Source organism: Physella acuta, unplaced genomic scaffold, assembly GCF_028476545.2.
Source record: "Physella acuta isolate Inbredline_101_S28 unplaced genomic scaffold, ASM2847654v3 ptg000271l, whole genome shotgun sequence".
In the NCBI taxonomy this organism is placed as follows: Eukaryota; Metazoa; Mollusca; class Gastropoda; family Physidae; genus Physella; species Physella acuta.
This window is the reverse complement of record NW_026731790.1, coordinates 203663-275751: the sequence shown is the minus strand read 5'-3', so window position 1 is coordinate 275751 and position 72089 is coordinate 203663. Positions and strand designations below refer to the sequence as shown.

The window sequence follows — 72089 nt, the reverse complement described above, 5'->3', positions numbered from 1 at the left end:
TCCTCCCAGTATTTATTATTCAATTATAGGTAAGGTATTGTAGTTTATTATCAATGTTAAACTCTTCTAAAACAATAAAGCAATATCGCACTTTATCCTAACATTTTTTTTTACTTCAGCACCCTTATAAAAAATATATTCCTACCCTCTTGTAAGGTGTTATACAATCCTTCATCTTCGTTCTTAAGTTTAGTATGGGAAGGGATTCACTCCAACACAGTTAAGCATAAGTGTCAACTGGTTATGCACCATACAGTTCATTAACTCAGATTTCAGCCTGCTTTTCTTTCTGGATTTGCTTCCATAGTCATTGTTCAATACACACACACACAAAAAAAAGAATATCTAGAGTTTCTAATATTGTCCGCAATACAATTAATCTAACATTTTTAATAGTCTAAGTTTAAACGTCTAAACAATAATTTGTAAAATATCTAAGAGGTTTGATTTTTATTAATTTTTAATGAAAAAGTGGTTTAAGAAACAAAAAAAACTGATAAAGAAATATCTATTTTGTTTGGCATGTTTATACTTTTGTACCATCATATTTAATACATAGTTTCGTTAATCGGTTTAAGTTGTTCGTGGCACCCAAGTGACTGTCATGTCACATGTGTGTCAGACTTTCTAAATGTGTGCTCCACCCGAGTGACTGTCATGTCACATGTGTGTGAGATTTTCTAAATGTGTGCTCCACCCGATTTGACTGTCATGTCACATGTGTGTGAGACTTTCTAAATGTGTGCTCCACCCGAGTGACTGTCATGTCACATGTGTGTGAGACTTTCTAAATGTGTGCTCCACCCGAGTGACTGTCATGTCACATGTGTGTGAGACTTTCTAAATGTGTGCTCCACCCGAGTGACTGTCATGTCACATGTGTGTGAGACTTTCTAAATGTGTGCTCCACCCGAGTGACTGTCATGTCACATGTGTGTGAGACTTTCTAAATGTGTGCTCCACCCAAGTGACTGTCATGACACATGTGTGTGAGACTTTCTAATTGTGTGCTCCACCCGAGTGACTGTCATGTCACATGTGTGTGAGACTTTCTAAATGTGTGCTCCACCCGAGTGACTGTCATGTCACATGTGTGTGAGACGTTCTAAATATGTGCTCCACCCGAGTGACTGTCATGTCACATGTGTGTGAGACTTTCTAAATGTGTGCTCCACCCGAGTGACTGTCATGTCACATGTGTGTGAGACTTTCTAAATGTGTGCTCCATCCGAGTGACTGTCATGTCACATGTGTGTCACACTTTCTAAATGTGTGCTCCACCCAAGTGACTGTCATGTCACATGTGTGTGAGACTTTCTAAATGTGTGCTCCACCCGAGTGACTGTCATGTCACATGTGTGTGAGACTTTCTAATTGTGTGCTCCACCCGAGTGACTGTCATGTCACATGTGTGTGAGACTTTCTAAATATGTGCTCCACCCGAGTGACTGTCATGTCACATGTGTGTGAGACTTTCTAAATGTGTGCTACACCCACCGCCACTTCCTCCTGATCATTAATGTCATGGGTTCCTGCCTTTTCCTTCTAGACATGTCTATGTTAGACAATATATTGCCTTGCCGACCCTGTTTCAGAAAAAAATTCCAAGATATGTGTTAATAATGTTTTGTATCTTGTTTTGAACACTCTGTATTTGGATTTAATATATGCATAAACAAAGAGAAAACATATACAAAATGTGTTCACAAAAGTCTATTAAACAAAGTGTTTTAGTAAAATCAGCAACCAGGAAAAAAACGTAACATTTCCAGTCATAAAACTAGGTCTGACCGAAGCTTTTGACAATGTCTTCCTTAAAATTTGCCTGACCCCCCCCCCCCCCCCCCCTCCTCCACTAGTAAGCCCCCCCCCCCCTCGTAACTGATCAAGTAGCCTACTAATTAGCTTCTACTCTAGAAATAGCACCCCCACCCCTTGTTCAAGTGCTATGTAGCTTCTCCGCTAAAAACTAGCACCACCCCGTGTCCCCCCCCCCCTCCAACACACAGAGTGCGACTTTTTATTTCACATTTATATTTTGAATTTAAATTTAAATTTGTTTCACTTTTATTTTCAATAAATCTACACATTAAAGGTCTCAGATCTTGTCAGCGTAGAAAACAATATTTGCAAACCTTTTGCACTTAGGTATCTTTTCTATAATAAGATGTGATTTTGTTTCAACAACTTCGTAATATCGCTAATGTCACATAACAGCTCTACTTTAGGTCCGAAACAAGAAATATGCTCCGCGTTAGTTACTTCCTAGTATTACTTTGAACAATTTCAAAGGGATGCTACATAAAAAATATAAAATGTTCTTAAAATGGGGAAACGCATGGACAAATATATATTAATAAGACACAATAAAATATCTAATATTCTATTTTAATTACAAAAGAAAAATCATAATGTGTTGATGATTTTTTAATTATTCTATAATTTTTTTTATAAAGTTTGTACAAATTAAAACTTTAAATGTATTAACTCATTTAGATGTTAAATTGTAATTATTTTTTTGAAACATTTGTTAGCAAACAGCTGCTTTGAATGTCTTCACAGTTTTGTTATTTTGTAGATACTTGACGACCAATGTGATTCACAAGCTTATTGCACATGTGCAGAGATATAAAGAGGAAACTTGCACATACATGCACTAGCCTGAATCTCGTAGTATCGTTAACTTATTTTTTTTTCTCTTAAATTCTTCTACTTTACACTTTCTAGTAAAGTCTCTGATCATAAAAAATATAAAAAATAAAAAAAAAACCTTAAAAGAAAAGGGTTTGCGAGTTGTTGTTTTTTTCCTATTTTTTTAATGCAGATGAAGAAACAAAATATTTAAATCATTCAGGTTTCGAATGCGAATGTTACTTTTGTTCCTACAGTTTAGGAAGACATAACATTTAATTTGAGAACAAGTTCAACACTCATTGCCGATATACTGCTAGTAAAATGATTTTTTTTATAAACCGTTAGTCACTAAATGGGATACACTGTGCTATGGCCACAAGTAGTTTGACCATTGTTGTTTGACTCTGACTTTCGCCCACTGATTGGCTTTATACAGTTTGCTTCAGGTCCACGTAAAGCCTAATAGATTTTTATTTTTTGAGATAAAGTGAGCACCAAATAGGCGTCAAGTGAAATATTTGGTGAACTAAACGACAGATCAGCAATAGTTTAACAGTATGTAAGTAGGCCTGCAACTGGTTTAAAAGATGTATGATACCATGCTAAAACTATTCCTTCATAATGATTCGTTGTCGTGTCGATAAACAAAGCACATTTTGCATTTATTAAAAAATTGTATTAATGTTGCACTAAATTCTACATTCTAAACAACATATAATGCTCTTTAGTAAAAATTGTCGTTGTACCCATTTTTACGATAATGATAATTTTTCTATTAGCAGTAAGCCTTAAATCCCGAAGAAAATATATTTATAAACATCAAAGTAAATGACTTAAAATTACAAATAGATCATTTTAATTTAAGTTTATGGACTTAAAATTAATGAGGTTTGCTAGTGCTTTGGGCGGTATGAAAAAAAATAAATGTATGCTTATCAACTATACACATCTAAAAACATCTAAAACTTTATAATACTTAGTTATCGATAATATATTAAATACTTGTTTAAAACTAGTCGTATTAAATTTTCCCGTTTGTGTCAAATATACATGGGCCATCTATAGTGAAGAATACCTAAGGGGTTGTGTGGTCAGTACGATACCTAGCCGACTTGATTTCTCTAATTTAAGCCAGGTATCCATCAGAGCTGGGTGGACTCAGGGACTCAGGAATGTCAGGAATGTTTATGTGGGTAAAGCCACAACTAAATCTAACATGCTAGAGGGATGACAGTAATATGTATTTTTTTTTATTTCAAAAAGACCTTTTAAAAAGAATGCTTTAATTTATTTAATTTTGTAGTAAATGCAAACACCATATAGTATAGGCAGCACGGAAAATGATTTTTAATAGATACTTTTGTTTTTTAATGGGATACAGTTTGACTAAAATGTGTATTACTTTAGTCCGTGTCCACTATTAGCCATTGAAATGTTCTTGTGTCTACATCAGGCCAACGTAATGTATTAACATTGCGAAATAAAGCGCCAGTTTGGCTACATGTACAACAGTTTATAAAAAAAAAAAAGAAAACAATATTGATCTATTAGAAAAGATTTGGCGACCCGCATAATTAAACCAATTAAAGTTTTTACTCAAAGTACATATACAGTTGATACTATAATAGATTTCAAGTTAACTAAACTGTCGATCGACAAAATGATGCAAGTAGTTCAGTACATCTTATTTGCGAGATCTAGTTTTAATCACAAAACATTTTTTTCTGTCAGAATTATATATTGTTTTTCAGCTACAACAACATTTTCCAGGAAAGTTGACTTTTGTCTCGTACAGTCCATACGTAGTTCATCAAGGAAACAACCCATGTATGCGTGACTACATTGTATAAGAGACAGTGAACTGTGTTATCGTCAATGGAAATATAGTTTCCGTTTGTGCTTCATAATCACCTATCGTCTGTATTTGATTCCAAGTCCCAAATGTAAACAAGACAGGTCTGTAGTTTTCTCCACGAGACGGATGTGACGACATCGGATGTGTATTGGAAGTATGTTAGCACCACGTCTATTTGTTTTCTATTTATTGTAAAATGCAACTTTAACGTGATAAGATTTTCAACATAGGGCCTACACATGTGCACTGGAACACTTTTGGTTAGTTACTTCCCATTACAACCATAGAAATTTTTTCAAGGGATGTAACCTGTAATTTAAAAAAAAACTAAACATTCATATTTCACTAAATAGTGAAATATGAATGTGTACGGAAACATTTGTATGAAATACAATTTATCTAAATCTAATTCTTTTGTTTTTAACTGGACATAAAAAATATTGCGAATTCTTATTAATATTTATGAGTGTTGGAAAAACATTTTTTTTCTTTCCAATTTACTTTTTAAAAAAACACATTAACTATAATAAATACGTATCTTTTAGACGCTGGATAATTCATTTAAAAATTGTTTCGCTAAATAATCTATAGTTGTGGATTCTAGTAAAATATATACATAGATTTTTATCAAAGCTTTATATAAATAGTATATTATTGATCGAGTCAATGGCATGTATGGTGCATAACCAGTTGACACTTATACTTAAATGTGTTGGAGGGAATCCCTTCCCACTCTAAAGTTAAGAACGAAGATGAAGAATTATATAACACCTTACAAGAGGGTAAGAATAGAGGGCGCAAATATATTTTATAAGATTGCTGAAGTTTAAAAAAATGTTAAGATTTAAGTGCGATATTGCGTCGACCGATCAAAGACAATAGTCCTATTAATAAATTAGCTTGCACATAAAGGCGTATCCAATACAGAACAGAGTTTAACAACACACTGTTTATCAGATACAGACAATATGTGCATAATATAATGTATCAACATTCAACTGAATATAAACTGGTATCTACATTAAGAAATTAAACATACATATGTAGGTATGCATAGCGCGTAAATGCACATATATATTGCAAATAAAGACATACCGTTTTCGAACATACAAGACCGCGTATTAATGTACACTTATAGAAAAGTCATGTACACATACAGACAAATCATGTACACACACACAGAGACAAGTCATCTACACACACAGAGAAGTCATGTACACACTCAGACAAGTCCGATAGCGTGTCTGTCTTGATTTATTACAAGATTTTATTTAACTCACTTCCTCTGTCTGTCGTTAGTCTTGATCGAAACCGCCGAGCGAAATTGCAGGCATTTCTAACTGACAGATACAGTTAGTAATTGGCACGTGGGTCAAGACATGAAGACAATGCATCGTGACATTAAATATGAATTAATTAATTTTTTTATATAAATTAGTTAAAATTATGACCAAATTAATAGGCAGTTCTATCCACACGAGTCATCACGGCAAAAGCGCGTCATCACGTTCATTAGCTGCGCAATGGTTTTTAGTCATGTAACTCTACTGTAAATAAAAACATGTAAAGTACTAAAAAATTTCATAAAAACGTTTTAATAGCAAGCTTTTATGTAATAATGCACTAAAAAGTAAAAATAGATTATACACTACTATTTAAATTACTATAAAGAAAAGTGTGGGTTTCTTCCTAAATATTAGTTAAGGTATCCAATAGATACTAAAGTGGCCGACGCTTAGTTAAGAATGTATGTAAGAATGTATGTAAGAATGTATGTAAGAATTTATGAAAGAATGTCTGTAAGAATGTATGTAAGAATGTATGTAAGAATGTATGTAAGAATGTATGGAAGAATGTATGGAAGAATGTATGGAAGAATGTATGTAAGAATGTACTAAAAGAATGTATGCAAGAATGTATGTAAGAATGTATGTAAGAATGTATGTAAAAATGTACTAAAAGAATGTATGTAAGAATGTATGTAAGAATGTATGTAAGAATGTATGTAAGAATGTATGTAAAATGCATGTAAGAGTGTATGTAAGAATGGATGTAAGAATGTATGTAAGAATGTATGTGAGAATGTATGTGAGAATGTATGGGAGAATGTATGTGAGAATGCATGTGAGAATGTATGTGAGCATGTATGTAAGAATGTTTGCAAGAATGCATTTAAGAATGTATGTAAGAATGCATGTAAGAATGCATGTAAGAATGCATGTACGAATACATGTAAGAATGCGTGCAAGAATACATGCAAGAATGCATTTAAGAATGTATGCAAGAATGCATGTAAGAATGCATGTAAGTATACATGTAAGAATGCATGTAATAATGCATGTAAGAATTATGTAAGAAAGTATGTAAGCATGAGTGTAATAATGTATGTGATAATGTATATAAGAAGGCATGTAAGAATGTAAGATTGCATGTAAGAATGCATGTAAGAATGCATGTAAGAATGCATGTAAGAATGCATGTAAGAATGCATGTAAGAATGCATGTAAGAATATATGTAATAATGTATGTAAGAATGTATGTAAGAATGCATGTAAGAATGCATGTAAGAATGCATGTAATAATGCATGTAATAATGTATGTAAGAATGTATGTAAGAATGCATGTAAGAATGCATGTAAGAATGCATGTAATAATGCATGTAATAATGTATGTAAGAATGTATGTAAGAATGTATTTAAGAATGTATGTAAGAATGCATGTAAGAATGCATGTAAGAATGCATGTAATAATGCATGTAATAATGTATGTAAGAATGTATGTAAGAATGCATGTAAGAATGCATGTAAGAATGCATGTAATAATGCATGTAATAATGTATGTAAGAATGTATGTAAGAATGTATGTAAGAATGCATGTAAGAATGCATGTAATAATGCATGTAATAATGTATGTAAGAATGTATGTAAGAATGCATGTAAGAATGCATGTAAGAATGCATGTAATAATGCATGTAATAATGTATGTAAGAATGTATGTAAGAATGCATGTAAGAATGCATGTAATAATGCATGTAATAATGTATATAAGAAGGTATGTAAGAATGTATGTAAGATTGCATGTAAGAATGCATGTAAGAATGCATGTAAGAATGCATGTAATAATGCATGTAAGAATATATGTAATAATGTATGTAAGAATGTATGTAAGAAGACTTATTTGCACATTTCACACCAGGAACCAGCTGTGGAGTTTGGGGGAGCGCTGTTAAGGAGGGGGGGGGGGAGAGATATTAACAATGACGAAATCAGTGTTTCTTCCAGACTTTTTACCGTGGAAGGGTAGGGGGGTGGAAGAAGATGCGTGGAAGAAACTCTGCGAACAAATATAACAGAATAGGTAATGAAATGTAATGCATTACTCTTCAGCCATAGGGTGTTCGAGGTTTTAAGACACGGGAGAAATCTTGTTTAATTACAAATCCACCTACGTTAACAATAACAAACTACCCTAGAAGTCTTATGTCCGAACATTGGCATCAAATTCAGTGATGTGGGGTCATCCATAAATGACGTCACGCTTTTTTGACGATTTTTACCTCCCCCCCCCCCCCCCAGCCCTACGTCGCACGTCGTCACAAAAAGCCAACCCCCCCCTCCCAAAAATGACGTCACACCTCAGCCTACAACCCCCTTCAAAATTGCAGTTGAATTTTTTTTAAACATCGATATTTTTCTAAAATCTTGTCTGAACTCTGTCAAAAAAGATTATTTTAATCAATTCCTATTACAATTTATTAGAACAGTTTCTAAAACGCGAAATAACGTCTAAAATTCGTTTTCTAACATTGATTATTTATAATGCAAAAGTGTGACGTCACACCGTCTTAACCCCCCCCCCCCCAGAGTTTCTTTCAGGCATCTTTTCGCCCCCCGAAAAAATTTTTACCGCCCCCCCCCCCCCACCCCCCGAACGAAATGAAATTTATATAATTTATATAGAAAATATATACTTTTAACAGTGTCCGCCCCCCCCCCCCCCCCCCCCCGAAGAAAGTCTACCGCCCTCCCCGAAAATTTCAAGTGCCAATCCGGAGAAAAAAGTCTGGTGGAAACACTGACCCCCCCCCCCTCCCCCTCATCACACACCGTCACAAAATTACCGACCCTCCTCCCCCTACGAGTGTGACGTCGTTTATGGACGACCCCTGTGCTGCTATATAAACATGTAAGAATCCTTAGAGTTGCATCAGACGAAGTGTGTGTTGAGAATTAAATAAAGACGGTTAAAAAGTGTTCATCAATAAGCAGATCTACCCATACTACAGAAGCTGTTACCATTTATCGAGACAGCTATCTACACGCTACTGAAAGGATAGGGTTTGTACATTTAACATAAGTTAAGATATCTGTGTATTGCTTATTAGTAGATCTAGAAACAAGATCTCGATTTAGTTTTAATTCACAACAAAACTACCAATGTATTTCAGTGAGGTAATCTATCGTTTTAGGTACGTAAAATCGCCCGCGGCTAGTAATGTACGAAAACGTTGCCTCATTGTCAATGCTTTAATAGAAGTATATTGTGATATATTTGTGTAAAATATTATAGATAAATGAATAATAAACCTAAATCAATGGCTAAATATATCAATATAGGCAAGAAATTAACTTTAAACAGTAAGGTTTGCGAGCAGGACTTGCAATATAAAAAGCGGCCATTTGTAAGTTAGGGTGAATTCCCCTGAATCTTGCGCTATAAGTTTACAATAAAAAAAAAATAAACAAGATGCCTGATATAGTAAATGAGCATGGTTACATCTGTTGGAAACATCGCTAGTCTTTATTTATTACAGAAACATTTTAATTCACTTGTTTAAAACCAGGTACATAAATGAAACAAGGAAACATTTTTGTATTTTTCAAAGCATAAATTCTCCTCAAAATGTGAAATAATTATTAAAATTTAAGGAGTCACCTGTTTTTCACATTACTAGTTGCGGGCGATTCGCCTACCTAAAACGATAGATTACCGTGGAATGTAATTGTTTTTAACATTAAGAGTAAGAGATCTGGGTAAAATCACGATATAGCGTCGGAAATTATCTGGTAATGTTTGTTGAGCTTCGGTAACATTTGTTACTGTAAACCATAGTTTATTTGACCGTTGAAGTCAAGAGCATTAAATAAATGTTTTAACTTAATTTAAAGTTTGATTGACAGAAAATTATCAACAATTAGTAAATTTAAATATTATTAATAAAGTCGAGTGTAGTAATTAATGGGTTTTTTTTTTTAAGAAACCCAGAAAAAAAACTTGCAGAAGATATGTAAAAACTAGCTAGATCTAGATCTAGATTTAGTTAAGTTTAATAAGACGATTAGATTTACTAAAGTTGAAGTACTAAGAAGAACTAGAACAATGTTTAGTATCAGCAATAATTAGCATATACACTTAAAATAATTAGAAATACAAAATAATTAGCAAAACAGTATTTAAAATGCAAATAAAATCAACCCATACACATTTTTAAACATTATGTATTGTATGTATTAAAAATAATATGGCGGCAAATAAATGATGGTTTACAGTATTTTCGGTAGTTTCCGGAACGGCTCGGCAGATTACGCAATGGTTTTACTGTTTTTTATTACTATACAATTCCGGAATAATAAAGGACGCTATATCGTGATTTTACCGAGATCTGAGCCTTATCTGTTGCCTCGCTATCAATGCTCTGACTCAAACCTTGATCTAGATTCTAGATTTTTGTTCATGGCATATAGATCTAGGAAGAGATATTGTTAAAAATGCTTTAAAATAGCACCATAATAAGTATATAGTATAACTCATAATCATGTTTAGATGGTATCTACTTATGTAGCCACAACTATAGGTAGACTCAACTGTAGATAGCCAAACTGTAAGTAGCGAAAATTGTAGGTAGTCGAAACTGTTGGTAGCCAAAACAGAAGACAACAACTACAGGTAGCAACAACTAGATAGCAAGAATAGTACCTCAACTGTACGTAGCTAAACTGAAGGTAGCAAAAACTGTATGTAGACAAAATGGTAAGAAGCCAAAATCGTATGCAGCCAAAATTATGGGTAGCCAAAATTATAGGTAGTGAAAATTGTATGTGAACAAAATTGTTGGTAGATCAAGCCAAAATTGTATGTAGCCAAAGTTGTTTACATCCTTCTTCAATGCAAAAATGTCTTTCAGTTTCGTCTTCACCGACCAGATCTTGTAATGCTAATCATTCTTATATGTTGGTATTTGATAAGAATAAAAAAAAAATAGTTCATTTTCAAACTATCCTCAAAAGTCAGAAAGTATGAAATCCTAATGTTGACTGATGATTAAAATGAAAATTTTCGTCTGTTTTCTTTGTGAAAATTTTCCAAATTAGCAATGCGACAATCTGATCCCCTTCCCCAACCCAACCTTGTCACACACCTAACATTGTGACCTCTGAACCTCTCACCAGCCCCCACCTTGTCACACACCTAGCAGTGTGACGTTCTGATCGCTTCCCCGACCAACAAATTCTCATACACCTAACAATGTGAAGTTCTGTTCCCCACCGCCCCCCCCCCCCCCCCCCCACACCTTGTCACACACCTAGCAGTGTGACGTTCTTATCCCCCACCCCCAGCTTGTCACAAAACTAACAATGTGACGTTCTGATCCCCCCCTCCCCCACCTTGTCACACACCTAACAGTGTGACGTTCTGATCCCCTCCCCCTCCCCCACCTTGTCACACACCTAGCAGTGTGACGTTCTGATCCCTCCCCCTCCCCCAACTTGTCACACACCTAACAGTGTGACGTTCTGATCCCTCCCCCTCCCCCACCTTGTCACACACCTAGCAATGTGACGTTCTGATCCCCACCCCCACCTTGTCACACACCTAGCAGTGTGACGTTCTGATCCCTCCCCCTCCCCCAACTTGTCACACACCTAACAGTGTGACGTTCTGATCCCCTCCCCCACCTTGTCACACACCTAGCAGTGTGACGTTCTGATCCCCTCCCCCAACCCCCAACCTTGTCACACACCTAGAAGTGTGAAATTCTGATCCGAGACTGATCCCCTCCCCCACCCCACCCTTGTCACACACCTAGCAGTGTGACGTTCTTATCCCCTCCCCCACCTTGTCACACAACTAGAAGCGTAACGTTCTGATCCCCTGTCACACACCCTCCCCCACCCCACCCTTGTCACAAACCTAGCAGTGTGACGTTCTGATCCCCTCCCCCTCCCCCACCTTGTCACACACCTAGCAATGTGACGTTCTGATTTGATCGCACAGCAGCTGTAAATTTATTTCACTATATATGTACAAAATTTGTAGACAGATAAACTGATATATTGGCAATAATTTCTAACACAACCGATCTATAGACTAATATATTGACTTTTGTTTGAAATATACTTCCTGTAGCCCATTTAGTCGAATGTGACACTCTCCCGAAAGCCAAATGTCTAATGTATATTTTCTCTAAGAAAAATAAGTAATCAAAATATGATATTTTTTTTATTATTGCTAGCCGTGGCGTCATAAGATCGGATGTCTCGCGGTGCCGTTATTTAGGGTTTGACCACACTTCTGGTTAATGGTGTCGTGCCATGATGGATGATACATGTAATGATCTTCCCTTTAAGGTTAAATACTTTTTTCCCATTTTTTACCCTCCCATAACAGCTAGATAATATCAATGTGACTTTTCGATTTATAAAACATTCATCGGCAGATTTATCAGATAAATATGCAGTTTCACGATGGTGTATTGTCGTATGTGGTGTCTCCCGTTGAAGTCCGAAAAGAAGCGCCACTGGCTTAATATAAAGATGCCAAGGCTTTTTAAACCTAACTGCATGTACCCACACAATCTTTTTGTATACAATTTGATTTATTTTCATAAGAAATGTTTTGTCTTGTATCGCATATATTATGCGTGTGGGATACGTCTCCGCATTTAGTGTGTAAGTTTTTAAAAAAAAATGCTTCTTAAAAAGTAAAGTTTAAGAATTTATTTTTAAATAACGTAAATTCTAAATATTTAAAAACTTGTTTTTTTAATGCGTAAATTTACTGCAATTACTAAAATTACAAATACGTCAGCATTTCATGTTGAACTTCATTAAATATATATATTTTTTTAATGCGTTTTTTGGGAATTTTTTTTTAAAGACAATTTAGCCTGAATGCCGTACTAGTTTTTGACATTATTGCAATCTTGTTTTATTGGAAATAACAAACAATAATATCGGCCATTGACTTGACTGGTGAATTAGAAAAACAGTTCTCAGCCCATTTTAATGAAATAAACTTTTTACAAGTTCTTCTCCAGTATTAATAAATTTAAAATATTTGCGATAGTTATCGTTTGTTACACAAATGTCAACAGTTTTCCATATAAATAAAAGGCTACCTAGACCACTCGCCTAAGACAAATGTAAAGTCTATTTTTACAACTCAAGTTTGGTTCTATTAAACAACAGACGGTCATTATATAACGTTTATAACTTTATTTGCAGATGCACATAGGATTTTATACTTTTTGGAATTCACAAGCTAAACGTATCTGATTGTGAACAATAATCAAGCGTAATGGCTTCATTACTTATAAGGGGAGTGTTTAAAACGTGCCCTAAGCCACTGTTAACGAAGTTTGGAACTTCCATATTGTCCTGTAATAAATATAATCCTCCTAAAATACAAATTAAAAAGTTTTTTTACTCACAAACAATAAAACAACATGAAGTAAAAAGTTTTGATATGCATCAAAAAGCCCAAGTGTCAAGAGAACTTTATTTTTTACTTAGTAAAATATTCCAGTGCAGCCAAGATGAAGTTGCATCACTTATAAGAAAGCATCCACGTTTTATGTCCATGTCTATACCACTGCTAGAGAAAAAAGTAAACTTGCTGTTATCATACAATTTACCTTTGTCTCTGATTACAACAAATGTAATGCCATTGTTCCAAACTTCACACAAGGAACTTAACAGGAGGTTGGAGCTGTTACAGGCTAGGTCTTTGTTGACTGACAATCCTGTCAGAAGTCAGCACAAAGTTTTTTATTATTTGGAATGTAGTGGCAAGAAATTTGATATAGGATACAAGATCATGTGTGATGAGCTTGATGCATTAGAAGGATGTGCCAATAAATCCGAACGTATTGCTCAAATATTTCGCTGTAATCAAAAGGATGTTGATTCACTTATTACTCAACATCCAGGTTTGGGAACCATGTCTATACCACTGCTAGAGAAAAAAGTAAACTTGCTGTTGTCTTATAATTTACCTTTGTCTCTGATCACTGAGAAGCCGAGAGCTCTGTACTTATCACACGAGGAACTTAGCAGGAGGTTGGAACTGTTACATGCTAGGTCCTTGTTGACTGACAATCCTGTCAGAAGTCAGGACAAAGTTTTTAATTATTTGGGATTTGATGGCATAACATTTGATATTGGATACAAGAACATGTGTGATGAGCTTGATGCATTAGAAGTATGTGCCAATAAATCTGAACGTATAGCTAAAATATTTCGTTGTAATCAAAAGGATGTTGATTCACTCATTACTCAAAATCCACGTTTGGGAACCATGTCTATACCGCTGCTAGAGCAAAAAGTGAATTTGCTGTTGTCCTACAATTTACCTTTGTCTCTGATCACAACAAATGTAAGGCCATTGTTCCAAACTTCACACGAGGAACTCAACAGGAGGTTGGAGCTGTTACATGCTAGGTCCTTGTTGACTGACAATCCTGTCAGAAGTCAGGACAAAGTTTTTAATTATTTGGAATGTGATGGCAAGGTATTTGATATTGGATACAAGAACATGTGTGATGAGCTTGATGCGTTAGAAGGATGCACAAGTAAATCTGAACGTATTGCTCAAATATTTCGTTGTAATCAAAAAGATGTTGATTCACTTATTACTCAACATACACGATTGGAAACCATGTCTCTAACACTGCTAGAGCAAAAAGTAAACTTGCTGTTATCATACAATTTACCTTTGTCACTGACCACAAAAAATATAATGCCAATGTTCCTAACTTCACACAAAGAACTCAACAGGAGGTTGGAGCTGTTACATGCTAGGTCCTTGTTGACTGACAATCCTGTCAGAAGTCAGGACAAAGTTTTTAATTATTTGGAATGTGGTGGCAAGCAATTTGATATTGGATACAAGAACATGTTTGATGATCTCGATGCATTAGAAGGACCTGTCAATAAATCTGAGCGTATTGCTCAGATATTTCGCTGCAATAAAAAGGATTTTCTTGCACTTATTACTCAATATCCAGGTTTGGGAACCATGTCTATACCAGTGCTTGAGCAAAGAGTGAATTTGCTGTTATCATACAATGTACCTTTGTCTCTAATCACAACAAATGTAAGGCCATTGTTCAAAACTTCACATGAGGAACTCAACAGGAGGTTGGAGCTGTTACAGTCTAGGTCCTTGTTGACTGACAATCCTGTCAGAAGTCAGGACAGAGTTTTTAATTTGTTGGAATGTAAGGACAAGAAATTTGATATTGGACACAAAAACATGTGTGATGAGCTTGATGCATTAGAAGGATGCACAAGTAAATCTGAACGTATTGCTCAAATATTACGCTGCAATCAAAAGGATGTTGATTCACTTATTACTCAACATCCAGATTTGAGAACCATGTCTATACCACTGCTAGAGCAAAAAGTAAACTTACTTTTGTCCTACAATTTACCTTTGTCTCTGATCACAACAAATCTAACGCCATTAATCCAAACTTCACACGAGGAACTCAACAGGAGGTTGGAGCTGTTACAGGCTAGGTCCTTGTTGACTGACAATCCTGTCAGAAGTCAGGACAGAGTTTTTAATTTGTTGGAATGTAAGGACAAGAAATTTGATATTGGATACAAAAACATGTGTGATGAGCTTGATGCATTAGAAGGATGTGCCAATAAATCTGAGCGTATTGCTCAAATATTTCGTTGTAATCAAAAGGATGTTGATTCACTTATTACTCAACATCCAGATTTGAGAACCATGTCTATACCACTGCTAGAGCAAAAAGTAAACTTACTTTTGTCCTACAATTTACCTTTTTCTCTGATCACTGAGAAGCCGAGAGCTCTGTACTTATCACACGAGGAACTTAGCAGGAGGTTGGAGCTGTTACAGGCTAGGTCCTTGTTGACTGACAATCCTGTCAGAAGTCAGGACACAGTTTTTAATTTGTTGGAATGTAAGGACAAGAAATTTGATATTGGATACAAAAACATGTGTGATGAGCTTGATGCATTAGAAGGATGCACAAGTAAATCTGAACGTATTGCTCAAATATTTCGTTGTAATCAAAAGGATGTTGATTCACTTATTACTCAACATCCAGATTTGAGAACCATGTCTATACCACTGCTAGAGCAAAAAGTAAACTTACTTTTGTCCTACAATTTACCTTTGTCTCTGATCACAACAAATCTAAGGCCATTAATCCAAACTTCACACGAGGAACTCAACAGGAGGTTGGAGCTGTTACAGGCTAGGTCCTTGTTGACTGACAATCCTGTCAGAAGTCAGGACAAAGTTTTTAATTATTTGGAATGTGGTAACAAGCAATTTGATAATGGATACAAGAACATGTGTGATGAGCTTGATGCACTAGAAGGATGTGCCAGTAAATGTGAACGTATAGCTCAAATATTTCGCTGCAATAAAAAGGATGTTGATTCACTTATTACTCAACATCCAGGTTTGGGAACCATGTCTATACCAGTGCTTGAGCAAAAAGTGAATTTGCTGTTGTCCTACAATTTACCTTTGTCTCTGTTCATTAAAAATCCAAGACCTCTGTACTATTCACACGAGAAACTCAGCAGGAGGTTGGAGCTGTTACAGGCTAAGTCCCTGTTGACTGACAATCCTGTCAGAAGTCAGGACAAAGTTTTTTATTTTTTGGAATGTGGTAGCAAGCAATTTGATATTGGATACAAGAACATGTGTGATGAGCTTGATGCATTAGAAGGATGTGCCAATAAATCTGAACGTATGGCTCAAATATTTCGCTGCAATCAAAAGGATGTTGATTCACTTATTTCTCAACATCCACGTTTGGGAACCATGTCTTTACCACTCCTTGAGCAAAAAGTAAACTTGCTGTTGTCCTACAATTTACCTTTGTCTCTGTTCATTAAAAATCCAAGACCTCTGTACTATTCACACGAGGAACTCAACAGGAGGTTGGAGCTGTTACAGGCTAGGTCCTTGTTGACTGACAATCCTGTCAGAAGTCAGGACAAAGTTTTGAAATGTTTGGGATGGAGTCGCAAGACATTTGATATAGGATACAAGAACATATGTGATGAGCTTGATGCATTAGACGGATGCATTTGTCCATCTGAGTATCTCCAAATTAGACTTGAATGTGACGAAAGAACAGCTAATTATCTGTCATCTTGTCTATATCTGAGTAACATCAAAACACATAAACTGATACGTATTTTAGACTTTTTTCTTAACGAAGCAAAACTAAATTCAGAGTATGTAATTGTGCATAGAAAACTGTTTAAATATTCTGTGCCTAGATTAAAACAGATATGGGATTTCATGCAGGCTGCAGGTATTCCGGTCGATAACTACTTAGAGCTGTGTGAGAAAAATGGAACTTACAAGAGATTGAATGCAGATCTTGTTGCTTTAGAAGGCTGCAAAACAAAAAGTGAATATTTACAAATGAGACTTAAATGTTCTAAAGAAACAGCTGATAAATTGCTCTCATCTACTAAGCTAAAGGGCACCAGTACCAGCAAGAAAAAAGCTGTTTTAGATGTTTTGTTGTCGGAGATCAAAGTGCACCCAGAATACATTTTAAAACACTCGAGTCTATTCAAACTTTCTGTTCCAAAGTTGCGTCAACGTTTTAAAACACCCGAGTCTATTTAAATATTATGCCCCAAAGTTGCGACAACGTTGTAAAACACCCGACTAGCTCCTTGGTTTGTCATCACAATTTTCCCATTACGTCCGCAATGGAATAGGATGTCAACTCACATCATAATTTTGTTTGTATTAGGTTTTCGTTTATATGGATTTTAGTTTCGTGTAGCCTATCCATTTAGTCACAACTTGTTAATGTTGTGGTTAACATTTTGTTACAAGCCTGCTGCTGTAAATTGGTACTTAAATACACAATGTTAAAATTGTACCCACTAGCAGTGTATAGGCCCTATATGTGTATATTATGCTTTGCCTTATGTTAGATCATGCGACGTGTTTACTATAGTAGGTCATTCATGTTACCGTTGGCTAATTGAAAACTTGATCATCTATAGAGATGTGATGCCTTGTAAGTAGGTTTACATTGATTGGAGGCTCCATACTGTTGTCTCCACATCAAATATGAGTATGCGTGCAGATTGGTGTCTTACCAGAAGATTGGTGTCTTGTCAGCTGATTGGTGTCATGTCAGCAAATTGGTGTCTTGTCAGCAGGCTGGTGTCTTGTAAGCATATTGGTGTCTTGTCAAAAGATTGGTGTCATGTCAGCAGATTGGTGTCTTACCAGAAGATTGGTGTCTTGTCAGAAGATTGGTGTCTTGTCAGCTGATTGGTGTCATGTCAGCAAATTGGTGTCTTGTCAGCAGGCTGGTGTCTTGTAAGCATATTGGTGTCATGTCAGCAGATTGGTGTCTTACCAGAAGATTGGTGTCTTGTCAGAAGATTGGTGTCATGTCAAAAGATTGGTGTCTTGTCAGCTGATTGGTGTCATGTCAGCAAATTGGTGTCTTGTCAGCAGGCTGGTGTCTTGTAAGCATATTGGTGTCATGTCAGCAGATTGGTGTCTTACCAGAAGATTGGTGTCTTGTCAGAAGATTGGTGTCATGTCAAAAGATTGGTGTCTTGTCAACAGATTGGTGTCTTGTAAGCAGATTGGTGGTGTCTTGTCAGCAAATTGATGTCTTGTCAAAAGATTGGTGTTTTGTCGTCAGATTTGTGTCTTGTCGTCAGATTTGTGTTTTGTTAACAGGCTGGTGTCTTGTTAACAGATTGATGTGATTTCCATAGGTCGGTGTCCGACCAACAAAGATGATATTTATTTTGTTAACATATGTTTGACTTTGGTTCTTTTAAAATTCTAACATTAAAGTATGTTTCAAACACTTTCATTTGCTTCTGTTTTTTATTTTCCATGGTGTCAATTGCAACCATGTTTGAATGTTGAGTGGATACGTTTATTTCAAGCTTATAATTTACTACAGTCATCATGGAAGATAGACTGTTTAACATATCTGATGTTAACTAGGTCTAAATCAGGTTTCAGAGACATATATAATTCACCTGCCTATCTAGTAGTTAAAAGTATTGTGTACTCAGCAAAATAATGTCTCGCATATCGTGATTAGCAATGCTGCAATGTAACCTGACGAAGAATGGATAAGTCACATATTTTTAATTAAAACCAAGTGATTACTACAAGCAGGGTTTCTTTCAAATATTTTTTTCTCCACGTCAGGGGCAGGCTATAGAAACTTTCTTAAAGGAGTAGGGAGAACAAAGGTTTAGCTACAACTTCTATATAAATATATTTTTATTTATTTCCTTGCATTGGCAGGGAGAGTGTACAGGTAACCTACACACCAAAATACAAGTGTTAATTATATTAGACAACAAATTCAACTGTCTGTGTCAATGTTTAGTTCTGTAATTCCTGCAAATTTTTCTTGACAACAAATTCTACAAACAGAGAGATGCATATATATATATATATATATATATATATATATATATATATATATATATATATATATATATATATATATACATATATATATAGAGAGAGAGAGAGATTTGTTTACTCGGTCGTTACCGGCACTAACAGAATGTGACATGAAGCTCGCCTCAGTCGGCAGTCTGACATTTTCTTGGCGTGTCTTGAGAAACATTCTTGGATGAGATGTCCATTGGTGCTAGCCAGTCTAGATTAAAGTAAACTCAGATTAACTGTGTTCGACCATTGGTGCTAGCGAGGCTACCCTAAACAATCGTAAACTCTGATGATATGTCATAATGTATTGTTGCAAGCCAGTCCAGGCTAAACAAAATTCAACTCAGATTAGGCAGCATAACCCAATAGTGCTAGCAGCGTGGCAAGAAAATCTACCTAAGTTGGAATCATGTGACTAAAAATACAACAGCGATCTAACTTGATATATTTGAGAAACGTTAAGATTTAAATAGCATGAAAAGGACCATGGACAGCGGGCCCAGTGAATATCTAAAGTTGAAGCTGTATCGTGAAAACCAAATCAACGTAAAGTCCTTGAAATGTGTTTAGTTATGAACATATACGATGATAGATCTCAATTTTAAAAACATAGCTTTTGTTTACAAATGTTTGTATTTTAGTGATTAGTTATCAACATATACGATGGTAAATCTCAATTTTAAAAACATAGCTTTCGTTTTAAAATTGTAATGATTTTAGTGATTAGTTATCAACATATACGATGATAGATCTCAATTTAAAAAAACAGAAGCTTTCGTTTAAAAAATGTTGTAATTTTATTGATTAGTTATCAACATATACGATAATAGATCTCAATTTTAAAAGCATAGCTTTCGTTTTAAAATTTACAAATATAAATACAATCGAAAACACAAAAACAAACGCAAACACTAAAACAACCACAACCACAAAGAAAACACAAAAGCAAACAAAAAAGCAAACGAAAACAAACCCCTAATCCAAATGCAAACACAAACACAAGCACAAACGCATACCCAAACTCAAACACGAAGAAAACGCAAACAGACGGAAAGTACTCATATTCTAGCCCGGGGCGCCGGCGGAACCGCCTGATTCAACTTAGTAAACGACTATAGTACCCCAACTTATTCTTAGTCCTTTGCGCTAGTCCTTAGACGAACGTAGGGGCCATCGCGAACACGGGAAGACCCGGAACGCCAAAAAACACTGTCAGGGCACTGAAGTACGCCCGGATTAGGCTCAGTTAAAGACAATAGATAAAGGTAAACATAGAGGACATTTAGGAGCTTGCTTCTAAACTGTTATTGATTTTTTTTTTAAATATTTGTGTTCATCTGATGGAAACTTTAAAACATAAACATAACTCTTAAAAGATTTTTTTTTCTTCGATCTTGCCTTTACAATCGAGAACGTAGTAAAACTTTACACTGCTAAATGTACTGTTAAAACGTCTGCTTAAAAAAAGGGTACGCATTATGGTGAGGTAAAAAAATTCCCTTTCGTGCGGAAAAAAAAGACAGACAAAGACAAAAATAACCTGCGGGAATTTCCGTTCCCGAATAAAGATGTCTTTTGTTACTTCACCTGTTTTTTTTTTATTTAAAATAATAATAAGAAAACAGTACGTTTAGTGTATGGAATAAATAAAAGGCAGTATTAAAAATACCAACAACATTGCACTTAATCCCTGCTAATTATGTAATTTTTGTGGACACACCACATAAGCTGTAATTTACCTAACAATGCATTATCAAAGGAAACAACCAAGATTTTTTTTCCAGGGAAACAACCAATATTTTTTTTCCAGGGAAACAACCACGATTTGTGTCCAGTTAAACAACTTAGATTTTTTTTTCAAGGGAAACAACCAAAATTTTTTTTACTCGGAAACAACCAATATTTTTTTCCAGGGAAACAACCACGATTTGTGTCCAGTTAAACAACTTAGATTTTTTTTTCAAGGGAAACAACCAAGATTTTTTTTACTGGGAAACAACCAATATTTTTTTTCCAGGGAAACAACCACGATTTGTGTCCAGTTAAACAACTTAGATTTTTTTCAAGGGAAACAACCAAGATTTTTTTTTTCAGGGTGACCACCAAGTTTGTTTTCCAAGGAAATCAACAACGTTTTTTTCCTATAGGACTATCGGAATTTTCCCCGGTAGACCGGTGGGTATTTCACCCGTGCTATATGGTTTAATCACGTTTTATGACAAAAATACACAACTTCAATAAAACAGAGAATTTGTAAACATGTCTTCTATATTTTTATTTAATTTAAATGACACTGCATCTAAAAAAAATAAGGATACATATATAATTTAAGATTTATATTTAAAAATCGCAATTTTAACAATATATGAATGTTCTGTTTTATTTCTCCTCTTTTATTTTTTTTTATTATTTATTGAGATAACAATACTATACTACGCTAATCTGTTCTAACTTAAGGTGAAATATTGCCTCATTTAATAATAGTTTTACATATTTCCACTCTCTGATGTTTAAAGTGAGCTTTATATTTATTTATTTGCAGTGTCAGAAAAAACAAACAAATCGGATGCGTTACGCTTCAGCGAACTTGCAGCAACGTAGCTTGACCAGACAGCTCAAGTCATTGCATCTACCCCGATATATGCCGACAACATACGTCTCATCAGGGCACTTGCACCATCCGGCTTTCTTAATACAGGAACTTATGTCAACATCCGAACATTCGCCGTAGCTGTCGGGGTGATCTCCCGCTTTAATACACCGACCTTCTTCAATATCGCTCAGCTCGTTGTTGGCCAGAGTTCTGTAGAGTCCGGCCAGGAAATGCCCAGGTTGACAGGTAGCCCAGGTGTTAGGTTTGTTTAATACGCTCCACCAGTTAGCCACGACATAGTCGACGCTAAGTTTCCACTGAGCCGGTTTTGAGCAGCATTCAACTGTGTCAAGTTTCCGGAGACCATCGCCCACCGCGTCGGCGTCTCTTCGGTAAAACCCGGAAATGACGTCACCGGGTCGCTTGCACTCAGACAGACCTTGGAAATCAAAGCTGGCACTCCAGTCTTCTTCTCGGCAATCAGAGTACACACCGACCGCACACACCAAGAAAACTAGTGCTTTAACTTGAGAGTAGGACAACATTTTCTGGAATAATAAATTTGTATTAACCCAACATTTATTTACAGTATGGCTGAGTTGTAGAGCGTTAGACTGCTAACCCGAAAATCTCGAGTTCGAACCCGGGTTCAAGTCAGTAGAACGCCCCTGAGTTCACCAAGCTATGACGGTACCTAACTCACGCTAGTGAGAGTGAAGTTATAGTTACAAAACAGCATTTAACTGCTAGATTTTTTTTCAAATTAGCGAAAATGAAGTTAAAATTTTTTCACATAAAGTTAAGTTTTTAATTGTCTTAAATCATAAAATGGACGCTTTAAATCAAATTAACAACTTCTTTTAATAACTCGCTCATCTTCTTTGAACAAGTTAAGTTAAAAAAAAAATCACACCTACTTAAAATGTGTTAATTTTCCAAAATCTTATATCAGTAACGTTTTAAACTAAATTAACACTTTTTTTAACAACTCACACATTAAGTTAGACTAGTTCGCAAAACAACACATAAGTTACCTGAAATTTCTTTCGAACAAATGATTTAAATTACTGGCGATTTGCTTGGCTATTTATAGTAAACGAATATGTGAACTTGTTTGTTTTGTTTTGAGTGAAAACACAAAAATTAATTAAACTAAGCACGTGTAAATAAATATACGGTCATACGAGCGAAACAATTACTTTATTCAAATCGCGTGTTGTTGTTATTAATTTTAAAAAAATCAATTCTTAATTAAGCCGTTACATGTTCAAAGGCCGAGTAAGTCTTATTCCGCTTTAATGGTATATGTAATTAATTAGAGTTAAATAATCATTTAATACATCATTGGGCTTTAACACATCATTGGAATGAAATATACCATTGAGCTTTAACACATCATTGGAATGAAATATACCATTGAGTTTTAACACATCATTGGAATGAAATATACCATTGAGCTTTAACACATCATTGGAATGAAATATACCATTGAGCTTTAACATATCATTGGAATGAAATATACCATTGAGCTTTAACACATCATTGGAATGAAATATATCATTGGGCTTTAATACTTCATTGGGCTTAAATATAGCATTACATTAAATACATCATTGGGCTTTAATATTAATAAACTGTTGGTATGTTGTACCTATCTTTTTTATTCTGTTCGTGTGCTTTAATACACTGTAAGGAATATGTAAAACGATAGTTTTTTTTGTTTGTTTTTTTCTTTTCATTTGCGAAATTCTTCGCCTGATGTTTAGTAATAACAAACCCAAATGACACAAAAACGACAAGAAAGCCTTTGCGACATTTTAAAACATTGTTTTCAACGTGAAAACATTGGACCGTTGTTTTTATTTTCTTTATATCAACTGGAGCCGATTAAAAAAAACACAACAAAACATGTGTATTAAGATGTTTGGTCTATATTGCTGATTATATGGGTACAGATGTTGATTTGATGGTATGGCTGCAGAAATATATGGAAAACAAAAGAGGCAACAACAAAAATAATTTTACTAATAGGGGCCTAACGAGTATTTTAAAATTAAAAGCGCAAGACAAGGTAGAAAACGAGAAACTATGGGAGATGTGTGGACAGGAAATAACAGGGGAAAGACAAAGGCGATGGGTTGGGTTGGGCTCACGCTTATAAAGGTCGCTGGCAATAGAGCCAGGCAGGCCTTGGAGTGGAACCCCTCAAGGCAAACGACGCAGGGGTCGACCCAAGAAGACATGGCGACATAGCGTGCCGGAGGAGGCTAAAGGAAAGGGAGGTATTGGGAACAGCTGAAAAGAGTGGCAGCAGCGTGGAAAGCTCTGATATAGGCCTTATTAAACAAAAGGAAAAATTATGATGATGAAGCCTTGCAAGGACACCCTGCATCCATACCAACCTATCCTGTAAGCCAACTAAACCTAACCTGCATCCAACTAAACCTAAAATGCAGCCAACTAAACCTAACCTGTAGCCAAATAAACCTAACCTGCAGTCAACTAAACCAAACCTGCAGCTATTTGAAACTAGCCTGCTGCCATGTAACGATAACCTGTTACCGTAAATAATCCTGCTGCTATGCAACCAAACACTACAGCTACACAAGCCTGAGCCAGACTCAACAACTCCAATAAAAATGTAAACCCCAGTAATTTTTTTTTAAAATGGTTCATTAATTTAATTCATTAAACAAATAGCAAAGAATAAATTAAAATCCTGACTCTTACCCAACACACAACACGTCGACCTGCATACATTTCAAAAAACAAACTTAGCTTGATCGCTTTTGAGTCTCTAATGTCACAATATGTTACAGATTCTAGTTCAAACAGGTGTAATACGAAATTGAGATTCATAGTTAATAATTTAATAACAGAGCCGTCGCGTGCAGAGTTTCTATGAGACATTTTTCTTTGAGGAGGCGTTTCAAACAGTAGGAGGGTTGTAAGACAGTAGCGTAGTTAGAGTAGGACAACAGCGTAGTTATAGTAGCGTCGATAGGCTATGATAGTAGCATCGCTAGGCTAGGAAAGTAGCGTAGTGTAATACAAATGCTAAAACTATATAGACTTTACTACTTAATCTTACGGCATTCTAAAGTATCAAAATGTTATGGTCGTAATATGTGGCACTAGAGACCAAACATCCCTTCCATGCGCTTACTAAGATGGAGAACTAAAGGTTGTAATCTCTTAAAATAACAAGTTATTTTCATCTAATCTGTTTTCATACGCTGGGTATATTAAATACAGATGTATGTAGACCTATGTTTTTCAAATGTGACATTTATGTGACGTTTAGTTACTTTAAAATCCAGAGCCTTGTTTGGAGCAAAATGTTCACAATAAACCGTGAGTGATCTCCCCTAAACTTTCTCGAATATTCTATATAAAACAACAGGGGATGGGAACAAGGGATATAGTTATGATTTTTAATCCATTTTAAATACTTAAACTTTTTTTAAAAAGAATAGAATCTCAGAGAAAAAAGAATTGCGCACCAAGCGAATGCCAAAACAAAATGTGCATAATAGTGCGGAATATTATTAGTACTTTATAAATTTACAAGCGTTTTTTGAGAAATCGGAAATAGCGTAAATTACTACTTCCGGACAACGGAAATTACTCAAAATTTAAGAAAAGGAAGAGGTTTAGATCTTTTACTTACGTGTGAAATTTCATTTATCTATCTGAAATAGTACTCAAGTTAAAGGCTTTTGAAAAATTCAAAGTGAAAAAAGTACCACTTACGGTTATCGGAAATTGCTCAAAGTTGATACGGATCTACGATTTTGATAAAATACTTATATATGAAATGTCTTCAACCTAGCTGTAAAGGTACTCAAGTTATCGTGTTTACACAGACAGACACACAGACAGACACACAGACATACGGACAAGATTGCAAAATTATGTTTTTCCGTATCAATGAAGTGTAAAACAGCGAGAGTTGTAAAAATCTCGATTTTTTTTTGCACTATTACAAGACTTTCTCTATACTTCGTATATATAAGAAAGTAAAAATTGTAAATCAACGAAAAAATTGGTTTTATATTTGAAAGATTTTTAATGCTACACTGTAACAATACTACCCGCTAACATTAATTATTATATATAAAGTGAACACCAGAAGTTCGATAATTAATGTTTTAATTCAGTAATTGTGTAGATATGTGTCGCTCTTATTAACAAAGTGAATGTTTTTGCATACATTTGCATACAGCCTCTAATTAGATTCCGCATACTAGACCGAAGGATTTTTTAAAGCGCTTTAAACAGTTGTCTTTGCAACTCGATTCTTTACACGTTTTTTTAAGCTAAACTGCATGTATTGTTGAAAGCTGCTAAATCACAATGTTTTGATTTTTTTAAAAATGCGATCCTAATCCGTAGCTCATATCAAGTAGACCCCCACCCGAATTTGGCATAAAGTATAAATGTTAAAATTTAATGTATATGCAAAACTAAACTACATAAATTGTAAAATAAATTTTATTAACATCTAACTCAGTATATAAAAGCATACATTTTATAAGATTTATTTTATAAAAATAGTTTAAAGTACGCCGTTAAATTATTTGGAATAGATGAATATGTTGACTAGCAGATGTTTTTATCATTTGGAAGAATGTATAGCCATTTGTAAAATAGTGCAACCACATGTCAAATAATGCAACCATCTCTCAAATCGTGCAACCATCTGTCAATGCGTGCAACCATCAGTCAAATGGTTGCACGAATGGTCCAACCATCTGTAAAATCGTGCAACCATCATTCAAATAGTGTAACCATCTGTCAAATATTGCAACTATCTATTAATTGGTATAATCATCTGTCAAATAATGCACCATCTGTCAATTAGTACAACCATCTGTCAATGTGTGCAACCATCCGTCAAATAATGCACCATCTGTTAAATAGTACAACCATCTGTCAATATGTGCAACCATCCGTCAAATAATGCACCATCTGTCAAATAGTACAACCATCTGTCAAATAATAGCCATCTGTCTGTGTTAAACTATTGGAGTGCTGCCTTCATACCTACAGTGTTATCTACTGCTAATCAGTGCTACACTCTAGTAGTGCTTCCCTCTGACAGACAGTGCTACCTTCTGACAGATAGTACTGCCGTCTAACAATGCTACCTCTAACAATGCTACACTCTAACAATGCTACACTCTAACAATGCTACACTCTAACAATGCTACACTCTAACAATGCTACCTCTAACAAAGCTACACTCTAACAATGCTACCCCTAACAAAGCTACACTCTAACAATGCTACCTCTAACAAAGCTACACCCTAACAATGCTACCTCTAACAATGCTACACTCTAACAATGCTACCTCTAACAAAGCTACCTCTAACAAAGCTACACCCTAACAATGCTAACTCTAACAATGCTACACCCTAACAATGCTACCTCTAACAATGCTACACTCTAACAATGCTACCTCTAACAATGCTACACTCTAACAATGCTACACTCTAACAATGCTACCTCTAACAATGCTACACTCTAACAATGCTACCTCTAACAATGCTACACTCTAACAATGCTACACTCTAACAATGCTACCTCTAACAATGCTACACTCTAACAATGCTACACTCTAACAATGCTACACTCTAACAATGCTACACTCTAACAATGCTACACTCTAACAATGCTACACTCTAACAATGCTACCCCTAACAAAGCTACACTCTAACAATGCTACCTCTAACAATGCTAAACTCTAACAATGCTACACTCTAACAATGCTACCTCTAACAATGCTACCTCTAACAATGCTACACTCTAACAATGCTACACTCTAACAATGCTACACTCTAACAATGCTACCTCTAACAATGCTACCTCTAACAATGCTACACTCTAACAATGCTACACTCTAACAATGCTACACTCTAACAATGCTACACTCTAACAATGCTACCTCTAACAAAGCTACACTCTAACAATGCTACCCCTAACAAAGCTACACTCTAACAATGCTACCTCTAACAAAGCTACACCCTAACAATGCTACCTCTAACAATGCTACACTCTAACAATGCTACCTCTAACAAAGCTACCTCTAACAAAGCTACACCCTAACAATGCTAACTCTAACAATGCTACACCCTAACAATGCTACCTCTAACAATGCTACACTCTAACAATGCTACCTCTAACAATGCTACACTCTAACAATGCTACACTCTAACAATGCTACCTCTAACAATGCTACACTCTAACAATGCTACCTCTAACAATGCTACACTCTAAAAATGCTACACTCTAACAATGCTACCTCTAACAATGCTACACTCTAACAATGCTACACTCTAACAATGCTACACTCTAACAATGCTACACTCTAACAATGCTACACTCTAACAATGCTACACTCTAACAATGCTACCCCTAACAAAGCTACACTCTAACAATGCTACCTCTAACAATGCTAAACTCTAACAATGCTACACTCTAACAATGCTACCTCTAACAATGCTACCTCTAACAATGCTACACTCTAACAATGCTACACTCTAACAATGCTACACTCTAACAATGCTACCTCTAACAATGCTACCTCTAACAATGCTACACTCTAACAATGCTACACTCTAACAATGCTACCTCTAACAATGCTACACTCTAACAATGCTACACTCTAACAATGCTACACTCTAACAATGCTACACTCTAACAATGCTACCTCTAACAATGCTACCTCTAACAATGCTACCTCTAACAATGCTACACTCTAACAATGCTACACTCTAACAATGCTACACTCTAACAATGCTACACTCTAACAATGCTACACTCTAACAATGCTACACTCTAACAATGCTACACTCTAACAATGCTACCTCTAACAATGCTACCTCTAACAATGCTACCTCTAACAATGCTACCTCTAACAATGCTACCTCTAACAAAGCTACACTCTAACAATGCTACCTCTAACAATGCTACACTCTAACAATGCTACACTCTAACAATGCTACACTCTAACAATGCTACACTCTAACAATGCTACACTCTAACAATGCTACACTCTAACAATGCTACACTCTAACAATGCTACCTCTAACAAAGCTACACTCTAACAATGCTACCTCTAACAAAGCTACACCCTAACAATGCTACCTCTAACAAAGCTACACTCTAACAATGCTACCTCTAACAAAGCTACACTCTAACAATGCTACACTCTAACAATGCTACACTCTAACAAAGCTACACTCTAACAATGCTACCTCTAACAAAGCTACACTCTAACAATGCTACCCCTAACAAAGCTACACTCTAACAATGCTAACTCTAACAATGCTGAAAAAAGTGGTACCCTCTTACAGACAGTGCTACCCTCTGACACAGTGCTACACTCTAACAAAGCTACCCACTGACAGACAGTACTGCCGTCTAACAATGCTACCTCTAACAATGCTGAAAAAATACTACTCTCTTACAGACAGTGCTACCATCTGTCAGACAGAGCTACCTCCTGCCATACAGTGCTACCCTCTCACAATGCTACCCCGTCACATATATTGCTAATCCCTGGCTGAAGCAAACAGCAAGACTTTATTTTCTGGCTTCATGGTGACGATAGGTACTCGCCGTACTTCATTCTTCTGATCCACAGATAGCTTAAATCTGAAGATAGATCGAATAAATAGTATAGTAAGACGTAACATTAAGTTCAAAAGAAAAAGAATAACTTTCTAGTTATGTATTTGAATAATAAACTTTAAACTTTTCGAACTTGTTTTTTAGCGCAATTTCCATACGGACAATTGCGATTATTAACTCGTCATTTCTGGATGTATCTCCTCCTCAACGAAGCAATATCGAGGACTAGTTCCAAGGCAAATATGTTAAGCAAGTTCCAAGGATGATTGTGGGCCAAAAAAATTCCCGGAATTCCTTCCTGGATTTCCCGGAAAAGCCAAAAAACCTCGAACAAAGGCAGTTTTTTGGTCCATATCTCGGCAACCAGACCACTTAGCGACTTGAAACATTTACCAATCGATTCCTGCCATAATTTAGAACAATATTGCCGAAGAAAGTTTTCAAAAATATCCTTTCGTTCGGTCACAAAAAATTAATTAAGATTTTTTAAACTGAGCATCGTATAGGCCTAGGATGATATTTTTAATTTAAACTGAGCATCGTGTAGGTTTTTAGCGCAAAAAAATATCCTTTCGTTCGGTCACAAAAAATAAAAAATTGTTACGGATAACATAAGGAAATTGCGCTTAAATTATCACTAGACTTTTTATTAACTTGTTTTTTATATCCAAATCTAAAAGGCTGTTAAAAGTATTTTTTTTTCAAAATCATGAAATATATTGCAACAAAGTGCAGCTATACTTCTATTATGTGACAACAAATAAATTTTCCAGTTTTGGCAACAAAAATGTAACTTACTTGCTAATTATTCTGGCTATTGTTGTCTTCATTTCATTCATAGCGAAGTTCTGGCCTATACAGTTTCTGTTAAAAATTTAAAAATTTTAATATTTAACATTTTTTTTTTACATTTCACAATTTTAACATTTTTAACTTTTTTTTTAACATTTGACATTTTTAATATTTCAAAATTTTAACATTTCAAAATTTAACATTTCAATATTTTAACATTTTAACATCCCCAATACCTGACCTATTTCATAGACTAATAATCTACTTTTTGAACTCTTGATAAAAACGAGTTCAAAAAGTAGACTGTGGATATAAAGTCGAATCAAGATTTATCTTTGCATAGATTGCTTCACCACTAGGGCAAAGAACAACGCACTCAAGTCTAGCGTATAGCTCATGATTGGATATTGAACCTTTCAGCCACGTACACATCAGATAACCTAATTAAAAGCTGAGGCTGACCTTGACCCCGCGGAGAACGGAAGGAACTGGAACGGATCCATGTTGGCCTGGTTGTCTGGGTGAAACCTCTCTGGGTTGTAAACGTGTGGATCCTCCCAAATGTGTGGATTGTGGTGTAGTATCCACAGCTGGATTGCAACTCTGGTCCCTATAAGATGAATGTGTATGAGAAGTATAATTGTGTTAAAGATTTTTCTTAGTGCTCAGAAGTTATTTACGTAATATGTTTATTTACATACTCAGCTAAGTTAGATTTAAAAAGAGATTTACTGACTGCTTGCATTTTCCTAAAATTAAATTACAGTTGTTTACACGAGAAAACCATGGTTACCTGGCGGAAGTACATGCCCATTAATCTCGCACTCTTCTACCGTAGTCCTCTCGATAAATGGAACAGCTGAGTGGAGCCTCAGTCCCTCTTTGATGCACATCGTTGTGAACTCCAGCTTTGGTAGATCATTCCTGAAGAATACATCACAATACGTTCAACTTTCTTAATAGTGTAATAACTAATAGTGGGTCATAATATTGTCTTTCTAACTAGCATACACATCATTATTTTTTCGCAAGTGCCCACAGACACATTGGGCAGATCAATTCGAATTCACCTGTTTCAGTGACCTCGGCATATAAAGGCTAGTTCCATACTGTGAGTTGGGTACCCATCAGAGCTGGTGGACTCAAAAATGTCTAGCGGTTTGACTTCCCAGAACCGAAATCGAGATTTTTACATACATTGTTGTGAAAATAAGATTAAGTTTAAGGATGAAGGTGAGTAAAACAAGTCGACTGACCAGTCCAGATGCTCCCTGCCGTCCAATAAAACAAGTCGAATGACCAGTCCAGATGCTCCCTGCCGTCCAATATAACAAGTCGACTGACCAGTCCAGATACTTAATGCCGTCCAATAAAACAAGTCGACTGACCAGTCCAGATGCTCCCTGCCGTCCAATAAAACAAAACGACTGACCAGTCCAGATGCTCCCTGCCGTCCAATAAAACAAGTCAACTGACCAGTCCAGATGCTCCCTGCCGTCCAATAAAACAAGTCAACTGACCAGTCCAGATGCTCCCTGCCGTCCAATAAAACAAAACGACTGACCAGTCCAGATGCTCCCTGCCGTCCAATAAAACAAGTCAACTGACCAGTCCAGATACTTAATGCCGTCCAATAAAACAAGTCGACTGACCAGTCCAGATGCTCCCTGCCGTCCAATAAAACAAGTCGACTGACCAGTCCAGATGCTCCCTGCCGTCCAATAAAACAAGTCAACTGACCAGTCCAGATGCTCCCTGCCGTCCAAGACGTCCTTGACCTCGTCGTAAATCCTCTCCTGGTGCTCTGGGTGTTTGGCCAGCTCGTACAGTGTCCACGTCATCCCGCTGGCCGTCGTGTCGTGGCCTGGTAGATGGAGGGGAATAGGGCTGGTAAGTAGGTCACAACCAGTTCTACGGCTCAATAAAACCTGCATGAGCCATAGAACTGGTTGGTGACCTACTTACCAGCCCTATTCATGGGAACCTGGGTAGCCAGTTACTACATTCTAGTTAGCAGGTGTAGGGGAATAAGTGGGTACCTGGAGCTACCTTCTAGCTAGTAGTTGTAGGGGAATACATAGGTACTGGGGTAGCCTGTGGCTACCTTCTAATTAGTAGTAAGGGAATACATGGGTACCTGGGTAGCCACTAGCTACCTTCTAACCAGTAGTTGTAGGAAATTATATGGGTACCACAGTAGCCGTAGATACCTTCAAACAAGAAAGTGTCCACCTCGTTTCGTATCTCTAACGCCGTCATTCCATTGCCGTCTTCATCTCGTGCTGTGAGAAGTGTGTCTAAGAAATCCTTGACCTTCCTGTTAGAGACTTGCACAGAAGAGCTCTCCTGGGTTAGGAAAGTATATTAATAGAAACAAAAGGAAATAAATTTTGTTGCCATTATATAATGTGTAGACCGCATTAATTTTTGAGCTAGTAGAGATGTAGTGTTAACGCAGACATTTTTTTTAATATGTAGTTCATTTTAATTTTTAAATTTAATATAATAGTGTTTAAATAGTATGTGCATATGTTAATCTAGCAATTAACAAGTGTACTTAGTAAGCCATTCAAACAAAGACAGTGAACATCTGTTAAAATTCTTTCTCTTACCGATTTTTGTTTCTTTTAGCAATATGTTCTTTTTCACTCATCAATACGTACCATTATTTTACTTTATTTTAGCGATAATTTTTATCCTTACTCACCAATTCTTTTTTAGCGATAATTTCTTGCACTACTCACCAATTCTTTCTTTCTTTTAGCGATAATTTCTTCCGCCACGGCGTGTGCCACGTCACAAAGTTTGTAGAACTTTCTCCCGTGTTCCGTGAAGCTGTACAGGAACTCAATGTGATAACGGGGCTTTCTGTGGGAGAAAATACGGCTATAGTGAGGCGGATGGGCTTCCATAGATGGGAGAAAATACGGCTATAGTGAGGCAGATGGGCTTCCATATATCGGAGAAAATACGGCTATAGTGAAGCGGATGGGCTTCCATAGATGGGAGAAAATACTGCTATAGTGAGGCGGATGGGCTTCCATATATGGGGAGATAGCAGGGGGATAGTTGAGACTGACTAGCTTTCTCAATGGGGGAGGAGCCGGCCCGCGGCATAACATACGCCGCTATTTAGTTGTTTCTAATTTTCAATAATTCATAATTTGTGAATTCGACAGTACCAACGCTGACACTGAAAATATTTCTTTAAAACACTATAAGTAGCTCGTTAAGGACCATAACCCCCCCCCCTTCCTTCCCCCCCCCCCCCCCTACGTTTAAAATCGTTGGCTCTGCTTGTAAACATTTAGAGTGAACACAGCTCACTAAAACCATGTAGGGGTGGGGAGGTAGGGAGAGCGTTTGCAGCTTGTTTTCTAACGGCTCGAAGAGGAGAATTATATATAGAGATAGTGAGGCGGATGGGCTTCCATAGATGGGAGAAAATACGGCTATAGTGAGGCGGATGGGCTTCCATAGATAAGAGAAAATACGGCTATAGTGTGGCGGATGGGCTTCTATAGATGGGAGAGATAGCAGGGGATAGTTGAGACTGTTTTTCTGGGGGAGAAAATACGGCTATAGTGAGGCGGATGGGTTTCCATATATGGGAGAAATAGCAGGGGAGAGTTGAGACTGACTTTCTAGGGGAGAGAATACGGCTATAGTGAGGCAGATGGGCTTCCATAGATGAGGGAGATAGCAGGGGAGAGTTGAGACTGACTTTCTAGGGGAGAGAATACGGCTATAGTGAGGCAGATGGGCTTCCATAGATGAGGGAGATAGCAGGGGGATAGTTGAGACTGGCTTAATAATACAGGATTATAGTATTTCAAAGGGGCTTTCTGTGACTTACATTATAATTATAGTAACTCAAGGGGGTTTTCTGTGCTAAAACTGGTTATAGTAAGGGAAATTGGCTTCCGTGGGCGGAAGGGAGGATTGAGATGGAAGAGTCGGGAATATTTGGACAAAAGGGCTTTCTGTCAACGCCAGTAGGGTAATATTAACGCAAAAGGTTCTGTGTGTGTGATAGTAGGCATTAGAATGGTAAAGTCCCTTTCTGGGAATAAGAGTATAGGAAATGAAGGACAAAGGGAGCTTATGTTGGCGTCAGAAGGGCAACTGTGTGAGCTTTTGAAAGTTTGAGGCAAATGCATTCTAAATGGCGGACGATAGTTGGGTGGTATCAAAACAAATGTGCTTTAGTGGTGTCGAAAGTAAAGCAATAGTGCGTCAAATTAATTGGCTTTTGTTGGGTGGGACGATAGTGGGACACTTGCAGACTAAAGAAGTTTTCTTCCAATTGCGATCTTTCCCAAAAGATGGTGCTATAAGAAAGTTTTATTGGAGTTGAGAGCTTCATATTAATGGATTTTGAATATTATTAAACGTTTGAAGCGAGGTTTAATAATCATTTTGCGTATGTGAGATAAAAGTTATTGCACTTAGAAATATTTATTGTAAATTTTCTAAATTACTTACATTGCCCTGTCTGCCCATAAAGCCTGTAGTTCTCCTATAGCGGCGGAATATGAGTTCACTGACCTGTATACAAATGCAATACAAAATAATCCATTAAAACATCACATCTAAATGCCAACATGCTCAAACACACTCCCAGCAGTAACACTGTACTCACTCATCAAGCTGACAATTGGACTGGTAAGAAAACGCACATCTCAGGATGACGTCAAGAGCATCCAAGTTGATGAGTGAGTAGATGTCAAACGGTTCTTTTTTCTTGGACAATTTTTGCATTTTGTTCTAAAAAAAAATAAAGTTAGTTGTTATACATTTCCTACCTTAAATTTGGGTAATTGTGGTTACCGCCTAAAATTATTATTTAACCCGTTCCAGTGAGACTTGGACTATGAATTAAGAAAGAAATTTTAAGTTGTATACCTATCTTCTTCTATATATATAGTTCTCTTCATGGGGACCATACGAGACACCAAGCAGCTTAGCCACCACCCTCATCCCCACCTGTCAGATGAGCTATGGTTCACTCCGAATGTTTACAATAGTAGAGCCGGTTCGAATAAGATACGGCAATTAGGGGCGGATAATTTTGTTTTTAAACGATTTGAAACTAAGGGAAGATAAGTTCTGCTTGATATTTTCATTGTCTTCTGTTAACGGTTGCTTTCACTGGGTGGGGTGGGGTGGGGGGAGTAGGGGAGACAGGGGGTGGGGTAGTCTCGAATTCACAAATTATGAACTGCTGATAAGTAGAAAATAAAACAACTAGGCTATTTAGCAGCGTATGCTACGTCGCGGGTCAGCTCTTTCTTTTCTTAAATTAGTTGTTAACAGAGAAGTTATTCGGTGTTCATAGATTTTTCCGATCAAAATTAAGACAAGAATGAAACACGAAGCCAAACAGAAGGTCTCGAGTTCGGATCCCGAGGTCAGTGAAACATGGAGTCACCTCGGTTCTGATGGGTACAGGACTCACGTTAGTGAATGTAGAATTGATTAGTCTTAGAACTGACCACACTATCCCTTTTTATCCCAAGGTTACTGAAAAAGTTAAGCTTTACCTCATGCAAAATAGCGTAGAAGAAAAATAATCACGTAACAAAATATTCTGGGCTCTTTATTAGGATGTTTATATCTCACATTGCAAACGAAACTAATGGTAATTATAAAGCAAATGTTTATATAGATGCAGGCCTATGTGGTGAATAATGTTTCAATTAAATTCTAAAAATAATTTTTAAGAATCATTTTAAATTAATTATTTTTCAAATTAATTAATTTTGTATAGGCTTGCGTCTTTTTTTATTAGTATTATTATTTGAATGTGATAACTCACGAGCATAATGTCAGCGCACGTGTTGTAAATGTCCACATACTGTTTGAGAATGTCGAAATGGAAGGCGGGGGTCAGCAGACGACGACTTCTCGCCCATTTCCCGCCGTTGGAGATCAGCAAGCCCTCGCCTAGCCAGCGTAAGCCCATGTCGTAGGGCGTGGACAGGATGGAACCACGTGACTTGGCCGCTGTGGGGGGGGAATAAATGGGAGTATGGGAGGGTGTGTGATTGTATGGGGAGGGGGGTAGGATGCGTGATGAGTGAGCAAGATGTGTGATGAGGGGGGAGGGTGTGTGTTGTGGGGTAGGATGTGTGGTGAGTGTTGGCGTGATGTGTGATGAGTGGGGAGAATGTGGGGTGAGAAGGAAGGATGTGTGATGAGGGGGGTGTGGTGAGTGGGATGGTATTATACCCGATGACAAGGAGTGAGCATGGAGAAGGAAGAAGATGTGCGATGAAAATTACAAAATAAAGACAACGATTTCCATATGGGCAGTTTCGATTATGGATAATATTAATTTTTATTATATGCTTAAGAAAATCAGCTTATCAGACTTACCTGATGATTTTAGTATGGGCCGTATCGATTCTGGATGGTAGGCCACGATTACTGGCGTTACTGGTCCAATCCACTCCACATGACAGTAACAGTTTTTCTGTGCCTTCACGAAGTTGAACGCCATGCCCTCCTCATTGTTCCCCGGGAACTGTTGACATCATCATTACATCAGCTTTATATCGTTATTGGACAACTGGTATATATATGCATGTCCCCTGTAGGACTTACACTTTGTAAACATACCATACACTGTTTACACAATATCAAATGCTCTTCTATACGTTTTGAAAAATAGAATTTACAATATGACAGCTGAGAAATGGTACCTGCGTCCATGACTTCGGCGATTGAACTGATAGTTTCCTTACACTACTTACAACAGACAATGTTCCCTACACTACTTACACCTTGCAATGTTCCCTCCATTACTTATACCGTGCAATGTTCCCTACACTACTTACACCGCGCAATGTTCCCTCCATTACTTACACCATGTAAGGTTCCCTACACTACTTACACCATACAATGTTTCCTACACTAATTACAGCGTACAATGTTCCCTACACTACTTACACCATGTAATGTTCCCTCAACTACTTACACCATACAATGTTCCCTACACTAATTACAGCGTACAATGTTCCCTACACTACTTACACCTTGCAATGTTCCCTCCATTACTTACACCGTGCAATGTTCCCTACACTACTTACACCGCGCAATGTTCCCTCCATTACTTACACCATGTAAGGTTCCCTACACTACTTACACCATACAATGTTTCCTACACTAATTACAGCGTACAATGTTCCCTACACTACTTACACCATGTAATGTTCCCTCAACTACTTACACCATGCAATGTTCCCAACACTAATTACAGCGTACAATGTTCCCTACACTACTTACACCATGTAATGTTCCCTACACTACTTACAGCGTACAATGTTCCCTACACTACTTACAGCGTACAATGTTCCCTACACTACTTATACAATGCAATGTTTCCTACACTACTTATACAGTGCAATGTTCTCTACATTACTTATACATTGCAAAATGTTCCGTACACTACTTATACAGTGCAATGTTCCCTACACTACTTACACCATGCAATGTTCCCTACACAACTTACTGCGTGCAATGTTCCCGTAGTATACCTATAATCCGCTGCTATGGGTAGCTGAAAAAACAGTTTCCTGTACTGAATGTTTCTCCTCACGTACCTCACCACAACAAACGTCACAACAGCTATAGCCACATACAGCAACAACATCTTCAATTCTCCTTACTAACTTGGTTACTAATCAGTTCTTGTTTCTTCGCAAGGGTGTTGTGGTTTGATGCTAAAAAAAATAAAACACATTGGAATGGTCAACCTCAAGATTTAATTTTTTTTTTAAACTGTATTTCTGTCTAAAATATTAATTATAATTATAAAATATAAAAGATAAATTGATCAACATGTATTTGGTTTACATAAATATGTTTAAAAACTCATAACGTTCACTTTTAAAGACATTACTTTTTAGAATGCAGAAGTGTGATGTTACACTCCCCACCCCTCACTCTCGTCACAAAACGTCACAAAATGCGAACTTCGCTACCCCATCCTTGGAGTGTAACGTCATCATTTTTATTGTTCGACATTTACCTTTTGTAGAAGGATTCTATTGATCTCAATTTTGCTCCGCGAAGTATTTTTTTTTACCACCTATTTAGATCTATGATATGCGTACTACACAACCTTCCTAAATTCCAGAATGCCATAGTCATAGTTTCTTTCAGGCATCTCCGTCCCCCCACCCTCCTCCGTAAGAACGTCTACCGCCCCCCCCCCCCCCCCCCCCCGCTTATTACACGAAATTAATTTATAGAGAAAATATATAGCCTTACCAGTGTCCGCCCCTCCCCCGAAATTTTAGTACACCCCCAAAAATTACAAGTGCCCCCCCCCCCCCCCCCCCCCCCAAAAAAAAAATAAAGTCTGGAAGAAACACTGGTCGTAGTTAGATAAACGATCAGTAAACGTCCAAAAAAAAAACAAAAAAAAAACCATAATCACAAGTTTTTTTTTTAAACAAATGAATTTCCTGGTTCGAAATATTACATGTGTGTCAATGTAAGCTAAAACAAACGATGGTAACATTGTAAAACAAAAAAAAAGTTCAAAGAATTAAAAAATGTGTATGTTTTTCTTGGGTTGTAATAGACTGTTGAGATTTGAGATATAAGCCCATTCTCATGTAATGTTCAACTAAATCATATGGCATGATTACATGCAAACCCATTTCCCAGACTGTATATACACATTTTTTAACAAAACTGTAGATACATTAAATAAGCCTTCCTACTATGTACATGTAATGCTTATTTAGATAGCATTCTCACAATTAAACAAAGCGGGTACTACTGTTTTTATGGTGTGTATTTGACGTAACCCCACTCTAAGCTGCAGTAGCGTAGTGAGGGGGGGGGGGGGGGGGGGGGCGGGGGGACATATGTCCCCGGGCGCCGATCTTAGGGGGCGCCAAAATGGGTTGGAAAAATATATTGAAAGGTTGAGGGGGGTGCAAATCGATAGTTTGAAAGGGGGGGGTGCAAATCGAAATCTCGAGGGGGGGGGGGGTGCAAACCGAAAGTCTGAAGGGGGGTGCAAATCAAAATCTTGAGGGGGGGTGGGGGGTGCAAAATCGAAAGTTTGAGGGTGGGTGCAAATCGAAATCTCGAGGGGGGGGTGCAAATCGAAAAGTTTGTCCCCGGGCGCCGGGAAGGGTCGCTACGCCCCTCTGAAACTATGTAAGGGGGTCATCCAAAAATGACGTCACGCTTTTTGGACGATTTTTACCTCCCCCCCCCTCCGTCACACGTCGTCACAAAAAGCCAGACCCCCCCCTAAAATGACGTCACACCTCAGACTACAACCCCCCCACCCTCAAAATTGCAGTTAAATTTTGTTTTAAAACATCGATATTTTTTCTAAAAATCTTGTCTGAACTCTGTCAAAATAGTGTAATTTTAATTAATTCCTATTACAATTTATTAAAAACAGTTTTCTAAAACGCAAAATAACGTCTAAAATTCGTTTTTTAATATTGTTTTTTTATAATGCAAAAGTGTGACGTCGCACCATCTGAAACCTCCCCCCCCCTCCCCCTCATCACACACCGTCACAAAATTACGGACCCCCCTCCCCCTACGAGTGTGACGTCATTTATGGACGACCCTTAAATCATTTTCTTTAATTCGTACTTCAAATTGTTTACTTTTACCCTACGTTGGGATTGTTTAACATAACGTGTAATACACATGGGATGCTGAAACTTGCAGGGACTAAATTTTAATTATTTAAAAATATGCCATGAGCAGTAGCACGCGGGGGAGGATGGGTGGGGCGCCGACCCTAGGGCGCGCCCAACGGAATAGAAAAACAAATATTAAATGCAGTTTTTTCGGGCCGTATGAATGAATTATACACAGTCGAGGATAAGGATACAGACTGCTACATGGCTTTAAGGAATTCTTTGACTATTTTCAACATCAATTGGTGTGACACCAAATAAAAATTTACTGACGTACAGTGATTGGTAAATAGCGCCATACCTTTCCAAATGGGGGGAGAGGGGGTGGTGAAATAGACGCTTTTTTCGCCAACAAGAGTAACTTCATCTACATGGGGTGGGGGTGTAGAACTTGTTAGTCCTTCCCCCCCCCCCCCGGGCGTCAAAATTTGTATCTAAGTCTATGAGTAGCACCAATAACAGTTATGTAATAAAAATGTCCCAAACTTTACGTAGTTCACTGGGTCAGTGGCGTAGCGAGGTCGGGTGTCACCCGGTGCGGCACTTAATGGTGACACCCCCCCCCCTCAAATTTTCGATTTGCACCCCCCCCCCTCAAACTTTTGATTTGCACACCCCCCCCCCCCTCGAAATTTCGAATAGCACCCCCCCACCCCCTCAGTTTTTCTCTATATATTTTACTATTTTTTGCCTTGGTGTCACCCCCCTAAATGGTGTCACCCGGTTTGTTCGTTGTTTGTGTTGGTTGAGGTTCTGCATGTTGTTGTTTTTTTTGTCGATGGTGAATTATGTAAATATAACGTTACAACGGGAGGTTGGGAGGGGGTGAGGTGGAGGGTAAAGAATGTGGTTTTTTTTGTCCATATGATATGAGTGCGTGACTTTGTAAATAGTCTATACTATTTATGTTATATGCTATATTACGAATAAATTATATAGAACTTCTCATTTGAAAAATACAATATTGTTCTTTAATCTAAGCATCTTATTAAAAATGTTGTAAATCAATATGTCTTCTTCTTCTTTGTTCTTAATTTTAGTGTTGGAAGGGATCTCCTTCAACCACAATTAAGTACGTGTCAACTATTTATGCGTCACTGATGCCATCTCGACCACGCGCGAGATCGACTATTTTTAGCAACGTCACAAAAATACTTCTCTCTACACTCCCCCCCCCCCATAACAAGTTAACAACCTCCCACCCCTCCCCCATCTTAGTCATAAACTTAAGACACACACCCAACCATAACACGCCACAGTTTTAATATCTTCTTCTTGTCAGATAACCCGTGACACGATTTTATGACACACGTAAAAACTTCGACTTCAATTAAAACAAAACAAATATCTATTTCTTTATTTTTAGACCCGACATACAGCGCTTGCTTCCGTGTTCTATGGACCGTAACAATAGGATTAAAGCTTTTTTTTGTTACCTGTGTAATATACCATGCAGGATATAGAATCTATTAGAAACAGGGGTTCTAAAATTTGTATTTGATGGAACTAACGCTGGGGATTTTAGTATATTATTTTTTAGTATTATTTATAAGTTTATAGATTAAGTATTAGAAATATGTAGGCCCTATATACTTTACGTTAGCCAAAATACTATTTTAAGGAAGAGAGGTTAGAATCAGGTGTTGTTATGACAAAGTTATTTCAACGCCAAAAGTTGACACATGTATATAATATAGTCTAAAAAAACAGAACAGATTTTTTTTTTAAATTCCATCTTACTAAAACTGATTATTTTCAATGAAAAAATATGTTATTTATGTAACAATCAACAGACGATAATAACATAGAGTCAAATCAATTCAAATTTTAGAACCACTAATATCAAAGCATTCTTGGTGACACGTATGAAGCCTATTCTTAGAATAATCTACTGTGATGTGAGAAAAATAAAGAAGGAACAAGGAGTATACTGTCTCAGATGGCTAACATTGTTTCAAAACACTACTTTCAAGTAGAACTGTTATGACTTAGGGCAAGCAATCTCTGTGCTGTCCCCATTTAACATGTGTATTACTTGAAACTTAAAAAAGGTGATTATTGAGAAACGACATGTTGTCATAGTCATTGCGCCACTTTTGAAAAAATGTTCTTCTTACCTCCCCACATGCATTCATCCCATAATAATATTAAGTAGGGCCTAAGCCTTGATTTATTTATTTTTTATTTTACATATGTGTTTGTATTTATTTGTATAACTATAATCCTTAGTGATTTAATCATTAAAGGATCATACCATCCTTGGTCAAACATTTATGACAATCAGGAGACAGCAAACTCTGGCCATGGGATAGGGATAGGATATCTGGTCCGGTGCAAATGTAATTTTTAAACAGTGTATAAGAAGACATAAAAAATGGGACCGAGTGGTTGGATAACAGAGCGCACGATTGCTAACACGAAAGTCCCGAGGTCGGATTCTGGTTCGTGTCAAGAGAACGTAATTGAGTCCATTCAACTCTAATGGGTACCTGACTCACGTTAGGGAAATTAAAGGAAAGGCTATGAGTCACAGAAAAAGTTGAAATTTTACTTATTTGCCCCATGGATCATTGACAAAATGGCACAGGACAGAGGACTCTGGAGATCTTTGGTAGGCGGCCCATACCCCAGCAGGGGTGACCTATGGATCGGCATATTCGAAAAGGAAACTTACTATTAATGACAAAATAATATGTGAATTTATGTGAAACATTTGGAAACAACTGACTATCGCGCTATAAAACTAGATCTGGAAAAGTTTAGTAAGTGTGCTGAGGAAATAGGCGTATGAACAGCATAACTTGGAGATATTTTATTGGCGACGAACTCGCATCCTCATCAGGGAAGATGAAGATTGAAAGTTCCCTGACGTGAGTTAGGTAACTATCAGACTTAGGAACGTTCTACTGACTTGAACCCGGACTCGAGACTTCTCGGGTTAGCAGTCTAGCTTTCTACCGCTAGGCCACGCCGCCCCATGTCACGCTTCATAATCATATTGCCTTTAAATACTGCCGTAATAAACTACCCCCCTAGCCCCCAGTCCCCACACATGGAAATACTGAAGTAGGCTGCGCTTTTTTGCCCCTAAAAAACATGAAAAACTGCAGTTAACTGTGATTGGTTTGACATGATATGATTCAGACGATTTTGAGAAATTTACATATTTGTTACAAGATTTTTTGGGATTGGAGAAAGATAACTAATCTGTCCCAAAAGTTGTACCCTCCGGCTGTGAGGCATGACAAAGAATTTACATGTTCTCTCCCGTAATAAAAGTTTAATCTTTAATTCATTCAGTTGTTGTTCAATAAAACTCTAAAAGAAACACAAAGCTTATAAAATAGCCTAGCTGGTTTTGAAAGAACAACAGTCTTTGTTGTTAGTAATGCTAAAGCTCTGAACTCTACATTGAAGATGGATTTAGAGTTAGAGCTCATGTGAATGTTGCTGTCGTGTTTAAACATTGTGGGTGGGGGAGGGGAGTGGGTGAAAGTTTTGGAATGTGACAAATGTTTGGACACGATTTCCCCCCACTACTATGTTAAACAACTCTTCTACAGGTTAGACAACTCATGTTTCAGGTTAGACAACTCACATTTCAGGTTAGACAACTCATCGCATTGTCACAATATGCTGATTAGACTGGAGAAACGAGCTACAAACGACCGTGAAAACAATTAACCAATCAGTTCACCTAGTACAAAACTAGTCGGATTAGATTGACCCATGTTTAACCGGTGTGTGACATAGGGTGCGGATTTCATCCATCGCTATCTTCGCGTGGATCTTCTTGTTTTCCATGTTGAGTGTTGTTGACGGCATAAAATTATGGCAAAATAGGACAATTTGAACCCGCCCGCTTACATAATTTCTTTCACGTATCACTCTAGGGAGGGGGAGGGGTGACCCTAGGAGAGAACAACCGAGCATGTCCACCGTCCCCTCCCTCGGACGAAATTGAAAAATATATAGAAAATCTATATGTGAAGGCCTACTCTATGCTCCTCCCCACCTGAAAGTTTTAAATGCCCCCCCCCCCCCCAACATTATTATTATGCACTTACGCTTTACACAAAATGCCAGTCGTTGGATAATTATTTCTATTCGTGTACACAATTGGTTTTTCTTTTTTACACAGAGTTTAACGCAGGAATATTAACAGTCCGTTGTGTTTTGTCCTTGCATCCATTTTCTTATTCCTCATCATCTAGAACAGGGGTCTCCAAACTACGGCCCGCGGGCCGGATGCGGCCCTCGAAGTCCTCTCATCCGGCCCGCGGAGATCTTTTTGTCCAAGGAAAAATCGTTTGTTGGTGATAGCTAAGGAACTTTGGCCAGAAAAAATCAAAGACATGCATGGAAGAAACTGGCCCCCGAACTGAAATTTGATAGTTAATGCGGCCCTCGGACTAAAAAGTTTGGAGACCCCTGATCTAGAAGTAAAAATTTCACACTCGTAGGGGGGAGGAGGTCCGTAATTTTGTGACGGTGTGTGATGAGGGGAAGGGGTGGGGGTTCAGATGGTGTGATGCGACACTTTTGCATTATAAAAGAGCAATGTTAGAGAACAAATTTTAAACGTTTTTTTTTTTTTCGCGTTTTAGAAAAACTGTTTTAATAAATTGTAATAGGAATTGATTGAAAATACTCTATCATGACAGAGTTCTGACAAGATTTTGGAAAAATATCGATTTTTTACGAAAAAAAAACCCTGCAATTTTGAGGGGGTTTGAGGTGGGACGTCATTTTAGGTGGGGGGGGGGTCTAGTTTTTTGTGACAATGTGTGACGGAGGGGAGGGGAAGGTAAAAATCGTCCAAAAAAGCGTGACGTCATTTATGGAAGATCCCTTAATTTATAGACGGACAACCCTTAGTGAAACAATAAACAAAACAACAAATTATGGTAAAAAAAAACTACATATAAAAAATATTTTCGGGCGCTTTTATAAAGTGAATTTAAAAAAAAAAAACGCACCTCAGTGTTTTTAAATTTCGAACCTTATGTTGTATGACTACATTATATAATTATTAATTAGGGGCCTTTATTTGACAGTTCACATCTTACAAAAATAAAATAAAATTTGCTCCAAATTTTGAATACTCACGTGTTGAAGTGTCTGATTAATTATACGTCCTTATAAAGTTATTTTTTATATACAGAACTTCCTTTTTATCTTAAAGTACGGGCTCACAGACTACTAGACTTTTCTATACACCTTCACAATAATCGTATGATGTTTTAAACAAGAAAGTATCTATGATCTATATGTTAAGCACTGTTTACATCCTGTTTGTGTTGGCCAATTTCATTATTAAAGGACTACACAAGCGCAGGTAAATGTTTGGTCATTAAACATTTTCCCTTCTAGATTTTTTGTATTTAAGACAAGGAGATGGGAGTGTTCACACGATAGTTTACGTTGTGTGGAAATTAGAAAGCTGACAAAGGATTGGATGAGTGGAAGGTGGGGGGGGGGGGGGGAGAAGAAAAGGCTTATGAAGTTTGAAATCTTTTACTAGGGTAGACGGGCAGTAACTTGGTAACCCAGAGGCGTATCGAGAAGGGTGGGACATATGTCCCCGGGCGCCGACCTTAGGGGGCGCCAAAATGGGTTGGAAAAACAAATCGAAAGTTTGGGGGGGGGGGATGCAAATCGAAAGTTTGAGGGGGGAGGGGGTGCAAATCGAAAGTTTGTCCCAGGGCGCCGGGAAGGATCGCTACGCCTCTGTGGTAACCTACTTAGAAGACATGACATGCTCTAGAAGGCGTTGGCTGAGACGGCGTGATGACGTGGAGACAGACCTACGGTTGCTTGGCGTCTAGATGTGACCAAAAAAAAAGCCAGCAGACAAGTCTGAGTAGAATATGGCGGTGGATCAGAGTCAAAGCCCTCTACGAGATGTAGAGCCAAAGGGATGAATGGGCTTGCTCTAGATTGTACCATCCTTAAAAATATATATTGTTGCATTTTTTTATAGCTTTCGCTGCTTAGGGGGCTCTGTGGTTGTATTAGCACACTACGTCATGTATTGTCAGAGGCGTAGCGAGGGGGGGGGGGCGGGGTACATATGTCCCCGGGCGCCGACCTTAGGGTGGGTGCAAATCGAAAGTTTGAGAGAGGGGTGCAAATGAAAAGTTCGAGGGGGGGGGGGGGTGCAAATCGAAAGTTTGAGGGAGGGGTGCAAATGAAAAGTTCGAGGGGGGGGGGCGCAAATCGAAAGTTTGTCCCCGGGCGCCGGGAGGGGTCGCTACGCCTCTGCTAAGCTGTCATAGATATCGATTCTTGCCTTGTAAATTCTATTGCTTGTTGGGAACTGCTCAAAAAACTGTAAAAACAGCTAGCTCTACCCCCTGAGTTAAATCTGAAGAGAAGGCCTACATAACTTTAAAATAATCAAAGCATTACCCTTGTTCTTACACAAACTATAACAGTAAAATGTATAAGCCTAGTAAGGCACTATAAAGAAAATAAACTTCAAATAAAAAGATTAAGTTGAGCAGCCGAAATGAAATCATGAATGAACATTTTTTTGTAGTGCGGTATTCCTTGACACAGATTTGCTTGGCTGTGTAGTCAGTTAACCGTAACACATAACCTTCACGTTAAACACGGCGCACTGACTCATTGCGACACGCTAGACCAGGGGTCTCCAAACTACGGCCCGCGGGCCGGATGCGGCCCGCGAAGTCCTCTCATCCGGCCCGCTGAAATCTTTTTGTCCTAGGAAAAATCGTTTGTTGGTGATGGCTGAGGAACTTTTGCCCAGAAAAACCAAAGACATGCAAGGAAGAAACTGGCCCCCAAACTGAAATTTGATAGTTAATGCGGCCCTCGGACTGAAAAGTTTGGAGACCCCTGCGCTAGACTATCATTAGGGTTAGTAAGCTGGTCACCAACTTGTCGTTTTCGTACTTGCCAGAGAGTGTTTTTCAAAGCCAATGTGAAAATCTGACTCTATTATTTATTAGTATCATGATTAGAAATGTTGCATTTTAGGTACTCTTGGATTTTTGAAGAGGTATTGCAGCCATGTGTATTTTTTAAAATCAATAGTAACAATGTTCACAACAATTAATTTAGTTCAAACATTTATGTCTCTCCCTGGCTAACAAGATTTACAATTTTAAGCGAGAGAGAACGAGACTTACAAACCCTATTATAAACGCTCTTATATAACTATTCACCGTACTGGTGTAAAATATCACAACACTTGTTTCGTATCGCTTACCTTATATTACTTATTAGGTTAGAGTCCACGATCTGGCTATCAGTATGGGGTACGCATCTTTACACAGGCTTGCGCTTACTAATGTGGTTTTACTATAATAACCATGAACAATCTTCCTTATTTATCTAACTAGGTCAATAGGGTTAAAAGATATAACGATTTTTTTTAAGGACTGCAGTAACTGTTTCAGTTCGTAAATGCGGGTTATAGTTTGTTGATTAGGGAAGGTTGTTTTATGTGAATGGAGAGTTGTGATATTGGCGATAAGACAAGGTCATTGAAATTGTTACAGAAATTATTTTTTTTTAAATTAGCTTTAGGGGTCGTCCATAGAAGACGCCATGCTTTTATAAACCATTTTTAAAACGATGTTACCTCACCCCGTCATCCCACATCGAACATAGAACTATGGAGGAAAGCTAGGCAGGAGCCATTGGGTGTGCAAATAAGGAGGAGGAAGTGGCGCTGGGTGGGTCACACACTGCGAAAGGCTCACCCAAATGTTACACGCCAAGCGCTTGAGTGGAACCCCCAGGGAAAGCGGAAAAGAGGGCGCCCAAGACAGACCTGGAGCCAACAGGGATGTCTTGGGAGATGTCAAAATTAATAGCCGGGGATAGGAAGAAATGGAAGGAAATGGTGGAGGCCCTATGTTCCATAAGGAGCAAAGAGGACTAAGTCAAAGTCAAGTCAAGTCATCCCACATGGAAAAATCGGACAATCATTAAAATGTATAAACCATAGGCATACTTAAAAGCATTATTATTAATATAAGTATTAAAATACACACAAATAATTGAAAATGTAATAACTAATGTTATTATTAGATCATAAGCTACAAAACAATGACAAACAAATAATGGCCTATAAATGTGTCTTAAGGAAAAAGAAAAAAAAAAGGAATGAAGACATCATTAGAAATTCATAAAAAACTCTGAATAAATTCATTGTAAAGATAAAAGTGTCGATTTATTGAAATTACGGATCTACAATTAATTATATACATATGACAGTTATGCCATTAATCAATTATACCATTGTCGTTCGCTCAAAGTATCTAATCTATTTTGAGTAATAGAACCTTAATTTTTTTTTTTTTTTTTTTTTTTTTGTATTATTTAAGTTTTCGAAATATAGATCTGGAGTCAGCAAGAACAATCACACGTTTGCACTATATTTATTCTAATATACAGAGTTATTTCCCCTGGGAAATTACCACCGCAACGGAAGAGCAAGAGCAGAAGAAAATGGTTACATACTGAAAATCATCATGAACGATTTAGAAGCTGAAAGAACTCATTCTGAGCGTTCATCTGTAGGAATGGGAAGTGAAATAAATCTTTGTAGCCTGAGGATAGATCCCAAGCAAAACAGATTTCCACACTGCATTGTCTGGACTCCCATTCCATGCTTAACGTAATTTTGCTTCAGAATACTTGTTCGTTACTAGAATCCTACAATGTTTACAAATAACCTAATATCGATAATCTTTCTAGCCCTTTCAATTTAATTACTATAGTTAAGTATTCAGTATCCTATTTAAATTCAAATTTACGAGAATTCACTGTTTTAGTTGTATAAGTAATTCGGATTATTGAGTATACAGATCTAGACTGAGACTCTTCCTAAAATAATATGTGTGTAGGCCTACTGTTACTAAGTTGCTTGTTGTGCAATCTCATCCAATTATTGGTAAAATCACGATATAGCGTCGGAAATTATTGGGTAATGTTCGTTGAGTTTCGGTAACATTCGTTACTGTAAACCATAGTTTATTTGACCGGTGAAATAAAAATAAAGTCAAGTGCATTAAATTAATGTTTTAACTTAATTTACAGTTTAATTGACAGAAAATTAATAACAGATAGAAAATCTAAATATTATTAATAAACTCGAGTGTAGTAATTAATTTTTTTTTTTTAAGAAACAGAAAAAACCTGCAGAAGATTTGCGACAACCAGCTCTTGTTCTGTTAGTAAATAAGACGATTAGATTAACTAAAGTTAAAAGTAGTAAGAATAACTAGAATAATGTTTAGTAGCAGCAAAAATTAGCACATACACTTAAAATAATTAGAAATACAAAATAATTAGCAAAACAGTATTTAAAATGCAACTAAAATCAATCCTTGCACATTTTTAAACATTATGTATTAAAAATAATATGGCGGCAAATAAATGATGGTTTACAGTATTTCCGGTGGTTTCCGGAACGGCTCGACAGACTACGCCATGGTTTTACTGTTTTTTACTGCTGTACAGTTCCGGAATAATAACCGACGCTATATCGTGATTTTACCCAATTATTTAAGTATTAAATAAGTTGTTAGTAATACTTAGATCTAGAGTCTAGATATCTAGATCTACTTATTAGTTTTTCTTACTAAATTTGAAATCTACTCAATTTTCAACTTAAACATGACAACTGAATTAAAAATGTCCATACTTTATCCACTAGGCACTAATTTTGGGAGTTGTTGCGAGTTTTAGACTAAATTATTGAATTTTAAATTTTTTTGTCACTCACAGCTATGGTATGAGCTATGAGGTTATGGTTAAAAAGGAGGTGTATGGCATGGTGTAGGACTAGGTTTGTGTTAGCATTTACATTAGCAGGGCAAAGGGTGTCTTTAGTTAACTACATAGGCCTATTAACTAACAGTAGCCTAGGGGTTCGTCTGTGATACTCGTAGGGGAGAGGGGGTTCTAAAATTTTGTGACAGTGTGTAGGGAGGGGGGGGGAGGTTCAGATGTTGTGACATCACACCTTTTGCTTTACAAAAAAGCAATGTTCAAAAACAAATTTGAGCTCTTATTTAAAGTTTTAGAAAGCCGTTTTAATAAATAATAATAAATTATAGGCCTAATAGGTATTAAATAAAATACTCTATGTTGACAGAGTTCAGACACAATTTTGGAAAAATATCATATTTTAAGAAAAATTTAATTTCAATTTGGAGGGGGAGTTGTAGGCTGAGGTGTTCAACTATTTTAAGGGTGGGGGTCTGGCCTTTTTTTGATGAGGGGAGGGGGGGGAGGTAAAAATCATTTTAAAAAAGTGTGATGTCATTTATGAATGACCCCTAACACATCTTTCTTCAGAAGATTCTATTATTGTGTCATTATCAGACTCTGGTGTATATGAAATCCACCAGAAATGGATATTGGAAATGATTTTTTTCTCTTGACTGAGTTTTCTTCAACTGAAATCTATTCCATTACGAAATATTTTTTAAACTCATAAGCTGTGAATAAAAGAATAATAATAATTAAGAATTGTATTTCCTTTAATTTCCATTTAGTTAATTCTTTAGAGCAGAACACTGATGTTAAACTTGATCTTTTTCTTTGTTCTTAAATTGTAGCGTTGGATGGTATTTGCTTCAGCAGAATTAAATATTTTGTGTCAACATGTTATGTGCCATATATGCCATTGACCCGTATTTCAGCCTGCTTTTCAGTTTGGATTTGCTATCGAGCTTCAAAGACCCGGGGTTCAAACTCTGGACTTTTCAGTTTAGCAACGATTAGCTTTACCGACCAGACCACTATACCCCTAAACTGATGTTAAACTTCTATATACTTCCTCAATATCCAACTCCTTTAAAAAGATCAAAGAAAATATTTTAAATTAATTATGATAATTCTCTTTCTAGCTGGCTGTTGCCTATCATCGGACATATGGGGATATGCACCACCTCTGGTATCATTAGAGACTTTGCTGGACCCTACTATGTTTCTGTGAGTGTCAGTTTCATCTACATTGTAGAAGTTTACTCTATTAGATAAAAATACAATTTTTATTTATTAAACATGTTTTCTGTTTTAACATCAAGTTTTACTGATAATGAATTACACCTCATTTATTATATAGTTACTTTCTTTTAAACAAAATGTGACACCAAGTATGTATTTTATGAAGAAAAAATGTGACTTATGTGAGCATGTAACTATCAGTCTCTTTTATTTTAATAGGAAGATGATATGGCTTTTGGGAATCCAGTCAAGTAAGAAAACTTTCATATAATTAATACAAATTAAACATGGTATTGGGCTCAAGTCTGTAGGACTTCTTTAAGTCCACCCAGCTCTAATGAGTACCTAACTTACCTTAGGGAAACATAGGCGTCTGGGCAAAGTGTTGACCACACTATCCCCTTCTTTACCTAAGTTATTGAAACAGATAAACTCTACTTCATCTTTTCATCTTTCTTGTTCATGAACGAAAAAAAAAAGATAATGATGAAATAAGGTGATGTAAAAAATGTCTAGATCTCAAAATGAGCAGAACAGATATGGCTAAGCTCATGTGTTTCTGTGACCAGAGTTGTAGAAGGATGGTTTGGTCAGCCCAGTAGTAATCACTGTAATGGGCCTTTACTTACCCATTAGATTTGTGTGTCTAAGAGATGTCATAATTACTTTCTTTTAAAATCTAGATTATCTTTGGGATCTGAACTTCAATTATTGGCATTTATAATTCACCTCCTATTGCACAACCTTATTGTTAAGTGTGTGATATATAAATTAAAGTGGTTTAATATATTCTTAAAATTACATGTGCGTTAATGATTTTTAATGTATATCCAGATATTGGCAGCTGGATCTATCAAGAGTAAGAAATGGGAAGGACTCATGGGATCGATCTATAGCTGAGGCTTCTGAAGAATACAAGCACAGAATGGTGAGAATAGTTGTTTGAACTTTTAAGACAAAATTTTAATATTTAAAACAAGATTTGCAGAAATATATTTGTTTTCGTTTCTTGTTGAAATGTTTTAAAATTATTTTTGTAGGTTGTTGTTGCATATCTGATAGATTTTTAAAATAATATGTAAATAATGATTTCTGTGGCAATGTCTCATAAACCCACAAGATTTTTCAAACATTTTAATAAAAGTTTATTTGTGCATCGCAGTCTAGTATATTTGAAAGATTTTTTCTTTAATTAAAGAAGACCTTGATTTCTGAAGCACACTGTTTAAGATGTCTTGTTTTATTGAGAAATAAAACATTTCTACAGCACAATCTTGTAAATCTCTAAGATTACTTGTTGAAATAAAGTTTAAAAATTCTAAAGCATAACACTGTAAATCTATAAGGTTACTTGTTGAATTTTTTAAAAAATTTCAACGGCACAATCTTTAAGATTTAACATTACTTGTTAATTTTAAAAAAACCCTTTCCACAGCACAATCTTTGTTGTGACAACTGCCATTCCCATGTGGCCATGGCCCTGAACCTGATGAACTTCAATGGGAGCAGTAGCTGGAATATGATCAAGCTGTGTTTTTACATGCTGATATATGGGAAGTATGTCAGGTAGGTTTGGCTGAATGTAATGTAGCTGATATGTTGGAAATATGTTAGGTAGGTTTGGCTGAAGGTAATGTAACTGAAATGTTGGAAATAAGTGAGGTAGGTTTGGCTGAAGATGTAGGTGATATGTTGAAAACATCCATTTTCTTTTTCTACCCCAGGCTATCATATAGACTCACACATACTAGGTCTTCTCCACCTTCAACAGTTTAGTTCTTGTCTTGTGATGTCTCCTTGCCTAAGTAGACTTAATACACAATGAGTTTTTAGATTTTGTTTCTTAACACATTATCATTTATAGCTGTGGGAGCCCTAAACGGCTTACCCAACAGTCTCGAGTTCGATTTCAGCCTGAGTCTACCCATCTCTGATGGGTACCTAACTTAGGGAAAGTAAAATGGCTGGTCATAGTGCTGACCCCTTCATATGCCAAGATCACAGTAAGATGAACTCTTCTATACTTGCCTCATGGACTGTCAGGTTCCAAAATAGGACTTAATATCTGAGTGTCTTTCTGTATTAAAAGTTGTATGTTTCTATGTTTTTATATCTTTATAATAGTAATATTTCAAACATAAATCATAGTCTAATTTTTTTTTTCCATTTTCACTATAACAGAAATAAAATAATTGTCTTCCCCCAGCTTCTGTGGGTTCCTGAAAACCTGGCTTCCATTCATCATCCTTGTTGGCGTGGTGCTTGCTATTGTTTTCTTGACACAAGGGACTTAACTGCACACTTGGAATTTAATAAATCTGTTCCTTTAATTTAAGAAGTTTATCATCTCCTTCCCGCAACAATCACCAGTTTTATTCAACTTTGCAAATTTATTTTCATAGAAAGTGAAAGGAGTAAACAAATGTAGATTTTGTGAAATACTTTTTTCTTATCGTGATAAAAACCATTCCGCTGATTACTTTTGATTACTGATGTAACAATTGAATACAACAGTTTTATTCTTTATGTGTCACTTTGACATTTGTCCATGCACTTTGAACTTGAGTTAGCTCACTAACTTATATTGAGGATCTAATCATGACATATTTTTTGCATTGTATTTTTGTATAAGTAATTTCTACATCTCATGTTTTTAAATAAATACTATTCTTTTACTTGTCAAAAGGAATTAAAATAAAATAACCCACCTGATGTGCATTTATAATATTTTTAGAATTGTAAACATCATAGTAATTAAATAGCACAGCAAACAGTATTCTTTTAGCCCTTGTTGAAAAAGCAGGATTTTGTTAAACTCTACTTAACTACCCTTGCACATGCTTTCTTTGTGTACATTTAAATTTTATCTGCTTCAGTGTGTTTTGAAATTTTATGGGTCTAGTTTTTCTTTTTTTTTTATTTAATAATGATGAAGTCATTTTTTTAATGTCTTGATATGACTACTGTTTGCTTTTTTAAGATTATTTACATTGTAGTGATTGATACATTTATAATTTTAAAAGTAAAGTTCCCTTTTTGGACCTGACAGTCTATCGGGCAAGTGAAGTAGAGTGCATCTGATTCTGTGGCCTCATCATATAAAGGGATAGTGTTGTCAGCACTATGACCAGCCACCGAAAGTCTTGAGGTCAAACCCGGGTCCAAGTCAGTAGAACATCCCTGAGTCCACCTAGCTCTGATGGGTTCTAAATCAAGTTAGCCAAGATAAAGATACATATATTTTGACAGAAATATTTAACAAAAAACATTTTGCTGGTATTTTTTTTTTTTTAAATATAGCTAAATTAAGGTTATGTAATGCTGTATTTCAAAGCATTTTCTTAATGAAATGATTATTTATAGTTACTTTATTTGCTTCTAATGTACTTTTGTTTTACTTATAAAGTGAAATATGTTTGAAGTTGCATATGGGGTAAAGTTCTCGTTTACTTTGTATTGAGGTTATATGGTTGATTCATTACCCTCTAGAGTTAAGTCTAATAAACTCAAAGGCAATGGTTATTTAGGTGCTTTGGTTTAAACTCTACCTTCAGCTGTCCACAATTCTCTTATTCTCTAACACAGTGTTCTTTATTTAGTCATTGAATGGGTTCAAAATGTGTACACTAGATAGTTTTTTTCTGTCAATTTTCAGAAACTATTCAAGATCATGCTTTTTTAAATTGTAACTTCTTCCAAAGCTTTTTAAAAAAAACCTTTGCTTTAAACAAAAATAGTAAAATTAGAATACACCCAGTATTTTTACACTAGTAATATGTCTGCACTCTATATATTAGGTCTGTTACTTGGAAATAAGTTTTGCTCTTACTAATGCTTTAAAGATATCAAAACTAAATGTTCAGGGGTAAAATTAATTTGCTTTTTTTGAAGGTGTCCACCATCTCTCTATATTACAAGATAAAACTACGCTTATGTTGTATATTTGTAAATAAAATCTGTTTTACACTGATTTGTTTTTTTTTTCTTTTGAGTACTCAGGTTGTATACATTTTTTAATAAATTAATACTGAAGTTTCCATTTTATATTTAAATTTAAAGAATGAAAGTTAAAAAAAAAAAAGTTAGTCAATTCAAAAAGCTAACAACAGTTTTTCTGAAAATAAAGGTAGGATAAATGTTTCAATGTTGCAGATTAGTTATATCACCTGGTGTAATGGTCTGATGGAAATAACTCATGAGATTTTATTAAATGGTACTTTTATTGGTGTTGAAATGTTCCTCTCATTCCCTGGTCCCTTCCTTGTATTGTAAAGTTCCACTTCCAAACCTGATAGACGGTGGTGCAGGTGAAGTAGAGTGAACCTGTTTCTGTGACCGCGGCATATGCAGTAATGGTGTGGTCAGCACTAAGCACAGCCGCCTTTACTTTACCTAACGTGAGTTAGGTACCCATCAGAGTTGGGTGGACTCAGGGAGGTCTACTGACTGGAACCTGAATCCGAACTCAAGACTAAATTGTGAGCAGTCTATCTCTCTGCTCCTAGACCACTCCATCCCCCATTCCTTGTACTATAGTACTAAAAATGACAATAATCTCTCTTTCATGGATTGCTCTTTAATGCTATCGTGGCTTATCTGCTCAAGCTTTTGAACTCGGACTGTAGCAGCCATGCGCTTCATCTACCCAACTGTCTATTTTTCTAATAAGTTCATAATAATCCACAATTAAAAAATGTATTAGACATACAAAAAATAAACTTGTATAACTACAATTTCAGACTACACCGGTATAACACACGCCCAACTTCTCATGGCAAAGATGTTCTTGGAGTACTGGAAAGTGAAGTTAAATCTGACACACAACACCCACATTTCCATTAAAACACAGATGATGCCTGAAATCGAGAAGAAGTATATCAATACCAAAATGCACGACTACTACCGGAAATATGTACCTTATGTATTTTTACTTTCTCGTATATACGAAGTATAGAGAAAGTATTGTAATCGTGCACAAAAATCACTTGAAATTTTAACAATTTTCACCGTATTACACCTCAGTCCTTCATCACATCCGAAGTATAGAGAACTTATTTTAATCGGGCAAAAATGATCAATCCAGATTTATCAAAATTAAGAGGTTTTATGCGTAATCCAGTCTGAAAAACTGGGCTTTGCAATTCTGTCCGTATGTCTGTGTGTCTGTCTGTCTGTCCGCGTGTAAACACGATAACTTGAGTACCGTTACAGCTAGGTTGATGAAATTTCATATATAAGTATTTTATCAAAATCGTAGACCCGTTTCAACTTTTGAGCCATTTCCTAAACCGGAAAAGGTACTTTTTCTACTTTGAATTTTTCAAAAGCCTATAACTTGAGTACTATTTCAGATAGATAAATGAAATTTCATATGTAAGTAAAAGATCTAATTCTCTACCTTCTGTTAAATTTTGAGTAATTTCCATTGACCGGAAGTAGTAATTTACGCTACTTTCGATTTCTCAAAAAACTAATGTAAATTTTTAAAGTACTATTAATATTGCGCACTATTATGCACTTTTTAAATTTGGCGTTCACTTGGTGTGCAATTCTTTTGTCTACGAGATTTTATTTTATTTTTAAAACTTTAAGTATTTAAAATGGATTAAAAATCATGTCTATAGCCCGAGTTCCCATCCGTTGTTGTTTTATATAAGAATATTCGAGAAAGTTTAGGGGAGATTACTCCCGGTTTATTCGTATTTGCAATCATGACAACAATCTTCATCGCCGAGAAGAGGGTCACCAATATTAACTTTATTAAGGTAGGTTTCACTTTGCTCCATTGTAGAAATACATTTCTATTGCTACTTCTCCATATATTTGGTTTGGGAATTACAAATTTGATCAGTTAAGAACATTTTTCGAATTGCCGTTTGCGATTTGTTATAATTTGTTTAAAACATCATTTAAACTTGTGTAAAATGTGTTGTTTCTTTTTCACTTTAAAAAATACCTGAAACTAGAAATACTGGTAAATAATTATGTAACATTTACAACAATAGCATTTAAAAATATGTGAAATTTCGTTTATCTATCTGAAACAGTAGGCCTACTCAAGTTATAGGATTTTGAACAACTAAAAGTAGATTAAGTTCCACTTCTGGTTATTGGAGATTGCTGAAAAGTTGATATAGAACTACAAATTTGATATAATATTTATCAATGAAATTTCAACAATCTAGCTGTAATGATACTCAAGTGATTGTGTTCACTGACACACACACACACACACACACACACACACACACACAAACATATACATATACACACACAGACATACTGACTATATTGCAAAACTATGTTTTTTCCGACTGAGGGAGGTGTAAAATGTTGTCCCCGGGTAAAAATTCGACCCCCCCCCCCTTGAGACGATCCTGGCTACGCCACTGTTCGAGAAAGTAAAAATTAATATAACACATGCATAATAACAAGCTTGCTAACACCCGCCCATACATTTAATTAAAAAAAAAATTAAAAAAAAAAACAAAAAAACAACAACACACAAACACAGCGTCAAGACACACAAGTAGCCTTTGCCATCGATCACTGTCCCCCCATAGAAGTTTTTGCACATTTCGAATGTACTAATTTGTCCTCGTTGCTTGTGACGACATGCAGGCCACTATTAAGATTAGACAAATAAATTAGACGTTAATGTTGCGTCTCTATTATCGAGTATCAAAGACATCATTATTAATGTGTTTTGTGTTTTGGCATTAGATTTATTTACTCTAGAATCAATGACGTCATTCTTCTTCGTGTAACTTTGGGAAGTTTCATTCTGTTTAACTGTTAATTTTTTTTCTTTTCTTCGTGTTTTCTCTAGAACATTCCAGACACAAATAGGCAGAATAGTGAAACTATTATAGTGATATTAAAATAAGTGTAAATTTTATAAACTATGTAAATGTAAAATTATTTGTGGAGATTAAAATATTTCTAAATGGTTACATGTTTGTTAATTTTGTAATTGTAAAAATATTTGTTAAAATAATAATATGAAGCCTAAAAATATTGAAGCATTTGTAAATGATTGTAACTGTTAAAATATTTGTTAATGTTAAAATGTGCATATGTTAAAACAATCGTGAATGTTAAACTTTTTTTTTTTATAGATGTCACTACAAATTCTTGGAGTAGGTCACCTGGTGTACTGGAGTTCCTGGTTTCTAGCTAGGTTCGTCGTTGGTCTCATCATCTCAATCCTCTCAGCGATTCTGTTTTTGTTGAAGCATAAAGTCGGGTACATCCTACACGTCTATCGCGCAGCTCTGTTTCCATGGTTTCTGCTTATGGCCGTCAACAACATCAGTTTTTCTCTCATGTTGGCGTTTCTGCTGCCCAATAGTAAGTGGGAGCAGGGGCGTAGCGAGGGGGGTGCGGGGGGTGCGGACCGCACCGGGTGACACCATTTAGGGGGGTGACACCAAGGCAAAAAATAGCAAAATATATAGAGAAAAATGATAATTCCACTTAATAGAGTGATTAATTAGAGTGTTAAAGAGCCTTTTAAGAGGTGGGGGGGGGTGCTAATCGAAAGTTTGAGGGGTGGGGTGCAAATTGAAAGTTTGAGGGGGGTTGTAAATCGAAAATTGAAAGTTTGTCCCCGGGAAGGGTCGTTGCGCCTCTGGGGGGTGACACCATTAAGTGCCGCACCGGGTGACACCCGACCTCGCTACGCCACTGAGTGGGAGGGTTCTTTCTCTACCATAAACCTGTCCAAATACTGACCCGCTGGTAGGCAAAGAGTGGACGGCACTGCTACAACATTTTTACATTCTGTAAGGATACTTTGTATGTTATCTTAGCCATAATAATTATTATAATAATAATTATAATAATTATTATAATAATTATTTTACAAATTCTTTACAGACTAAAGACTTAATTAAATACCCTCTGTAATATTTGTTACATCATTAGTAACTAGACGGAAACCATTTTCTATGAACTTTATTCTTTTCGAAAAAACCGGAAGAAAATTACACACACAAAAGTTAATCTACCATCCATACTTCCCTCCCCTTTGTAATCATAAACCACACCACGCCACCAAGCCAACCCCAAACATGTGGATATATGTGTGTTGCGGTGAGGGAGAAACCCCCACCCCCAATGAGATGCATAAGAAAGTATTCCTCCCCCCAATGAGATGCATAAGAAAGTATCCCCCCCCCCCATACAATGAGATGCATAAGAAAGTATTCCCCCCCCCTTCCCTCCAATGAGATGCATAAGAAAGTATTCCCCCCCTTCCCTCCAATGAGATGCATAAGAAAGTATCCCCCCCCCCCCAATGAGATGCATAAGAAAGTATTCCCCCCCCCCCCCCCCCCAATGAGATGCATAAGAAAGTATCCCCCCCTTCCCTCCAATGAGATGCATAAGAAAGTATTCCCTCATTGAGATGCATAAGAAAGTATTCCCCCCTCCAGTGAGATGCATAAGAAAGTATTCCCTCATTGAGATGCATAAGAAAGTATCCCCCCCCCTCCAATGAGATGCATAAGAAAGTATCCGCCCCCCCATGAATGCATAAGAAAGTCTTCCCCCCTCCAGAGAGATGCATAAGAAAGTCTTCCCCCCTCCAGAGAGATGCATAAGAAAGTATTCCCCCCTTTCCCTCCAATGAGATGCATAAGAAAGTATTCCCCCCCCCCCAATGAGATGCATAAGAAAGTATCCCCCTCCAGAGAGAGGCATAAGAAAGTATCTCCCCCCCCCCTTCCCTCCAATGAGATGCATAAGAAAGTATTCCTCCTCCCATTTAGATGCATAAGAAAGTATCCCCCCTCTCCAATGAATGCATAAGAAAGTATTCCCCCCAATGAGATGCATAAGAAAGTATTCTACCCAATGAGATGCATAAGAAAGTATTCACCCCCCTCCCTCCCCCCCAGTGAGAAGCATAAGAAAGTATTCCCCTCCAGTGAGATGCATATCAACCACTTATTTCACCTATGATTTCAACATCAACCCCATACTTTCACCCTACTCCTACCCACATCCACTTTTCCTCATGCTCTAATCTCTACAAATAACACACGGTCACTTGATACTAAATGTTCTTAGATTTCCACCCTTCAACTTCAACAGAAATACAAGTGTTTACAGCCATTTTTGCGACTTTTGCCTACATAGCCACAAACTACATTTCAAATTTCCTCATGACTGAAAGTATAGTATACCCGATGCTCTTGGTTGGCCCTCTCCTGTTTTCCCATGGCAAAAGAATTTGCGTGGATGCCATCTTTTCCAAAGAAATGTTATGTAAGTGTAAAACACATGGTTTAATTCACAGTGTATCACATCATGCGGAAATTTCCGTCGTTTCCGATTTTAGCATGTTAAAACAAAATGTGGCAGGTTATTTGCAGTATGAGAATTCCTTCCTTTTTCTATCGAGATGATTAACAGGTGTGTTGGTCACTCTTAGACCAGGTGCTTATATAACAGCAATTGTGGCATCAGCTACTGTTTGCCCCCCGCCCTTCATCCATCCCTTTAGTCAGCTATATTATCATAGAAGGTGAAGAGTGGGGGGGGGGGGGGGCTCTGAAAATGGCAATGTAACTCCGCCGTAAGCCATGATGTAAAAGTTAGTAGTCTACTGCATTGTTTTGTATGGTTTAAGTAGTCATTATTTTTTGGGTAAACAACAAGTCGGTGATGGAGATCTAGACCATCCCTGAGACCGTCCAGCTCTGATGGGTACCTAACTCAATTCACTTGCCCCATCGACCGTCACGTTTGGAATGGCAACTTTTACTTTTTAACTTTAAACAAGGTCCCATTTTTATAATCAGCCCTGTGACCGCTCGGATCTGATGTGTACCTGACTCACGTTAAGTGAAGTAAAAGCGGCTGGCCACACTATCCCTGCACATGCCGAGGTCACTGACAGAGTTTCAAGTCTACCCCCCCCCCCCTCCGCCGAACGTAATGGAATTTTTATAGAAAACATATACTTTTACCAGTGTCCGCCCCCCCCCCCTCCCCCGAAAATATCAAGTTCCCCCCCCCCCCCCCGTAGAAAAAAGTCTGGAAGAAACACTGGTCACTTCATCTTCCCCACTAACCGCAAGGCTCCAAAGAGTACATTCACTTTATTTCTGACTTAACATTTCTAATATCACCACGCCCTTCCTGTCAGAACTCCGTATTATTCCCTATGCTCTAGTCTTAAATACAATGTATTTTGTAAAATCCCACATTCTTGCACCTTGTTTTAAAAATGTGAATCGACAGACGGCACCACGGGGGATACAGGATCACACGACAAGCAGTTTATAGAGGGGATATTCTACATGCCTATCAACAGTGTAATCAACTTGGGGATAGTTTTTTCTTGTGGATGTTGTAACAAATGTTAAGGGTTGTAAGCTTTATCGTGAAGTTCTCAGGTTTATTTTGTTTGTGAGTAGAATCATTTCGAGATCTTGCTGGCATTCACGCAGTAGTGATTATATGTATATTTATTTTTTTGTGGTCACAGACAGAGGCGTAGCTAGGGAAGGGCGGGTGGGTGACCGCCCCGAGCGCCGACCTTAAGGGGGCGCCAAAAAGGGTATAGAAATTTATTTGAAAGCTCATTTTGAGCTGAAGTTTCGAATTATACACTGTCAAAGCTATTAAAAATAAACGACTACAAGGCTTCACACACTGCTTTAACAACTTTGTGACACCGAAGTAGAAATTGTTTTAGGATAGTAACTGGTAAGAAGCGACTTTCCAATTGGGTGGGGGGGGGGGGGGCGCTTTTTCACAGACAGGTATAACTATATATAGAAATAGGGGGGGGCGCAAATTTGATAGTCCGCCCTGGGCGCCGGATTAGGTCGTTACGCCTCTGGTCACAGAAGATGAAAGTATTTATTCGCCAATGCTATGTAGACATGAACAAACTATAACGTCCATATTGTCATGTTTTGGGTTTCTAAAAAACATGGAGTGGTAAAGATTTTCAACATTTCCATGCAATGATTAAAAAAAAAAAAGAATCAATAATTAATTTTGTAGTTATAATCTAGTTAAAACAGACAAGAAATCTAGATACAGAAATATTAAAGCTAGAATCTAGTGTGAGAAGGGGGGGGGGGGGGGGGGTATATGTCCCCGGGCGCCGACCTTAAGGGGCGCCAAAATGGGTTGGAAAAAGTAACCGAAAGTTTGAGGGGGGATGCAAATCTAAAGTTTGTCTCCGGGCGCCGGGAAGGATCGCTACGCCTCTGCGATTGCACGCCCCGTGAGGTATGCGCCCACATGTACACATCCTCGGTTAACGAGAGAAGTGTGACCCAGAGGCGTAGCGACCCTTCCCGGCGCCCGGGGACAAACTTTCGATTTGCACCCCCCCCCTCGAGATTTCGATTTGTACCCCCCCCCCCCTCAACCTTTCAATTTATTTTTCCAACCCATTTTGGCGCCCCCTAAGGTCGGCGCCCGGGGACATATGTCCTCCCTCCGCCCCTCGCTACGCTACTGGTGTGACCCGCTGAGGTCCAGTTGTCTTCCTCGGGTCGGTCAAAGAATCAGCTCCGAGATAAGGAACACCAACTAAAATGAAGATTGTCTTTCATAATAAATACAGAATTCTATTGTTTACAAAATAGTTCGAGACACAAAGGTCCAAATTTCCCCATCACCTCAAAGTCTAGAAATTTTAGAAATTTTATAAACGTTGATACACTTTTTTTTTTTAAATTTTGTGTAATGTTCATATTTGAAAACTATTATTCTAAGCATTAATTTTTTAACATAAATTTAGACCATTATTATCGTTTTTTTTTCGTTTTTTTCATATCCCTTTGTAACCACGACAAACATTTTACAAATATACAGAATTGAACTCAATATTAGATGCACTAAAAAGTAGAAAATAAATTATACACTACTAAAAATATTTCTAGCAGTTTTTTGGTTACAAAAACTAGCCAGCTGACTCTATTGGTGTTAGTACAAGAAGGATCAATGATTATATGGGGGTTTATATGTTAGTTTAGGAAGTTTTAGAACTCCACAAAAGGTAGTTTTTTCCAAGATGGCCTCCGTTTCCATGGCAACCATATTTTCAGAAGAGTCCCTGGTATCAGTGGCGTAGGCAGGGGGGGTTAGGGGGGGTTATAACCCCCCCCCCCATGTACCCCCAATATGACTACCTTTTTACGTTAAGCTACAGCTATTGACTTGTGTCGATATTATTTAGGGCTTAAACACTAAACACTTAACCTGGCAGCCTCTAGAACAACAATGTATATCATTGTGATGAGAATTGCCTGTAGAATTTAGTTATGAATTTTATTATCGTGCTAAAGTTAAGTATAATAATCTGGAACGCAGTAGGCCAAGGGAAAGTTGGCCAAGGTTAGATCAGTTAAGGAGTGTCGAATGGGGAGGGGTGGGCTACGTGGGTAGGCCTTTGTTGTCTAATATGATTGTAGTGCAACCGGAAAGCGCCTAGAAATTTAAAAAAAAACAACAACGAAGGAATTGATTATTATTCGCATTGAGGTTCTATAATGTGTATGTTTTTACTACTTCAAAACATTTGAAATTCATTTCACTAATGGCGGATGAAACAGGGAAACTGAAAACTATTTAATTTTTAAAAAGATAAGTAAACTGAAAATGATAAAGATGGCAGAGGACACAAGGTTATCAGTTAAAGGGTGTGACAGGGGGGGGGGGGGGGTGAGGGTGGTTTTGAATATGGGTACGTCTCAATTACTACCGGATGCACATCTGGCAGGAAAGCGTGGGCTGGACCCACAATTGTTGACACAAAACTTAGTGTTGGTAGATATAAAAACTGCGTAGGTGGTTAAATATAGATGTAGAGCCAGGAACCTACAGTATTCATTTTTAGACAGTCAGAAAAGAAAGACCAATAATTATTTATTTTCTTATTCGCATAGTCGTGTTTTAATGTGTATCTTTTTGATAATTAAAGCAATTTAAATTCATTTTAATGATGTCGGATGGAAAAAGGAAATTTAAAACTACTTTATTAACTGATTTCTTTACAAAGAAAAATAAAACTGAAAATGATAAAAATGAAGATGGTACTATTGACTCTCAAACTACATTACATCAAGAAATTTCCATAAATTCAGCACCTTTGACTGTTTCTTATGCAAATGATATCGGCAATTTTATCAAAGGAGTTATTACAGATGATACACGGTTGTATTTATTAGAAAACATCTGGCGTCCCGAAGAACTTTTTAAATTTCCAGCAAGCGGACAAAGAAATTTAAAGTTTCAATATTCGTGGCTACTTAGGTGGAACTGGTTGACTTATTCCAAATTACTTGATGGCGCATTTTGCAAATATTGTGTTTTGTTTAGTTTGAATTATGGTGGTGTAGGTAGTCAGCCTTTAGGTAAGTTATCAAAAATTCCATTTTCAAACTGGAAAAAGGCAACAGACAAGTTTAATGAGCACCAGCAATGTGAATATCATAAAAGAGCAATTTTACTTTCCCAAAATCGTAAATCGGTTATGGAGAAAAAAATAGAACCTATTAACATCGCCTTGAACTCATCAGTAAGTCAACAAATTCTAGAAAATCGTTTAAAGTTAGCGCCCATAATAGAAACTATAATTTTTTGCGGCCGACAAGGTCTTGCACTTAGGGGGCACAGGGATTTCGGAAATTTTCAGTTGGAGGATCCTGACGAAAATGATGGAAATTTTCGAGCTCTTTTAAGATACAAAGCCATGGGTGGAGACGAAACACTTAAACATCATCTAGAAAATTCTTCAAAAAATGCAAGATACTTAAGTCCCACCATTCAGAATGAAGTGATAAATGTGTGCAATAAATTAATTGTTCAAAAGATTGTTGCGAAAATTACTTCTGTTAAATTGTTTTCTGTCTTAGCCGATGAAACTAGTGATATAGCTGGTATGGAGCAATTTTCGTTGTGTGTTCGCTACTATGATAACGACATAAAGAAAATAAGGGAGGATTTCCTACAGTTTGTAGGTGTAACTGATCTAACAGGCAAAGGACTTGCAAATGTTTTAATGGACACTCTAGCAAATTTACACATAGACGGTAATTTTATGATAGGTCAAGGATATGATGGAGCCGCTGCAATGAGTGGTCGACTTCATGGGGCGCAACAATATGTTGCTGAGAAATTTGATTTGGCTATTTACGTGCATTGCGCATCTCACAGTCTAAACCTAGCACTTTCTGATGCCTGCGAACTACCAGCTGTGAGAAACTGTATGGGAATTCTTAATAGTACATACAACTTTTTTAACACACCAAAACGACAATCTTTGCTTGCAAATTCAATAGAGAAATTAACACCTAAAGCATCAGCATCTCGACTTAAACGATTGTGCGCAACCAGATGGATTGAGCGTCATGAGTCTGTCAACGTTTTTATACAGCTTCAAAAAGCAACTGTTGATGCACTGGAAATTATGTCATCCTGGCACGATACAACAACTTCTTCAACAGCGGTTCAACTTTTAGGAGCAATTAGGAGTCTTGAGTTTCAAGTTTCTCTTAGAGTTATCTCAAAAATCTTTGCAATAACACTTCCTGTCAGCAGAATACTCCAAACAGAAAACTTTGATCTATCTGCGGCTCTAAAATTTACAGAAGATTCAAGTAGCCTACTAGTGAATATGCGGAAGGATGCTGAATCAGAATTTACTACCGTATTTAATGAAGTCAAAGACATTTGTGAGGACTTCGACATAGATATACTTATTCCACGTCGAGCTGGAAAACAAATTCAACGCTGCAATGTTATGGCAAATACGCCTGAAGAGTATTACAGAATAGCTGTATTTATTCCTTTCCTTGATTCGGTTATATGTCAAATAGGAGACAGATTGCTAAAACATAAATCTGTTTTGAGAGGTTTTATGTGTCTTTTACCCAATGACTCGGGTTTTACCAAAGAACAGGAAAAGAATGCCATAACACTTATGCAAAAATATGAACGTTTGATTAACAGCAGTGTCATCGATGAAAGCATTGGAGAACTGAAACTGTGGTGGCGCCACATTATTACAAGTGGAAATGTACCGCAAAACGCTCATCAAGCTTTTTTAATGTGTGACGTAAAAATATTTCCAACAGTACACAAACTACTGCAAATATTTGTAACATTGCCTGTAACAACTGCCGTTAGCGAACGCTCTTTTTCCACTCTCAGACGGCTAAAAACGTACTTGCGAAATACTACTTGCGAGGATAGACTAAATGGATTGGCATTATTAAATATTCACCGACAAATTGAAATTTTAGCGGATGAGGTTCTTGATGAATTAGCCAAGAGTCCAAGAAGACTTGAACTACGATTATAGGTAAGTAATGTTATAAGTACTTTTATCTGTTTGCTGTGTTCTAGTACTGTTATTGCGTCTATATATATATATATATATATATATATATATATCGATGGTCTCGGTCGCAAACCGTCTAACTCAAAAAAATTCAATTTTCTTTTTTTTACATAAATCAAATGCCTATACGATTCCCCATAATGCCTGAAAATATTAGAGAAATCTGTAGGATGATTATTGAGATATAATCATTTGAACAAACCGCCTATTATTTCTAGCGCTAAAAATCTCGGCGCAAAACAAATATCGCTATATTTGTCAGTACACTTTTGATCGGGAACGCAATCGCACGCCGCAATCACACAATTTTACAGCACAGCAGTCACAGTACTTATAGGTAGGATATTTGATTAATTATGTTCAACTATTCTATTACATTTTATCATTTTAAAGAATAATAAACAAATAGTATTTGTTTAATATAGCCTATTGTTTACAGTTTTTTAGGCTAACACAATACTTTGAAACTAGATCTTCATTCAAGAATCTAAATATCAATCAAAACAATATTATTCGAATTATATTTCCACAAGAATGTGCAATAAATTTAATTATTTTTAATTCACTACTAGCTTTAGATTGAGGGTTTAGATACGTGTTAAGAAATGTTTATATGGTAGGTTACAAAATGTTTGGCGTACATGTTTAACGACATGGTTAGTTGTCTTTAGTAAATGCTTTTATGATTAATTTTAGAACAGACCAGCCTCTCTCAACAGACCAGCCTCTCTTAACAGATCAGCCTCTCGCAACAGATCAGCCTCTCTCAACAGACCAGCCTCTCGCAACAGATCAGCCTCTCTCAACAGACCAGCCTCTCTCAACAGACCAGCCTCTCTCAACAGACCAGCCTCTCTCAACATACCAGTCTTACCACATAACAGACCAGTCTCTCTCAAGAGACCAGCCTCTCTCAACAGACCAGCCTCTCTCAACACACCAGTTACCACATAACAGACCAGCCTCTATCAACAGATCAGTCTCTCTTAACAGATAAGCCTCTCTCAACAGACCAGCCTCTCTCAACATACCAGGCTCTCTCAACAGACAAGTCTCTATCAACAGACCAGCCTCTCGCAACAGACAAGTCTCTATCAACAGACCAGCCTCTCTCAACAGAGCAGCCTCTCTCAACATACCAGTCTTACCACATAACAGACCAGCTTCTCTCAAAGAGACCAGCCTCTCTCAACAGACCAGCCTCTCTCAACACACCAGTCTTACCACATAACAGACCAGCCTCTCTCAACAGACCAGCCTCTCTCAACAGACTAGCCTCTCTTAACAGATAAGCCTCTCTTAACAGACCAGCCTCTCTCAACATACCAGCCTCACTCGACAGACCAGCCTCTCTCAACAGGCCAGCCTCTCTCAACAGACCAGGCTCTCTCAACAGACCAGCCTCTCTTGACATACCAACATCTCTCAACATATCAGTCTTACCATACAAAACACCAGCATCTGTCAACTGACAAATCGTATTGGCACCAGCATCTCTCAACAGACCAGCCTTCATACCAGCCTTTCACAACAGACCAGCCTCTCTCAACAGACCAGCCTCTATCAACAGACCAGCCTCTCTCAACAGACCAGCCTCTCTTAACAGATCAGCCTCTCTTAACAGACCAGCCTCACTCAACAGACCAGCCTCTCTCAACAGACCAGCCTCTCTCAACATACCAGGCTCTCTCAACAGACAAGTCTCTATCAACAGACCAGCCTCTCTCAACAGACCAGCCTATCTCAACAGATCAGCCTCTCTTAACAGATCAGCCTCTCTCAACAGACCAGCCTCTCTTAACAGATCAGCCTCTCTTAACAGATCAGCCTCTCTTAACAGACCAGCCTCTCTCAACAGACCAGCCTCTCTCAACAAACCAGCCTCTCTCAACAGACCAGTCTCTAGCAACAGACCAGCCTCTCTCAACATATCAGCCTCTCTCAACAGACCAGCCTCTCTTGACATACCAGCATCTCTCAACAGATCAGTCTTACCATGCAAAACACCAGCATCTGTCAACTGACAAATCGTATTGGCACCAGCATCTCTCAACAGACCAGCCTTCATACCAGCCTTTCACAACAGACCAGTCGTAACATACAAAAGACCAAACTCTCTTATATAACCAATCGTACCATACTGGACACCAGAATATCTCAACAAACTTGTCTTACTCTTTAAGACACCAGTAACTCACAAGAGACCAATCTCTCTCAGCAGACCAATCTTACCCTCCAAGATACCAGCCTTTCTCAACAGATCAGTCGTAACATACAATAGACCAGCCTCACATAACAGACATTAGACACCAACCTCTCAGAAAGACCAGCCTTACCATACAAGAGACCAGCCGCTCTCAAAAGACCAGTCAGACCTATCAAGAACTCAAAGCGACAGATATTTGTGCACTGCAGTACAAGCCTGATGCTACTGTCTACTTCAAAGTGAATTAGCAGATAGCTGGCAATTGCTAAGCTAGAGTCGTAAGATTATGATCTAATCTGTAGCCCCTGTCAAGTTGTACAAGAGCAGAAAAAAGATAAAAGCTGTAATATTTGAGCATCTAAAAGCAAGTCATAAACACACCTTTTTATGATGATTTCCCTGATTTTAAAAATATGTTGCCATTTTGATGTTTCTTTATGTGACGTTTATTCAAAGAATAAATTTAAAAAATAAACACATTTTTTTGTGTGTTACATTTTTGTAAAATAAGTAAACATTAAGTCAGTATTAATGTGATTAGTGTGTTATGTCTCATTCATAATATGTCTGACAATACGGTTTCTGTTTTTACTATTATCATTCTACAAACCCAGCACCCACCAGATTAAGTAAAAAAACTGTGAGAATAGAAAGATGTAATAAATAAAGCATAACCGTCAACAGTTAACAAGTCTAGTGCTAAATACAGACATAACGAATACAGTCGAAAGCGACAAAGCCATAATAAAACATCTCTACTAAAAATTAAACTGACCCCATAATGTAGAATAAACTCAAATAATTAAAATATGAGCCCAAAACTAAAATCTAAATATTATGAAGTGTTAATTATAACTTAAAAACATAAACATAACTAAATCATGTTCACTGGACAAAACGAACGAACGCGGCTGAGACCGAAATTCTCGGCTTAAAACAGCTAAGTCTGCGCGCGAACAGATAGACGGTTTGCACCGAGAATTTTAGACCGAGCAAACCGTCTATCTTTTTAAACCTGCTATAATTTTGTAAATATTAACAAAACTCATTTTAAAACGCTACAGTATAGTCGGTAGAGAGTTTCTTCGGAGATATCATTAAAAAAATTTGTATTAGAGCGATCGAGAAGGAATTAATCAGTTTTTTGTCTCTCCTGTAAAATTTACATTTTTGGAGTTAGACGGTTTGCGACCGAGACCATCGATATATATATATATATATATATATATATATATATATATATATATATATATATATATATAAAATGCTGGAAAAAAATTGGAACCCCCCCCCATGAGACGATCCTGGCTACGCCACTGCCTGGTATGCATTTTCCCTTAAGGACCCTAACTTATACATCAGAAATAAATAAAAAAAAGCTTATTAATTTAAAAGTTTTTTCCGGAGCCTATCCCCTTAAAAATCGCGTAACTTTTTTATTTATTGAGATATTTTTATAAAATATGTGGCATAGAGCTTACAATTAAAAGTTCTTTCATGACATACTCACTCCAGAAGCCTGCAATCGATAGTTAATTTCAGTTTGGACTACCTACTGTAAAGAACGTTCTCGAATTTCTTATGTTGAACAGGCCAGACAGTCCTGGGTGCTAGCTTTGGTCTTATCCTACAGGATACAAGCTGCCAAGCCACGACAAGGCTCTAGCACCAGATGGCAGACCGACACAACAAACACAAACGCAAACCACAAACACAAAACACAAACGCAAACCACAAACACAAACGCAAACCACAAAGGCTAGCCGTAAACGCAAACGCAAACCACAAACACAAACCACAACCACACACACGTTGCTGTACTCGCCGAAATTAGAGTTCACACGCTTTATGTTGTTGGAGTTGCTCGCACGTCATGAACAAAAGAATGCGCTTTCAGGCCCACCTTTATAGGAGACATGAGTCTCAATCTATAAGGTACGGAAAACTAAAAGATGCTCAGATGAGAAAATTCTAGACTTTCTTGGCCACACCACGTAGGCTGATTACATGAACTGAGGTCAAAACTACGCAGTATTAACATTCGTATACATTCACTCCGTTAGAGCTAGTGTAACAACGAATGATCTACTTCGTGGTATCGGGAGTACACCACACTTTCTATCATACCAAATGTCGGTTATTGACAGTGTCAGAAAGCTAAATCGCGCTCTCTGTTCCAGAAGATTTAAATGAGCAGACGTTCGAGGACCTAAAGTAGATATAGTCTAATTTTTAAATATCTTGAGACTATGCTTTCGCGGATGTCCGCCAAGATTTTCATTCTCCTCTCCCAGATACAAAACCAAGTCACTTCCTAAATAGTGTCATATTTGGGCTCTCTGTATTGAGACATCTATATTTGTGTAAAATATTATTATTTATACTTACACAGATATTTTGATACCTGCAGTTCAGCCGTCCATTTATCTTTTAAAATGTATCTTTAGAATGTCTGTACCTTTTAGCAATCGGTCAGGAGCGTTTGCGCACTAAACCCACCACCATACGGCAGATCCGATTTTTTTCCCCTGTGAACTCGTACTGACCTTCCACATAGCTAAGGCAGTACAGTCCTGTTAATGATAACCGTTTTAGCAGACTATTTCACAGTCAGCCAGTGGTACTGAATTTGTGAGAAACATAGATTAAAAAAAAAAACGAAATGTATGAAAGTCAGCGTTTCTTGCGCTCCTGAAAAAAAAAAATTAAAGGCTAGTGACGTCACCAACAGTGTCAAATGCCTATGGGTCAACTACAATTATTCCATGGGGAGGGGGAGATAAAAAAATTAACAACTGGAGTAAATAGGCTTTCTTGAACTCACTGTGACCCCAAGTAGACCCACGCCCACCACATGGTGGTGGGTTTTTTGTTTGTGAGGGGGGGGGAGTAGTGACGTCATCGGCTATCTTAATTAGCAGTTGTTCATGTTATAACGTATGCTACAGGCCTTCACAATGACCTCTCGACGTTGTCTAGTTGGGGGGAGGGGGGGATGCCATACCATCAATTTTTAATAGCAGTCCAATGCTATTTAAAAGCATACATATTGATGTGTTTACTATTGTCATAAGTATGGGTCTGCTTAGCTTAGAACACGGGTTCCCAAGCTGGGGGTCGCGACCCCCCTGCCGCGAATGGCTTTCTGGGGGGTCGCCAACCGGTATATTAAACCTTACTAATGAGAAACAAAACATAAATATTTAGAAGAATATCTGAAATTCGGCTTTACTAACATCACTGAAAATGGAATAGAGAAGAAGCAATGCGTACTGCATAAAGTTGTTCTCAGTCCAGTGGCGGAACTAGAAAAGAAGGGCCACCCCGCAAAAAAAAATTTTTGGGCCCCATATATATATATATATATATATATATATATATATATATATATATATATATATATATATATATATATATATATATATATATATATATATATATATATATATATATATATATATAAACTAAATACGAAAATATGAAAATAGAATACTCAACACGGGCTTGTTCGAAATTTGAAAACATAACAATTCTTAGTTTTTATTTTTTTTAGTTAATATACGTTACAACAACACATCATTTGTGCGAGTGCTTTAATT

At 37.0% G+C, this 72089-nt stretch overlaps 3 protein-coding genes across 4 annotated transcripts; 1 reads left to right on the top strand and 2 right to left on the bottom strand.

Annotated features, from left to right (window-relative positions):
* Window positions 1-21523: 21523 nt before the first annotated feature.
* LOC131939258 (uncharacterized) lies at window positions 21524-22870 on the bottom strand. Its single transcript, XM_059297463.1, has 2 exons — window positions 22850-22870; window positions 21524-22363 (listed from the first exon to the last, which is right to left on the bottom strand). The coding sequence occupies exon 2, from the start codon at window positions 22358-22360 to the stop codon at window positions 21794-21796; it is 567 nt and encodes a 188-aa protein (XP_059153446.1). The 5' UTR covers window positions 22361-22363; window positions 22850-22870; the 3' UTR covers window positions 21524-21793.
* A 5994-nt stretch (window positions 22871-28864) lies between these two features.
* Window positions 28865-47255, bottom strand: LOC131939255 (ultra-long-chain fatty acid omega-hydroxylase). 2 transcript variants are annotated; one of them, XM_059297457.1, is made up of 13 exons: window positions 47157-47255; window positions 37756-37966; window positions 36621-36768; window positions 36061-36248; window positions 34885-35009; window positions 34728-34790; window positions 32987-33110; window positions 32453-32588; window positions 31983-32106; window positions 31036-31166; window positions 30705-30852; window positions 30249-30314; window positions 28865-29474 (listed from the first exon to the last, which is right to left on the bottom strand). In XM_059297457.1, the coding sequence occupies exons 2-13, from the start codon at window positions 37894-37896 to the stop codon at window positions 29372-29374; spliced, it is 1497 nt and encodes a 498-aa protein (XP_059153440.1). In that variant the 5' UTR covers window positions 37897-37966; window positions 47157-47255; the 3' UTR covers window positions 28865-29371. The 2 variants fall into 2 exon arrangements, with proteins under 2 accessions (XP_059153440.1, XP_059153439.1); XM_059297456.1 differs by lacking the exon at window positions 47157-47255 and adding an exon at window positions 45032-45157.
* Window positions 47256-48368: 1113 nt separating this feature from the next.
* On the top strand, window positions 48369-54882 carry LOC131939256 (transmembrane protein 222). The gene is made up of 6 exons (XM_059297458.1): window positions 48369-48572; window positions 50812-50896; window positions 51131-51162; window positions 51746-51839; window positions 52347-52477; window positions 53118-54882. Exons 1-6 carry the CDS (start codon window positions 48427-48429, stop codon window positions 53203-53205), a joined length of 576 nt encoding a protein of 191 aa, XP_059153441.1. The 5' UTR covers window positions 48369-48426; the 3' UTR covers window positions 53206-54882.
* Window positions 54883-72089: the final 17207 nt, after the last annotated feature.

Coding starts and splice junctions, on each gene's coding strand:
- LOC131939258 (XM_059297463.1), bottom strand. CDS start 22,360: ATGTTGTCCTACTCTCAAGTTAAAGCACTAGTTTTCTTGGTGTGTGCG.
- LOC131939255 (XM_059297457.1), bottom strand. CDS start 37,896: ATGTTGTTGCTGTATGTGGCTATAGCTGTTGTGACGTTTGTTGTGGTG. Junction 32,107..32,452: donor GGACACTTTCTTGTTTGAAG/GTATCTACGGCT, acceptor TCCATCTACCAG/GCCACGACACGACGGCCAGC. Junction 30,853..31,035: donor TGGGCATGTACTTCCGCCAG/GTAACCATGGTT, acceptor TTCATCTTATAG/GGACCAGAGTTGCAATCCAG.
- LOC131939256 (XM_059297458.1), top strand. CDS start 48,427: ATGAACGATTTAGAAGCTGAAAGAACTCATTCTGAGCGTTCATCTGTA. Junction 48,573..50,811: donor ACTCCCATTCCATGCTTAAC/GTAATTTTGCTT, acceptor TTCTCTTTCTAG/CTGGCTGTTGCCTATCATCG. Junction 52,478..53,117: donor ATATATGGGAAGTATGTCAG/GTAGGTTTGGCT, acceptor GTCTTCCCCCAG/CTTCTGTGGGTTCCTGAAAA.